The following is a 72,089-nucleotide window of genomic DNA, read 5'->3' on the forward strand; positions in this document are numbered from 1 at the left end:
CGCCAACCCTTTTTGCCGCCTTTAACGACAAACAGGGAATTACCAGTGAACTGCTACTCAATTAGCCGACCTCGGAAGGATGACGTTTACATGCATAAGCTTAATTACTGCATTTGTAACATACTATGGCACACCTACAGTATTTTATTTTTTTACTGGAAAGTTCAGGGGTAAGACTGCAACCCACTGCCCCCTCCAGGTCGACCCTATTATAACAAGAGGGAGAATTGCTTTGTAATACATGTCCTCTATCGATATGATATTTTCTTAGCCCAAAAAGGGCATAACTCCATGAAAAATTGGTGAAACAATCCGGAACTCGAACTTGTTCTGTAGCTTATCATAATAAAGCTATGCACCAAGTTTCAGTTGAATATGTTAAAAGTTAAGGGTGGAACGTCTGGAAAACCACAGGTGGGACAGATGGACAGGCGGACGGACAGACAGACGGAGAGCAACCATATAGCCCCCTCCAGTGAAACCGGTAGGGGACTAATAACCCAAGTACATTCCCAAATTAGCAGCTGCCCCTGGTACCTTGTCAGTGAGGACTCATCATAATTTCGCATGCAGCCTGTGGCTGCTGGTTGCATCATTTCTGGAAGAGCGCTGTGCTGTTGATGCAGTTCCCCTGTTCTCAGTAAGCTGGTATTCATTTTGCCGACCTCAGAAAAATGACAGGCTGAGTCAACCCACCTGGTGTTATTTAATGTTACGACAGGGTCTCAAACTCAAGACCCTAAGACTAAAGCCAGCCACCTTAACTGTTGAGCCAACAGGAGGTTAGTGAGGACTGTGGAGCGCAGTGATGGAAATCAAATGGAGTGTTTTGCAGGGTATCTACCCAATGCTATCTACAGCACATCCTCACATGGCACTTAACTGCTCCATGATGAGAATAAAGCTTCCATGAAGCACCACGCCTTTTGTCCCCCAAGCGATGTATGCGTATATTTCTTATTACTAATACAAGACCGCAATTACTGGATTAGTAAGTTACGATCACTCAAATTAGAAGAAGAAAAGATTTCACTTAGAAGATGAAGAGATCAACACGCACACGGTACAGACAATGGGATGTAGAAATCAAATAAAATGCTTTTAGTATCAATATCGCCATAATAGGTTGCTTTGAAGAAATGCAATAGGCAATCTGTATCGATAAGCATCTCTTGTTATATAATTCATCCTCCCAAGTATTCATCTTAACGAGACTCTACTGTAATTGTTTCCGACATTCTGGGGGATTGAACATAACCACACAAAGTTTTGCATTTATTCTCATTTTTTGTTGCACAAGCACTGGGCGGTCATATTAGAAGCTGAGTGTTGAGTGGTTCTCTCATTGCATACAAATCATTTACAACCAGTGACTTCATAAAGCTTCAGATAAGGTATCTGAGCATACAGAATTAGGATCTTACCTTCTCTGGGACCAGCATGCTGTGTCCGCTCTGGATCACGATGGTTTGATTCACTCTCTGGTGGTAGTTTTTGCTTCCTCCTCATAATGAACTCAATTTTGATATAGTTATAACCTACTGTACAGCCATCAAGGTATGGGGTAGATATGGGGAACAGAACAAAGGGGGGCAATGGATTTGACAGGAGCGGTAAAGGTGAAGAAGCAAAACATTTCAAACTAGGCTACCACATCCAAATGATGCTGCATTGCATTTGTCTCATCACTCATCAGAACTGCTACTTTGCTCCCACCTCACTCCCATACCTCACATTCATTTGTTTTATTACTGTGTACCCCACCTCCCCACCCCCCCCCCCAGACCCGCCCCAGCCCCCTCCCTTCCACATATCTACCGATGTCCCTGTTCTCTACTGTTGTTGTGTTTGTGTGCTTCCCTCTCTCTCTCTCCTCCTCTTGTCTCCCGCTCCACTTATTATATATTTTATGTGTCTCTGTTTATGTTTTTTGTGTTTTATGTGTTAGCTCTTACACGAGCCTCGACTTTGTATACAAAAAAAACTTCTCCCTTCCATCACATCTATATAATAATAGCGTAAGGACTCGACTTTGTTATCCCTTTTACGCCGCACCCTGTGACCCGATGCCCACGGCACGAATGGATTTACGATCTACGAAACGCGCTCTTTGTTTATCACGTACAGCCATACTCGAAAAATCTGAATTAGCGGACGTTGGGGCCCAAAAACATCCGATTAACTACCGATACGACGCCATCTTATGACGCCATCGTATTGGCGTCTGCTGGGCGAAGGCGAAGCAAGCCGTCCGCTGATTGGACAGGCGAAGGCGAAAGCAAGCCGTCCACTGAGTGGACAATCCAGAGCATGCATTTGTGCCGGTGTCGGCGATCGTTGTTCATATACGCACTCTTCATTCTCATCTTTCTTCCTAACTCTTACTCGGACGAGCAAATCCCCTATGCCATCCATAATGGTACACTCTATCCATACACCACATCCTCCCTTCCGTGGATGTTCCATGGGTTTCGGCTAGTATTCTATTATTTTAGTAGAAACAATGTCTACCTCCAAACAGTGTATGCAAACTAAGGGGAGAGGGTGATAAATTTAGAAAAAGTAGGGAGGAAAGAGAGGGGAGGAGAGTTGGAAGGAAAGGGAGGGAAAAAGGAAAGACTTGCATTTTTAAAAAATGTTTAGCCAAATGACTTTCTTTTTCACAACTTTAATCCCTCCCGTTCCTCCCACCACTGTGATATTTGAATTTGCTGATGTCATTGAACTTGGATTTATTCATACATTTTGTTCAATTTCTCTCCGTTCTCAAGACCGAACTCTCTTATCTGTCTCCCTCTTCCAAATCCTGGTGGCGTCTGGTCAAATCCGTTTCTGGTGTTTGTTCCCCCTCCATCCCCTCCCTTACCTCAAACGGCTACACAGCTGACTCCGCACGTGAAAAAGCTGAATGCCTCAACTCTGTGTTTGCCTCTAAATCTTGTGTCCCAAACCCATCCCTCTCTGTACCCACCATACCCAGTCGTACCCTGCTGCTCCTGGACTCCGTGTCCTTTCCTCCTGACAAGGTGGAAAAGTTTCTGTCAACCCTCGACTCTGATTCTGCAACTGGACCCGACGGCATCAGCCCACGGGTCCTAAAATCCTGCTCTGCTGCTCTATCTCACCCTCTCTCTGTTCTCTTCACCCTCTCTTTTGCTCAAGGTCAACTGCCATCTGCTTGGAAATCAGCCAACATCACCGCTTTGCACAAAAAAGGTGCAAAAACAGATCCTAGCAACTACAGACCAATCAGCCTTCTCCCAATTATCAGCAAAGTCATGGAATCCATCATTGCTTCGGATATGAAATCTTTCCTCTTCTCCAATGGCTTGATCTCTGATCATCAATTTGGTTTCAGACCAGGTCACTCTACTCTGGACATGCTGCTTCTGCTGTCTCAACAATGGATGGAGGTCCTCAATGCCAAACAGGAAATTAGAGCTGTCTCCCTCGACATATCACGTGCCTTCGACACGGTCTGGCACCCCGCTCTGCTCACCAAACTCTCCTCCTTTGGTATCCATGGAAATCTCCACGCATGGCTGGCGGACTTCCTCTCTAGTCGTCGTCAACGTGTGGCCCTGAATGGGTTTCTCTCATCTCCTCTTCCTGTTCAGGCTGGAGTTCCCCAAGGCAGTGTTCTGGGCCCCGTGCTTTTTCTGGTCTTCATCAATGATCTCTCTGACTCTCTCGAAAATCCTCTCTATCTCTTTGCTGATGACTCCACTCTCTGCCGCTCCATTCCTCTTCCCTCAGATCGGCAGTCTGCTGCCTCCTCACTCTCTGGAGACCTGGACAAAATCACAGACTGGTCAAACAAGTGGAACATGTCTTTCAATCCTGACAAATCTCACACTCTTACTATGTCTCTCCGAAAAGATCAACTGGACAACCCTCCCATATACTTTCTCAACAATCCTCTCCAAGAAGTTCTGTCGCTCAAGATTTTGGGTCTCACTATCTGCCATGATCTTTCTTGGGAAAACCACATTTCCAAGCTGGCCTCCAAAGCCAGTCACCGACTGGGCATCCTCCGTCGTGCGAAGTCCTTCCTCGGCACACCTGAGCTCCTCACCACATACAAGGCTTTCATCCGCAGCTCAATGGAATACTGTTCTCCCCTATGGGCCGGTGCTCCTGCCTCACACCTAGCTCGGCTTCACGCTGTTGAAACCAAAGCTTTCAGAATTATTGGAATCTCCCGCGATGAAGCTATCTCTGAGGGCCTTTCACTCACTCACCGCAGGCAGGTAGGTGGTCTTTCTGTCTTCTACCGACTCCTCTCCGGCCTTGCACCCCCAGCACTCTCTGTGCTCTGTCCCCCAAATATTCCTACAGGTCGCACAAGATCTGCCAGCAACCCTCTGATGGTTAAACTGCCGAAATCTCGGCTCTCTGCTCACCTTCACTCTTTCATTCCTCTTTTCTCCCGCCTCTGGAACAAACTCCCTCACTCCCTTCAATCCCACTCCTCCCTCCAGGTCTTTAAAACAGCTGTTCACCACCATCTCTTCTCTTCCCCCATCCAAAACCTTGATCTTTTCTACCCCCGCTAATTCACCCCAGATCCACCTTGTTTGAAATTCCAACTTCTTTCCTGGAAGTCCTGGCAGTGTCCATATGTTTTATACCTCTCCCACCGCCCCCTTCCCATGCCCCCCCCCCCCCCAAAGCCCTCGCCCTCTCTCAGATCTCTCGATGTCTCCATGTCTCTCGGTCCCTGCTCTCAAATGTTGTGTTTGTGTCTTTCCCCCTCTCTCCCCATCTTGTCTACCGCTCCCGATGTTATATGTTTTATGTGTCGGTTTGTCTTTCTGTGTGATTAATGTTCGCTCTTTCACGAGCCTCGATCTTGTATACAAAAAAAAAAAAAAAAAAAAAAAAAATTCCTTTCTGGTTGGCGACAGGGGTCTATTTAATCCAATCAATACAAAAGTGGTTTTAGAATTGGTATCTTTAAGAACCCAGAAATCAGGCTTTGATTTACCTCACACTTCACTAACAGCTTACGCTGCCTTCCGGTGGATGGTAAATAACTTAGTTATTGACAATGTTCCAGTCCCAGCACACAAATTGGAACATGGAGCTGTGAAAATATTGTGATTGAAAACATATTTAAGGGAAAAAGCATTACGGAATCAATGAGTGGCAGCACCCTTGTTTCTGCTTGTTAGATGACAAATCAAGACCAATAAACAATCCGCTTGTTGAATGATGAATTGCGACCAATTAAAGATCCAGTTGTTGAATGATTAATTGAGGCAAAGGAAAGAAAGATCTGCTTGCTGCAGAATCAAAGCCAATGAAGTCTCTCATATATATTGTCACGACAGAGGTCCAGTTAACACAGATGCTCTGCGCCAGAGGTCTGAAGACCTCCGGAAATGACCGAAACGATGATTTGAATTTATACTATACTGCGTTCATTACCATTTATGATCCTCCAAGGATTGCCCAATAAATAAACTGAATTTGGCGGTTGTTCACACTCAAAGGCAGGAAAAAGTTTCGTTATGATTGAAATGATTTATTATAAAAATAATATGGGGAATAAGGAAGGACAGAGCAATAAATAAATAAACAGACCAAATCTAGCAGTCAGCAGACAGATATGGATGAAAGGGGAAGCACACAAACTTGTATACAACAGACACTAGAAAGAGCAATCAGAGATTGCAGACCCTCGCCAGGACACATTTTCAGTGTTTTTTAAGGCTTTTTTTTTTTTTTAAGGCAGATGACATTATCATTATTTTTTTACTCCACCAGTTTATCCCTAGATGATGCTCAATAAATTTCATCTTGATCGGATGAAGTTTTGTACTTGTCGAATCATGATGTCATAATGGAGGCGCCTATGACATCATCATTAACATATTTTATTCCCCATGGAGAGTTCTTTACAATGAGCCATGTCTCAATTTTTTCTATGCAGCGCTTTCGGAGATATAGAGGTGCAATATTTTTCGTTTTTTCCAAGATGGCGCCCATACCACGTGACCTATGATGACATAATTATCATTTCAAAATTCTACAGGTGTAGTTGCACCTATGATGAAAATTTCCTGTCAATCGGACCAACGGTTGGAGAGAAAATCATACTTATTCTGTGCGGACAAACAAACGGACTCAAATGCAATACCCTCTCCTCAGGCGAGGGTAAAAACCACGTTCATGGCACCGACAATACCATATCGACCATAGAGTGGAACACAGGCGAGGAGATCACAGGCGAGAACGCAGGCACGTGCTGGTCATGGCTGCAGGCCGATGATGTCGTGCAGGTTGGCGTGGCACAGGGCGAAGTGCGCAATATGGGCTGAAATCCTCTGCAATGTGTTCTCATTGGGCAGTAACCTGTGGTTACAGATTGGCATCTCTGAATCTAATTGCAATATGGCAGCACCATTTGAAAGTCGAACACATGAAAAGCAACGAGCAGCTATCTCTTTTCTATGCATGAGTGTGATATTGAAATTTCCAGAGGAATGAGTGTACAGGATGCAGCATCATGCCTGGAACAAAGTAATATCCATGTACAGGTGGATAGAAAAGCTTGGAGAAGGCAGACAGTATGCATGATAAACAGCGGTGTAGGAGAGTGGAAGCATCTAACAACTCTTGTGAAGAAATTTAATGCCCAACAGTCTGTTGGCAAAATCATGCTGATGGTGTTCTGAGCCATGAACAGTCCACTTTTATTTCATTACAAGAACAGATTGTTACCTGCGCCACCAAAGGTGGATGGAGGTTAGGTTTTCACCCCTGTCTGTCCGTTTGTCTGTCCGTTTTTTGTGAACAAAATATCTCAAAAAGTTGTGGACGGATTCTTTTGATTAAATGTGATTCTGTATTGTGATTTTCTGGTCTACTCTATGATACAAAATGTACACTGTTCACCTGGCGGAGGTATGCTCTCTACTGAGTGCCGTTCTAGTTACTTACAGTATGTGATGTACTGTGGCCAGCATCACTAATTGCAAAATGAGATTATCAGAAGTCTCCAGTCCCAGAGTGTGCTTCTGGAACAGGACAATGCCAGACCTCGCGCTGCCCACCTGACAGGAGGCAATATCGAACAAACTCATGTCCGAGGTTGTCTCACAACCCTGACTTTGCGCTATCGAGGACCACCTATTTGGGCCTGTGAGGGAGGTACTTCATCGCATGCACTTCAAGTGACACAAGGATGCCAAGAGCTATCCAAATGTGGCCACACACCAACTGCAAAGAGTGCTACACTGAAGGCACAAGGTGTGCTGTCTCTCAATTAACTACACTAGCAACGGTACCTGCCCTATGGGGGGCGGGGCTTCAATTGGGAAGCCCAAATGAAAAGGAAAAATATCAGAAATAGAAGACTTTTATTTTATTTTAAACGATTCATATAAACATCCGTTGAATCATATCACACGCAAGTCATCAAAATCTAAACAGTACATGGCGCCAATTTTGAAAAAAGATTGAATTCTGCAAAACGGAAGCGGCCGCTGCACGTCTTTCTCAGTCGCACGTTTATGTGTGAAGAGTGCGCGCCGAATCTGTAACACGGAAGCGGCCGCTACACCTGTTTCTCAGTCGCTTTGCACACGCTGCCATGTTACTTCGGAGCCGCACAGTTTATATAGGAAGAGTTCGTCAGGAGTCGATCTACTCTCTCCTGGTACGTAGAATAAACAGTATTTGTAGAATTTCAACAAAAGCCACATCACTGTTCATATCGGTAAATATTATTCCATCGTGTTTCGAAAAACTGGAAAATTTGGAAAAATTGAAAAAACAATATAGCCTATTTTACTCCCAGGGGTCCCAGGAATACCCACCCAAAATATCTTTGCGATCGGTTGAGCCGTTTTTGCGGTACCTTCGGTTCGAACAGACGGACGGACATTTGGTGAATTATTGTAAGATTAAGCTGGCTGCCCCGTCTGCTCGCATTAGTTGGTGAACACGAAAGATCCATTGGTGTACTTTGCGAAGAGTAGGTGAGTTATTGCTGGTACCCTGGCAGAATTCAAAAATTACTGCCACCATAGGTCGGTCGTCAGTCCTGGCCAGCCAGTTCGTGAAAGGCTTGGTCCAAGCCAGAGTAAGACAAAGGTCGGACACAATTATAAAATTATATAGTCCAAGAAGAATTGATAATGCGAATTATACCATGAATGGGTTTTATTTCTATTTTATTTTTTATCCATTTGTTTACCGTGAGCTTGAGATTGCCCCACCAACCTCATCCCTGGTAACTGCACAAACAGTCGCCATGTTGCATCACGGAGCACGCTGTCCTATACTATGGTGGGGACCTTAAGCCAGTTTGTCCTCCTGAAGACCTTTATGCCAAATAAACCATCTCATGATATTAATAGGATATACAGCGATGTTTGTCCATGAATAAGGTGGATTAAGCATTAAGGGTATAACATAAGCGAGGTATTTACGACGCCGTTATATCCATACCATGGGTGTTTGTGACTCTGCACTTGCAGTTCGCACATTCGGAATCCTCCCCTCTACCCTTCACCCCACCCCATAGTTGTCACATTTCACCCTCCGTCCGAGAGCTATAAGTTACCTTCTCATTCTTGACCCTCGATCACCGGACCGGTAAAGCAGACTGACTGGCACAAGCCGGCTGAGAAAACTAGCGACGAGTTCGATGTTGCAGATTCGACACGGCCGAACGGAATGGGCAAAATGAATGAAACCGAGCAGAGTGCAAGCCCCCCCCCCCCCCCCCCCCTCTCGGCTCAACCTTTCCCATTCCCAGAATGAGAAGTCATTCATGGAACCTGATTCCGAGTGCCTCATTGGTTGAAAGAGTGTCACGTGCCTTCATGGGTTTGTGAAATTGTTGAGAGGAGCTAACTGTGCTATTTAGTCATAGGAAGCAACGAGTGGCGGTAAGTGGGAGAATGTGGGGTTGAGAGGTTGTAAGTAGTGGGGTATCTCAGGGATCAGTTCTGAGACAGTTATAATTAATAATTTACTTAAATGATTTGGATAGTGGGGTTGAGTTATAGTTGCATATTGTCGGCATAGTGGCAATGTGGCATGTAACTTTGCAGATGGCAGTGTTCATTAGCCCATCCCCTGCACAGCACAGGTATTGTAATTGTGTGTGTGTGTGTGTGTGTGTGTGTGTGTGTGTGTGTGTGTGTGTGTGTGTGTGTGTGTGTGTGTGTGTGTGTGTGTGTGTGTCCGTCCAGGCCGTAACTTTTTACCATTTGAGTTTTGTCAATCAATTTTTCACCAAACCTTTGTTATGATAATACGGAGAAGGCAAATTAATAATTTTGTCATAAGGTCAAAAGCTCAAAGGTCAGGGTCACATAAAATCATCAATTTTCATTTTGTATTTTTTAAAAACTGTTTTCGTTATTTTGAACATACAAAATAAGAAGACGACGACTGACTACAAACGGACACGGAAGGGCTTTGCATATTCACATCCTTTCTCGTTAATGCAAAGATGAACTGATTATATTTTGGGGTCAAGAGGTCAAAGGTCAGAGGTCATGTTAAGGAGCAATTATTTTGTTACCGCGATAACATAAGAAAGGCTGAACGGATCTAAGTCAAACTTGGTACAGGTATGTACAATGATTTAAAGATTAACTGGTTATATTTTGGGGTCAAGAGGTCAAAGATCAGAAGTCATGTTAAGTAAAATGTATGTTACTGGGCCAACTTGTGCACCAGTGATGGGAATTTTAAGAAAATTGGTGTAAGTATATATGATGCAAAGATGAACTGATTGGATTATTGCATCAAGAGGTCATAGGTCAGAGGTCATATCAGGTAAAAATGTGATAACTTTAGAACCGTTGAAGGGATTTAAATCAAGCTTGGTACAAGAATGCATCATTATGGGAAAGATAAAGGGATTTCATTATAGCGTCATGAGGTCAAAGGTCAGAGGTCATATCAGGTAAAAATTTGATAACTTTAGAACAGTTGAAGGGATTTAAATCAAGGTTGGTACAAGAATGCATCATTATGGGAAAGATAAAGGGATTTCATTATGGCGTCAAGAGGTCAAAGGTCAGAGGTCATATCAGGTAAAAATTTGATAACTTTAGAACAGTTGAAGGGATTTAAATCAAGCTTGGTACAAATATGCATCATTATGGGAAAGATAAAGGGATTTCATTATGGCGTCAAGAGGTCAAAGGTCAGAGGTCCCATTAGGTAAAAATTCTGTTACTTTTGTTACTGCACTAACTCGTGAACCAGTGATGAGATTTTGACCAAACTTGGTACAAGTATATATTATGATAAAAAGATGAACTGATTTGATTTCGGGGTCAAAGGTCGAAGGTCAGAGGTCATGTCAGGTAAGAATGTGATACTCAAACAAAGTTGGTACAAGGATGTATCATGATGTAATAATGTAGGCGGAGGCATATCAGTCGACATCGCGATGTCGAAGAGTGCCTTTCTAGTTGTTTTTTCCATGATCTGGAGTACTGAAATGTGATCCCTAGTATGTAGCCTAAGTGACTTTTTAGAGAAGATACTCCAACTTTAGTCTTGTATGTAGCAGATGGAACAAACAATTTTTCCACGCCATTCCTACATAGAGAGTGCTGGTGTACTCTCTGATATTTAATATCGACTTTTATTCCACACCAGCATGACTACTGTGTGAAGATGAAAACATGAGAAATCAGTTAATGAGAGGTTTGGAGTTCCTATCATTTCCTTTCAATACTAGAGAGTTCATAGAACACAATACCCCGCACAGAGTTCAAGCACATACTTAAAAATTTTTTAAAATAATGATTGAAAAGATCGTTAAAAAATCCGAAAGTTCAGTTGTTGTTTCAGATGCAGCCAGTGGCTGCTGGCTGCATAATTTTCTGGGAGTGCAGCTGTGCCGTTGATGCAGTGCCTCTGTTACCAGTAAGCTGGTGCGCACTTTCCCGACCTTGGAAGGATGGCTGACTGAGTCAACCTGCCTGGTGTTATTTCAATGGCACGACAGGGGGCTCAGAAGTTTAATTTCTCATGCTATATATCAATATATAGCATGGTTCTTGGAAGTATTATGACAGTCGATTTGTGCTATACACTCTGCAGTGTTCAAGTAGGTCATTCCGTTTAAATAACTGTTTTAGGAGGTTTAAGGGCATATCAATAAATAAATTCTGGATTTTACTGCTGTTTTACCCAGTGGCTATTACATCAGCCTATCTTACACATTACATGAGTTATTCATGCCTGTAGTTTGTGTCCTTTATAACGTCCTTAAAAACAACAAGTTTCCTGTTTGGAATGATTTTTTTTTTTTTTGACTGCCAGGCAGACAGAGTAAAAATATTATCTCACTCCTCCATGCGCATGCGCAATCGGGGACAAATTTAAAGCCAAGGTACAACAAAACGAAACATTTGCCTTCCGATTCATGTTCTGATTCGTGTTCAAAATATAACATTCAATATAATCAAGTTGTTCCTTGATCATAAACTGACGATGACAAATGAAAAGAAAGGCAGATGGACAGACAGACGGATATGAACCAATTGCTCAACACTGATGTTAGCTTCGTTCATATGGGGTAACAATCGAGCACTGGCAGAGGATATAACACACCGACACACACACAAATGTCAAAGGTCATCATGAGGTCGGATGTCTAAAATCCTCATTTTTGCATCCGATTGACCACAAAGTTGAACAGGATTTGCATAATGGGCCACTTTGAGATCCGTTAGATCTCCATTCCATCGCCTGAGACCCACCCACGTATGAGGATAGGAGGCAAAAACAACTTGCATGCACACACACATAAAAAACACACACCCACACGCATATACGTGCACACACTCACACATACACACACACACACACACACACACACACACACACACACACACACACACACACACACATATATATATATATGAAAGTGGATACATCGAGACCTGGGATAGTTCCGATCCACCTTCTGAAACCCGCATTGGAGATAACAACCAACGACACACACACACACACACACACACACACACACACACACACACACACACACACACACACACACACACACACACACACACACACACACACACACACCTCCTAACAATAGAGGCAAAAATCTTGTATAATTACCTGTGACACAGAAGGTGGATGGAGGTTATGTTTTTACCCCTGTGTTGTTAGGTACTTGCAAAATCGAAGATATTTCAAGTATATTGGTCGGTCGATCTTGTTATTCAGTCATGTGTTTGTTTGTTTGTCACTCGCCTGCAGCTAACAATTCCAAACCGACCATCATTAATCTTTACCAAATCGTAGAGGTAGTCACAACTGAGAAGCCTATTGACTTTGAGGTCAAACAAAGGTCATCTTGAGCTGGAATTCCTAAAATCATCAATTTTCATCCTATTATCTTGAAAATTAAACAGCAATTGCATAGTGGATCACTGAATTGAGAAAGCAACTATTTTGAGGTCAAAAGGTCAAAGGTCAACTCAATATCAAACTGCTAAAATCATAAATTTCCATCTGAAAAACGATGGATTTTCATCCGATTAACCTGAAAATCAAAGAGCAATTGCATCGTGATATGTGCACGCACGTGGACCCAATAAATGAAAGCGTCACTTCCGCTTTGGCTGAGCTTGTGGAGTCGTCGATGTTGTTACAGTGGATGTTTGTATCTTCCTTGTTTTCTTTGCTCTCATGCCCTGAAAGGGGTCAAAGAGTCAATAAAATTGAAATTCAAAACTTCTTCTGACTCCCCATTTATTTTCCTCTCTTTCTCTCTTCCTCGTACTTTGTAGCCGCTGCTAACACACCTAGAACGGCACTCAAAGAGCATACCTCCGCCTGGTGAACAGTTTACGTTTTCTATCTCAGAGTAGACCAGAAAATCACAATACAGAATCATAATTTATCAAAATCAATCACAGGAATCACCATAGGTCCAGTCTTTCATACCCTGATCTACCCCCTCGTTTTTCGCCATATCACTCAATCACTTCTCCCTGCTCTCAAATGTTGTGGTTGTGTGCTTCCCCTTCTCTCCCCATCTTGTCTTCCGCTCCCTCTTTTTGTATATTTTGTTTGTCTGGTTGTTTTGTTTGTGAAATTAATGTTAGCTCTTTCACGAGCCTCGATTCAGTATACAAAAAAAACAAAACAAAAAAAATGGTGAAGAATCACTTTAAAAAAATATACGAGCTGGATGCGGATCTGGATCTTCACCAAAATAGAATCGATTCTTCCTTGTCACACACACAACCTGTCTACCAACTTTCGTCCAAATCCATCCATAAATTTTTGAGATATGCTGCTACGTATCGTTGTTGACACAATCTCCCAATGGTGAAGAATCACTTAAAAAATTTAATAATCCTCATATCCGAATTCATATTCAGATATTCACGGACCGAATTGTCCTTGTCAGACACCCAACCGGTCCACCAAGTTTCGTCCAAATCCGTCCACAACTTTTTGAGATATCCTGCTATGTATCGTTTTTGGCCCTATTTCCCAATGGTGAAGAATCATATAAAAAATTCTAGTAGCCGGATCAGAATCCGGATCTTCACCAAAATCTAATCATTTCGTCCTTGTCACATACGCTACATTTCTGCCAAATTTCGTCCGAATCCGTCTACAACTTTTTGAGATATATTGTTCACAAATGGATAGACAGACAGACAGACTAGAAATCGGTCAGAAACCGAGGACTTGCCGGAATGTACTTTTTTTCAGGGGTGTTGGTTAGAAGGGGATCGGATAATGTTTGACAGAGTTATTAGTAAAAAAAACAATTTTTGACCTTGAGTTTGACCTTTCGAGGTCACTCAAGGTCAATGGTCATGGTGCCAAATGAAATGTCGTATGTGACTTCCTATATGTCAGTAACAGTAAGTGTATGCATATCTCTTGTACTTTTAGAGTTATAGTGGTTTGAAATATATTTTAAATAAAAACTCGACCCCCCTGATTTCACGTTTTGGGTGACCTTTTTTTTCTTTTCTTTTTTTTGCACACAAGATTGAGGCTCGTGAAAGAGCTAACATTAATCACACAAAAAGTCAAACCGACACATAAAACACAAAATAAGGGGAGCGGTAGACAAGATGGGGAGAGAGGGGGAAGGACACAAACACAACATTTGAGAGCAGGGACATCGAGAGAAATGTGGGAGGTAGAGGGCTTGGGGGGAGGTGGGAGAGGTATAAAACATATGGACACTGCAAGGACTTCGAGGAAAGACCTTGAGCTTGACCTTGGGCCTAGAGAGTTAAAAAAATTGGGCACAGTCTATTCCAGGGCAAAGCAAATATGTGTGTAAAGTATGGTGATGCTATGTGCAACGATGTAGACGTAGTACTGCGCACGCACAAACAGACAGACAGACAGACAGACAAACCAACCAACCAACATACTTGCCGGAATCTATTCCGGCAAGTAACAAACAAAGACAGACAGACAGACAGACAGACACGTGTGAAAATATAGGCTAACCTCCATCCATCCACCTTTGGTGGTGGAGGTAATAAATTCGTTTGGGGGAAGTTGTCACAAGAGGATCGAGTAAAACTGAAATACGACGACCCGGACAGCATTGGTTCGAGTACCACGATAGCATTGTTTACATAGAGTCATAGACTATAGATACCGCCATCTTGTTAAGCGTTACCGAGCATTCCGTTCTGTTGGGGTGCTTGCTTGAGCGTTTTTAATGAAGCAATTCGCTTAGTGAGCGTTAACAAGCTGTTTGCTAACGGAACACACCCCAAGTCATGCTGAGAAAGGTGCAATATGAACTGGATTTCTAAAGTCTTCCTTCCCGGTTCCCCCCATCAATATCATTTTAATATCTACACTTGATAGTTTTACTTGTGCAAAATTGGGAGACGGATCGGCAAGGACATGATGAAGTTTGCTGTTTTCGCTTTGGTCCCGGGATCGGAAAACCCCAGAGGCGTCGCTTGGCCAAGAAGATGTTATGGATGTGTGGAGTCTGCTGTTTGTGCTTGTCTTCGTGATTGGGATCAAATAATAAACCCGTCCTCCTCTCAAATTGTTGCTTACATCCCGTAAACGTCGGAACCATATGCTATCGGCCACGGTGGCATAATGCGTGACAGTACTTTTGTGGCATTATTATTTTTTTGTCTGGGTTAATGGTAACTCGTTTTTATAAATCTGTGCATCGATTATATAAATATTAAAGTGATTGATTAGGAGTTTAATCTGCCGAGTGAAGGACTGTCCGTAATGTCTGGGGCTTCCGTTCACGGATGAAAATACTGTACTGCAATACAGTACAATCCAGTACTCTTAAAGAACTAATTCTCGGCAATAACAGATTGACAGTTTTACGGTAAGGTCGCAAAACGGTTTACGACAGCACTACAGTGCATGTTGTACCTAAATTATGTTAATGTGTATATATATATATATATATATATATATATTTTTTTTTTTGTTTGTGAGTTTTACTTTTACTTTGTTTTTACAGTTTCGTTTTTGATTTTGTTTTTCTTGAGGTACCAGTACTACTACTAGAGTAGAAGATGGAACGATATACAGTCTATGGACAGATTGGGGAAGGTGCGCATGGCATCGTGTTCAAAGCAAAGCATGATGAGGTGAGGATATCAAAATATATACTGTATACACTACAGTAGTGTCTTTAGTATTTCGTATATGCATCTCCAGCTGTAGGCGAGGTCACAGTCTCAAGATATGAATGATAATTGATAACGTGGAGCAATGGGAGCATGCAATCCGTGTGTTGCTCTCTCTAGATTCGTCTCAAGATATGAATGATAACGTGGAGCAGTGCGAGCATGCAATCCGTGTGTTGCTCTCTCTAGATTCGTCTCAAGATATGAATGATAACGTGGAGCAGTGCGAGCATGCAATCCGTGTGTTGCTCTCTCTAGATTCGTCTCAAGATGTGAATGATTACGTGGAGAAATGGGAGCATGCAATCCGTGTGTTGCTCTCTCTAGATTCGTCTCAAGATATGAATGATAACGTGGAGCAATGGGAGCATGCAATCCGTGTGTTGCTCTCTCTAGATTCGTCTCAAGATATGAATGATAACGTGGAGCAATGGGACCATGCAATCAGTGTGTTGCTCTCTCTAGATTAGTCTCAAGATATGAATGATTACGTGGAGCAGTGGGAGCATGCAATCCATGTGTTGCTCTCTCTAGATTTGTCAATCTAAAATGCTTTGTGGATGCAGTATTTTGTATTGTGCGTACTGTACTTGAAACCGGTGTGTACCCCGGTTTAGAATAGGTACACCGTATTCCTGCGCATCGTAAGAGGCGACCAAGGGTTGGCGGCAGGAAGGGCATCCGGCCATAAAAACATTGCCTCAAACAGGGAACCATGATTGTCATGGGGCCCGCAAGGCTAACCCCTGCTCTAGCGGGGAAAATGGCCTTAAAACGATCATTGATATTCATTCATTCATTCATTTGTACTGTACTTGAAACGTGTTCGGTTGTGCGGATAACTCTGCGGTAGCGCACTCAACTTTCAATTCCCTATCTGACTATGAGTTGTCAACATGTTAAAAAATGAAAGACCTGAAGATCCACCAACTCGTTCCTGCAACACAACATGCAAGGCTCAGGTGTAGTATACTAGTTACCTCCGCCACAGAAGGTGGATGCAGGTTATGTTTTCAGCCCTGTCTTTCTGTTTGTGAACAGGTTATCTCAAAAAGTTGTGGATGACTTGTTACAAAACTTGGTGGATGAGTTGGGTATGTAACAGGAACAAATTATTTGATTTCGCTTCAGATCCGAATCCAGACCCAGCCTATCAGTGGGATACAAAACGTAAACTGTTTGTTCATCCTGGTGCAGGTATGCTCTCTACCTAGTGCCGTTCTAGTTGATGATGCATTCAGTTCTGAATTGGGATCTTGTCATCCTTGTCATCATCCTGTCATGTCATCCATCTTGTCATTCATCTTGTCATCTCAATGGTGCATCCCGGCAGGACATTATATCGGGTAGAGCATCCTCCTTCGGGTTTATGGGATTTTAGGCTGATTTTGAGTACCAGTTCACTGGTAATTCCCTGCTTGTCGTAAAAGGCGACAAACAGGGTTGGCGGCAGGAAGGGCATCCGGCCGTAAAACATTGCTTCAAAAAGGGGACCAACAAAAACAACAACAACCACGGTGCCCGACAAAGGCCAACCCCCGCTTTGCGGGGAAAAAATGGCCTCTAAAGGTTTTTTTTTTTTTTTTTTTTTTTTTTTTTCTTCATCACATCTGCTAGCATTCTCTATCTTGGGTCTCGTGGATGTTAATAGCACGGTAGCTTGAAAAACATTGGGGACAATACCTCTGGCGCTCACCTGGTAGAATAAACTGTATACTGCACTGACTAAAGGTCGGAATTGCATGTGTAGTTTCTGAGAAGAAAGCAAATACCTATTTTGGGGGCAACCCCTCCATAGACCCCTAAAGGGGCAGATTTTTTTTTAATGTCGTGAACAAACTTTGGTACATCACAGGTGGTGATGGTTGTGGTCAAGTTTCATCAAAAGTGTGTGTGTAGTTTCTGAGAAAAAAGCAAATATCTATTTGGGGGGGTCAAACCTGGATCCACTTTGACCCCCCCCCCCCCCCCCCCCGTATATCCCCTCAAACTTCGATTTTCTTAATGCCGTGAACAAACTTCGGTACATCATGGGCGATGAAGGTTGTGGTCAAGTTTCATCGAAATGGTGTGTGTAGTTTCTGAGAAAAAAGCAAATTCCTATTTTGAGAGGTCAAACCTGGATCCACTTTGATCCTGGTAAACCCCCTTAGACTTTCGCATTTCTTTCGTGAACGAACTTTCTTCGCAATACAACAAATATCATTTGTGCCAAGTTTGGTCACAATCCCTTCAGCGGTTTCAGAGAAGAAGTCGCAGTAGTTTACGTACTGACGGACGGACAACGTGCCATTGCATAAGCTCCTCGGAACTTTGTTCTGGGTGAGCTAAAAGAGTAGGTCATTGTGTGCCTGTCACCTCATGAGTATATAAATTACTGCCATAAACGTGTGTGCGTGCGAGAAGAATGAATAGCCAGTTTTGCAAATGAAGGGATAACTCAGTTTGTGAGCTTCTGGGTTAGTGGGTGATCAAACAAAATCTGTTATTCTCATGCACAGCCAGCAGGGGTCGCTGCATCTTATGGACGCACAATACGATACTTTCTGAATGATGTAATCCACCCTAGAATGCTCGGTACGCTTGAGTTCTGCTTAACACCGATGGGAAGGTCATATCTGGGGCTTCTTAATGCACAGGATAATTTTAAAATTATGATATTTATTTGTCATGTGTGGAAGGGGGGGGGGGGGGGAATCGTGTGGGAGTTGAAGGTTCATAAGCTGTGACTCCAAATCCTCAACTCTACCCCTCACAAACCTCAAGTCCTCAACCTGTGCCTCCCAACCCAAAGGCGTAAATCCACTCTCCACTCCAAGACTTCAATGAGACCACTCAACTAAAACTCATCAACTGCCTCCTCCTCCCCAAAAGACTCATCCTTCTCTTCACAAGTCTGTCCCATCTTTGCTCTCGCCCCTCTCCCATCCCCAACTCAATTCTCACCCTCCTCCCACTCATAAAAACAATCAGGAGTTCCCACATCGATCATGACATATATTTATTATCTCACTGAGATATCAGAATATTTAACGCTTTCCTCTCCCATATCATGCTATCATCGATGTCACAGAACCGCGATTGAAATGGTCATGGTCACCTGACCAACTCATTCCCACAAGATATGCGGAAACCCCATGGAATTGCAATTCTGAAGTGACCATGAGCAGCCTAATTGTGCCAATAAACGACCTGGAACTAATCTTCTTCCTGATGCATATATACACATTGTTTAAAAAAGTAAATAATAACGGATGTTTTCTTTAACAATGTCACGAGATTCCCAGAAGTCCTCGGACAAAGACCTCTATAATTACATGGGTTTTATGATCCCTGGTCGAGTTGTTTCAAAGAAAATAGTCGGAAATCATAGCAAGGACCCGCACACCTTCCGTGGTTTAAGCCATGCGTGAGAAAATGCCACATAGTTGTTTGGGTGGTGTATAGACAACAGACCACTTCCTTGACCGTTGAGGCCTATATGTATTGTGATATCACAAGGCCTGTGACGACTATCATCTCCAACCTTTCATTAATTGATAATCCTTTTAACAGTGACTTTGGTCGTTTTACGCTGAAGGGAAAACTTAAAGGGAGGGCATGGCGATAGTGAATAAGACAGCTCCGAAGATGTCTTTGGCTTCACATAGCAGTAAGCACCAACACGGTAGCCATATAATTTTTCAGGTTAAAATTGTGGGTGGAGTCAGGCCAGCTGTCCAACTAATGGGTGGAACGGAAAGTTACATACTGACGGACGAACAAGCATCTCATTAGACTATATGGATGTCTTTTGTTTGGTTCTGGGCCCACAAGAGAAATTACACTTGGATTTTTGCATCTTTTAGTAAAGGGAGAAGAGTCTGTCCATGTGAGTATGTGTGTTATACCCACTGCGGCCATTAGCCTTTACTAACAGGAAATGGTACAAACCCAACACCTCTCATCCATAGATATTTCTCGTATTCCTATATTTTCATGAGTACTGTACTATTTGCATGTAGGAACCATCTTGAAATTGCCAATCTTTCATCTAAATGCTGAAAATTATGTTTAAAAGACTATTCGAATTGCAGATTTTGTGCTACCAACGGCAGGTTATAAGTTCCCGGGGAGCAAGACCGAGTCACTGTAAAACGCACACACACACGCACACGCACACGCACACACACACAAACACACCTCAAAAGGCGTTGTTTAGCATTCATACGTCATTTTGAAAGTTTTGCGGGCCCCAATGAAAGCCTGAACCCTTATGGGCACCAATGCCACTCTGTGGTTGTAATGTCAGATCTGAACCTTACCTTTAAGCGAGAATGAAAAAGTTGGTTGCTGCTTATTTTTTTGTTTGTTTGTTGTTGTTGTTGTTGTTGAATCACCCCAGACATTAAATGGCAATTGACACATCACACCAAATTGTATTACGTTCCAATTACAGAACCTCACAGCAGATTTACTTTCAGAGCGGAGAGACCGTTGCATTGAAGAAAGTTCCTCTGAAGAGGCTTGATGATGGCCTTCCAAACCAGGCTGTTCGTGAAATAAAAGCCCTGCAGGAGATCGGAGACAACCCATATGTAAGTACCTGTGCCTTTATGGATAATTCATAATGATTTGGGGCAAATAATGATATGGGGCATGCTAATGGGCAAATAATATTTTTTGAGTTAGAAATTGCTGTGTTCACCCACCATGTTTATGCAGTCAGAGATTCTGCCGCAGAACTACCCAGTTATTGTGATTTCACACTTTCTCAAACTATGGCTGAGGCAGTTGTCACCTTACTAAGGATGTATTAGAAATGTAAACAACTCTCCTGTTCGTATAGTCCTCTGTGAAGATGAATCACGTCACCTTGTATGAGTATTGTGATACGCTGCATCACTCTAAGATGTGTGGCAAATATTTTGTTGTGTTACAAAGATGCAAGGGCAGTTGGGATCAGAATATGCAAATATTCATGCTTCCAATTCTAAACTATGAAAACTTGTATAATATGGAGTGCCTTTGAGCAAAGACTGCTTCAAAAATTATTTGAAATGATTAATGGATTCTTTGTTGAATATGACTTCTGTAGTCATGCAGTCAATTCAAACATGACTGAGCATTTAACAATGCAGAGCCTCACCGGTGTATTTATCAAGGTGACCTCATTCAATTGTAGGATCCTGATATTTTGTGATAGAGCCTCTGATGCTCAAGTGTACTCCTTAACACGTCAGGAGACGACGATGGTTCACGAGCGAGCGGTATTCAATGACGAAGGACGGACTATAACCGAAACAGGCCCGGACTGGGGGGTCGTGGTCCCACATGGCAGGTGTTGGGCCCCGACATGACATTGAAAAAATATAAATAGGAATGTATTATCTGTTATGAGAGCTACACAATACCGAAAATTCGGTTCGATTCCGACAACTTTGAAAATTTGACCTTTGTGACCTTGAAATGTCAAAACGAAGGTTACTGACCTTGAAATGAGATAGAAAATAAGGTATAATCAGTTATGAGGTTAGTTAGCTACACAATACAGAAAATTCGGTTCGATTCCGACAACTTTGAAAATTTGACCTTTGTGACCTTGAAATGTCAAAACGAAGGTTACTGACCTTGAAATGAGATAGAAAATAAGGTATAATCAGTTATGAGGTTAGTTAGCTACACAATACAGAAAATTAGGTTCGATTCCGACAACTTTGAAAATTTGACCTTTGTGACCTTGAAATGTCAAAACGAAGGTTACTGACCTTGAAATGAGATAGAAAATAAGGTATAATCAGTTATGAGGTTAGTTAGCTACACAATACAGAAAATTCGGTTCGATTCCGACAACTTTGAAAATTTGACCTTTGTGACCTTCAAAGGTCAAAGGTCTAAGATTCTGAAATTTGTTGGAAAACTTGTATTTCATGATTTATGTGATAATATAAGATCATGTACGACATTTCACCCTATCGGGAAGCGAACAATGTAATAAAACCATCAAAAATCGACTTTTCTAAATTTCGTGACTTTGTGACCTTGTGACCTTGACCTTGGGGAGAAAATGAAAAATCGAGCTCCATGGGGCTAGACACATGACATTGGCCTAGCCAAATACCGAAACCCCTGTCAGATTCCACCAACTCCCTCGGAGAAGATGTAGCTTGAACTCGATTACCCCATAAAAAGACATCTTTTTCGGACGTGGCTCCGCCCACAATGGGTGCAATACGCCCACTCGAGGCAGGACACAACTAGATCATGATATCAACCTCCCACCCAAGTTTCATCAAGATTGGATGATATCATCGTGTAGTTATGCTGCGGACAGACAGACAGACAGACACACACCCATGACGAATATAGTGGTCACTCTGTTTGATAATTCGTGAACCAATATTACACCATGAATTGTGAAAAGTTCATTTTTCACCTTTTAACTGTTACATTTCGTGGCTCTGAACTCCTCTCAGGTGGTGAAACTGAAAGATGTGTTTCCACATGGTCCAGGTTTCGTGCTCGTGTTTGAGTACATGGTCTCTAACTTGTCTGAAGTTATTCGGAATGCAGAACATCATCTCTCTGAAGCACAGGTTAAGGGTGCCATGGCCATGTTACTGAGTGGACTGGCCTTCTGCCACAAGAAATGCATAATGCATAGGGTGAGTGCTGCCTTCCAAACAACTCTAGTATGACTGAAATGTATGTAATTTACCCCACTCACGCGAAGCGAAAAGTGGGGTAAAGCAGATACAGTGCCTTCAGAAAGTATTCACACCCTTTGATTTTTTTCAGATTTTGTTGTTGCAGCCTAAATCTAAAATGGATTAAATTTAGATTTTCTTTGTCACCGATCTACACAAAATACCACATTTTTTTAATTTTTTTTTATTTAACAAATTAATTGAAAAGACATACAGAAATATCTAATTTACATAAGTATTCAGCACCCCTGATTCAATACTTCGTAGAAGGTTCTTTTGCAGTGATTAGAGCTACAAGCCTTCTTGGGTATGTCTGTAACAGCTTTGCATATCTGGATTTGGGGATTTTCTGCCATTTTTCCTTGCAGATTTTCTCTAGCTCTGTCAAGTAAAATGGGGCATGTCAATGAACAGCAATCTTCAAATCTTTCCACAGATTCTCAATGGGATTCAAGTCTGGCCTTTGGCTGGGCCACTTAAGAACTTTCACGTTCTTTGTTCTGAAGCTATTCCAGTATTGCTTTGGCTTTATGCTAGGAGTTATTGTCCTGTTGGATTATAAATCTTTGCCACTGCAGTCTAAGGTTTTTGCAATCTGAAGCAGGTTCTCCTCAAGGATTTGCCTGTATTTGGCTCCATTCATTGTTCCCTCTGTCCTTACAAGTCTCCCAGTCCTTGCTGCTGAAAAGCATTCCAATAGAATGATGCTGCCACCCCATGCTTCATGGTAGGGATGGTGTTAGATGGGTGATGAGCTCTGCTCGGTTTCCGCCAGACGTATCGCTTTGGATTCAGGTCAGAGTTCAATTTTCGTCTTGTCGGACTACAGCCTCATGCTCTGAGTCTTTCATGTGGCTTTTTGCAAACTCCAGGTGTGCTTTCATGTGCCTTTTTCTCAGGACTGGCTTTCGTCTGACCACTCTCCTATGACGCCTAGATTTGTGAACAGGTGCAGTTATCCTTCTGGCTGGTTCTCCCCTTTCAGCCAAGGAAATCTGTAATTCTGTCAAAAATGTGCATTGGGTTTTTGGTCACCTCCCTGACCAAGGTCCTTTCCCGGTTGCTCAATTTGGTCGGATTCAGGGTGCAACACAACAAGATGTGAAAATGTCAAGGATTGTGCATACTTTCTGAAGCCACTGTAGTTCATGTCTGTCGTAACAGTTTATGATCAAGGAACAACTTATTTTAATTTAATGCTATATTTTGAACATGTGTTGGTTTGGTTTGGTCATGTGTTGAGGAAGGATGAAAGTGACTGGTTGAGAAGAGTGATGGAAATGAATGTAGAAGGAAGTAGAAGATGGGGAAGACCGAGAAAGACTTGGCTAAAGATGGTGGAAGAAGAAATGTGGGCAAGGGGGTTAACAAGGAGAGATGCAGAAAATAGGGCAAAATGGAGAAGATTGTCATGGGGACCACAAGGCTAACCCCCGCTCTAGCAGGGAAAATGGCCTTTAAAATGCATGTTGTTGTTGTTGTATTTTGAACACAAATCAGAACATGATTAGGAGTCTTTCCTTTTAGGTCTTTCCTTTTAAGCCGTTCAATTTAAGGTACCAATCATCCTGATCGCATATGCGTAGAGAGGAGTAAGATAATACTTTCACTCTGTCTGTCCAACTGGCAGTCGAACAGAATTGAAAATCATTCCAAACAGGAAGCTTACTGTTTTAATTACGTCATAAAGAGCACAAACAACAGGCACAAAAAAATAATTTAATGTGTTAGAGAGGGTGATGTGATGGACACAGATGAGAAAATCTGTAGGGAATTCATGGAACATGTGAATATGACAGCTCCAAAGTGTCTTTGCCTTCGCATAGCAATAAGCAACGAGAACGGCACTCAGTAGAGCGCATACCTCCTCCAGGCTGAACAGTTTACGTTTTATATTACATTGATAGGTCAGATCTGGATCCAGACATAAACCAAAATATAATCACTTGTTCTTATCACGTAACCAACACATCCACCTAGTTTGGTCATAAGTTGTCCACAACTTATTGAAATATCATGCTATATGTTGTTTTTGGCTCTATCATTGAGTGGTGAAGAATCCGGATGTGGAATCAGATCTTCGCCAAAATCTAAACATTTCATCCTTGCCACACGCACCCAACCTTAGCCAAATTTTGTCCGAATCCATACATAACCTTTTAACATATCCTGTTCACAAACAGATAGACAAACAGACAGGGGTGAAAACATAACCTCCTCCCACCTTCGGCAGTGGAGGTAAAAACATGGCAGTCATATGATTATTTTTTTTGTCATGTTTAAATTGTGTGTGGAGTCAGGCGAACTGTCCAACAAATGGGTGACAGTGTTGCGAATATGGAATTTGACCTCCATATCCGCTTGTAAATATTCCCCTATCTTCTCCGATACTCCCCAACTCTCCCCTTACCCCATTCCCTAGTCCCATTGTCTGTAAACAACACCCATTAGAGCCGATCTTCCCCTTCATTCCCCCATTAAATGTCGTGCCCAGGTCCCCCGCACCACACGTAGACAATTATAGGACATCTTGCTAGTTATTCTTAATCTATGTCAGTTAAGGACTTGTTTCCATTAATTATGACTCTTCGTTGCACCAGAATGTGATGATATGGCACCAGTAGGAGTTTAGGACCTTCCCATACCTCCCCGCATCTCTTCCCATCATCTCAAGCTCCAACAACAACCACAACAACAGCGGCTTTGCGTCCTCACTCCGGCTCGGTTGGCCGCCATTGAACATGTGCTCGACGGGGTTACCCAGAAGGGGGCTCCCTGTCGGCCCCTCGTCAAGGGCGGAGCCGGTAACCCCCGCACCCAATGAGAAGCCATGGGCCGATGCCATATGGGGCGGAGCTAACGAGCGAGGGCGTGACTCCCCGGCCGGATATACGCGGCCCCGCGCCGGACGTGACGTCAGATGCGCCCCGAGCTTGGAAGGACAAGACGCCACCCTCCCGAGCGCTGAGCGACCTCCCCGGCATCTCCACCAAAGTCGCGACCCACGAGCGCTGAGCGACCTCCCCGCATCTGCTGGACACCACCGTACGTGATTCTGTCCCGGAGCCAGGTGCACCTGAGCCATCGCGACCTGCCTCCCCTTTCCATCAAATCCCGTGTGAGTCAGCGTTGTCCCGTTTATCTGTGGTCTGTCTAGGGTTAATATAAGGTTGTGTCTAAGTGCCCACCTTCCTATGTTTCCCTCTTGTCCCTGTAATCTAACCTTTTCCGCCTTAATATAACCTCCTCCGGAGGTCTTGAGAACTGAACCCCTGGTGTCGTATTGTGTGATTGTAACCCAGCCGGGTGTCTTCTCTTTCCTATTGAGCCAGCGTAGCGCGATTAGTCAACATTCGGGCACAATCGGGTAACTTGTACGGATACGGCGGCCATCCCGCTCGGCCCACCATACCATCAAAGTCGTATCTGTAACAATTGGTGTCGAGGAGTGGAATTCGAACCCGGGACTAAATTAGTTAGGCCCAAATTTTGGGAGGGAAAATCGATTCGGAGCGCGTTTCCCGCGCGAAATTATAACGGCGAAATTTCAATTTGTTTTACGAAAATAAAAAATAAAAACCGAATTTTGAAAGTCGCGCTATGGCGGATCAAGACGGCTGGGGTCCGGTAGGGGAGAGTGAAGCAGGGTCGGTCCAGGACCAAATTGAGGGACATGAGGGACATGAGGAGAGCGAAACAGCGGGGGTAGCAGACGCGCGAAATTGCGCCTCGCACATAGCTACGGCGGCCGCACCCGCTGCACAAGTGGGAGGGATGGCCCAGATGCAGGTCCTCATGGAGCAATTTATGGCGCAAATGCAGGCGTCCCTCAAACTGCAGAGTAACCAATTGGGGAACCGGATGGATGCTCAGAGTGAGCAAATGAGGGTTGATAGTGGGCGAATGGAGGGCCAAATGGGGGTAATGGGAAACCAAATGGGGGTAATGAGGGACGAAGCGAGGGGTACCAGTGAGAAGTTAGACAATAATTTTGAGGAGTTAGACAAGAAAATTGAGAAGTTAGACAATAATTTTGAGGAGTTAGACAAGAAAATTGAGAAGTTAGACAATAATTTTGAGGAGTTAGACAAGAAAATTGAGAAGTTAGACAATAATTTTGAGGAGTTAGACAACGGGATAAAAGAAGTAAAGAATGGGTTAACGGGGGTAGAAAACAGAATGGCCGCTCAAGAGAATCAAATGGAAGGGATGCAAAAAGGGTTAGAGGGGTTAGAAAACAGTATGGAAGGCAAATTGAGGGACATGAGGGACCAAGCGGAAAGGGAAGTTAAACAAATGGAGCAGCAGATAGAGGGGGTCAGAATGGGGGTAGAAACCAAACTGGATGCTCACAGGGAGGAAATGGAGCAGATGAGGGTGGCATCTGGGCAGGAGATGCAAGTGATGGGAGAGGAGATCAGAAGAGGAGTGAGTGAGGAGGTCGGAGGAGTGCGCGAGGAGGTGAGGCACTGTAAGGAGCGCATGGAGAAAGAGGTGAGAAAGGGGACTGTAAAATTGCAAGGTGGTATAGAGGAGTTGACGCTGGGAGTAGAACAACTGACAGTGGGACAAAAGGAGTTGGGGGACCAGGTAAAGAAGAACACAGCGGTAATAGAGGGTTTAAAATCGACACAGAAGGAGATGAAAAAGGACGTAGGGGTAATTAAAAAAGAGTGCCAGACGGTACATGAGGACCTGACGAGGAAAATGGACAAGGTGGTAGAGGTAATGGAGGTTAAAGAGCGGGAGGTGCGGGAGCACATAGAAAAAAATAAAGTGGAGTTAGAGGAAGAACTTAAAGGGGCGCACGAAGAGATGAAGGAGATGAAGCAAAAATTAGAGGAAGTGGAAGAAGGGGTGAGCGAAATTAAGAAGCGACGGAGAGAGGATAAGAAAGAGATAAAGGAGGAAGTAAAAGAATTGGTCCAAAGTCTGTGTTCGGATCGTGATGATGTGCTCATTAACCGGATGAGGGATTCGCAGGTGATGGAGGAGAAGCGAAGAGAAAGAGGACCCGGTGTAAGTGGTGACCAATATGGTCGTGCGTATGATGCGCCAGGTGATTTAATAAGCTTGGGGGTCGAGATAGACCCGGATGTTCGTGAGAGGCCAAGAGTGAGGTGTATGGCTGGTCCGGAGGGTATGGAACGAGAGGTGCGAGGTGTGGGTGAGCAAGGTTGTGGTGGTATGGAATGGGTAGCGGGTTGCGGAGGTGTGACCCATGCATCGACACCAACAGGGGTAGTTGTTGGAGGGACCGGGGAGGCACGAGAGCCCCTTGGGGGTAGTGTACTGTGGGGGCCCGGCCGGTTCGGCCCCGCGCTGACCCCGCAAGGGGCGACGCACGGGGTCCGGCAGGCGGGCAACGACTCACATACGAGGTGGTCCCACAAGGTCCCACTCGCGCCGTATGACGGCAAGAGTGATCTACGCGCGTACCTGGCGCAGTTCGACTGTGTGTGTAAGGGCAACGGTTGGGGTGAGGACGAAGGTGGAGTACACCTGGTGGCCGCATTGCGCGGCGCGGCGGCGGAGGTGCTGACGGCATTACCAGCGGGTGCTCTCACCCTGCCAGCCCTCCGCGACGCCCTAATTAATCGATTCGGAATAGAACAGCAGAGCGAGCTTGTTAAAGCTCAGCTCGCGCTGCGAAAACGCAAGCCCCAGGAAGCCATCGGGGAACTTGCCCACGACATTCGCCGCGCAGTGGGGATCGCACATGCTAGCATGGCAGCGGATTCCCGGGAAAGCCTGGCGCTGGACCATTTTATCCAGGCCCTCCCGGATATTGAGCTCCGGCAACAGCTCGCCATGTGGCGCCCGCAGACTCTGAGCCAGGCGGCTGACGCTGCGGCCCGTTGGGAAGCAGCGAGGCCCCTGGCCCGAGGGGGCGAGCGTCTCGCAATGGCGGTCCGCCAGGTGGGACCCCCGATGGAGGGCGGACCCCTTAGGGGACCCGCCCCCGACGTGGGTCCTGACCTGGCGGGCATGGTCCGGAGGCTGGTGGACCAGCGCCTGGCGGGACCTGGACCATGGCAGGCGGCCACGGAGGTGGCCCGCGGTGGACCACGAGCGGGTAATCCAATCCGGACCTACAGGGGGGGGAATTTGGAATTCCGGAGGCAAGCACCTTATCAGGTGAGGTGCTATACCTGCAACCGCCTGGGTCACCTGGCGCGGCACTGTCGAAACGCGCGCCGGGATGATCCCCGGCAGTTGAGGTCCTCAACTCCGCCCAGGGGGGAGCGGGTTAGCCGACCCCAGACACCCCCCCGCCAGACCCCGGGAAACTAGAAGGTGTCGGGCACGTAGGGCGGTGTTCGGCAGCAGAGGATGGAGGAGAGCCCTCATTGACGCGACAGGTCATTTATTGTGGCCAAATTGGAACCGGTAGCCTGACAATTAGATGCAAAATTGCCGGCGTGGGGGTAGACGCCGTAGTGGACACAGGAGCTAGCGCCACGATCATCAGCCCTGTGGTCCTTGATTCGAGCGCAGGTGGCTGGGATAAGATCCAGCGCCTGCAAAATTATAGTTTGCAGCTTGCTACCGGGGTAACGGCCCCGATCATAGGGCGTGGTTCTGTGACCCTCAAGTTAGGGTCGGTAAGGAGGGAGATAGATGTTTGGGTGGCGGAGGTGTGCGACCCATGTTTAATAGGGTTGGACCTGTTGACTGCCAGCGGTTGTAAAATCGACTTGTGCCGGGGGATCCTGCAGGTGGGAGTAGAAGAGCTGCCGTTAGGGGGAGTGAGCACGGCCGAGAGAGCGGAGCTGGAGGCTTCCGAGGCCGTGACCATCCCCCCAAGGGCCGAGGCGATAGTGCCGGCCCGGTGGGCAGCTCGCCCAACATGGCAGGAGTCCTGCGGCCTGGTCGAACCGGTGGCAGCGCAGTCCATACCGGGTTTAATCGTGGGCCGCACCCTTGTAAAAACGGACGGACCGGTAGTGGCCGTCCGAGTAGTAAATGTGAGTACAGAACCACGCACTATAGTAAGGGGCACGAGGGTAGCTGGCTGCACCCCAGTTGAGGAAGTCGCGACAGTGAGGGGCGAGAACGTCCAGCCGAGCCGACCCCGGGGGGAGCCTTCAATAACAAGTAGGAATTGGCCCGATCCCATTTGCGAGATGGTAAATCGTAGTAGCGTAGAGTTGGGAGGTACCCAGAGGGAGGCCTTACACAAACTGGTTGGGTCCCATTTGGACCTCTTCTCCCTGTCCACCGAGGATATTGGACGTACGGGCCTGGTGAAACATCAGATCCACACCGGTGAGGCCCGGCCTATTCGTCAGGCCGCCCGACGGCTCCCTTGGAGCAAGAGGGCGGAAGCTGACGAGCAGGTTGCAAAAATGCTCGACGCAGGTGTGATCGAGCCCTCGGGAAGTCCTTGGATGTCACCTGTTGTGCTGGTCAAAAAGAAGGATGGGACCACGCGGTTCTGCGTGGACTATCGCCAGCTAAACAACGTGACACTCAAGGACTCATATCCCCTGCCAAGGATTGATGACACCCTCGATGCCGTTGCGGGCTCAAATTGGTTCACAACTTTGGACCTCAAGAGTGGGTATTGGCAGGTGGAGATGGATAGGGCAGGGAAGGAGAAAACGGCATTTTCCACAGGTAAGGGACTGTATCAGTTTACTGTGATGCCGTTTGGTTTGTGTAACGCCCCCGCCACCTTTGAGAGATTGATGGAGCATGTACTAGGCGGCATGCCATGGCAGTCATGCCTGGTGTACCTGGATGACGTCCTGGTACATGCCCAAACGTTCCCCCAGGCACTAGCTAATTTGGACCAGGTGTTCGGGTGCCTCAGACAGGCAGGGTTGAAGCTGAACCCGAGTAAGTGCACTTTGTTTGCAAGAGAGGTGGCCTATCTAGGTCACGTGATTGGCCGCGAGGGGGTAAAAACAGACCCAGACAAAATTAAAGCGGTAGAGGAGTGGCCCGCACCACGTACCATCAAAGAGGTGCGGGGATTTTTGGGACTCTGCTCCTACTACCGGCGCTTTGTGGCGAAATTTGCGGAGTTGGCCCGTCCCCTCCACCGGCTTACGGAGAACGGGACGCGATTTAATTGGACACGGGAGTGCCACGAGGCCTTCCAAAAATTGAAGGGGTGTCTAACATCCGCACCCCTTCTAGCTTACCCCACTAGTGACGGGACATTTACCCTGGACACGGATGCGAGCCAGGAAGGATTGGGCGCAGTTTTGTCTCAGACACAGGAGGGCGTGGAGAGAGTGATTGGTTATTATAGTCGGGCCTTAAGTAGGCCCGAGAGAAATTATTGCGTCACTCGCAAAGAGTTATTGGCTATGCTGGCTGCCATGAACCATTTCCACCCGTACTTGTACGGGCGGAAATTTTTGGTTAGAACTGACCATTCCTCCTTGCAATGGCTCCTTCGGTTCAAGGAACCGGAGGGCCAAATTGCAAGGTGGTTGGAAAAGTTGCAGCAGTACGATTTTGATGTGGCCCATAGGGCCGGGAAGGCCCATGGTAATGCGGACGCACTCTCTCGGCGTCCTTGTCTGGGGGAAAACTGTAAATTTTGTGCGAGACACGAGGAGAGGGAGCAATTGGGCGATTCCGCCCCGATTCTCGTCGTCCGGGCAACCCGGGTGAGAGGGCCAATTTTGCCACTAACCGCGGACGAGGAATTTGGAGAGTTGGCTTGGAGCACGGCCCAGCAGGAGGATCCTGTTCTGGGGCCGGTGTTCCAATGGGTCAAATTGGGGCAAAGACCAAAGGGGGAAGAGGTCACCCCCCTCGGGGCGCAGACAAAGGCATATTGGGCTCAGTGGCAGACCCTGGCATTGAAAGGCAACATCTTGTATCGCAAGTGGGTGGAGGTTCCCTCTGATCGAACTTCCTGGCTGGTGATAGTCCCTGACAAATTCAAGAACGTCATATTGCAACAGGTGCATGGTACCCGCTCCGGCGGCCATTTGGGCAGGACAAAGACAATATCTCGGGTCCGCCGGAGGTTCTATTGGGTGAATATGGGGCGCGACATACAGGACTGGTGTCGGAGATGCGACGCCTGTTCTGCCAAAAAGGGACCAGCACGGAGGATGAGGGCCCCCCTTCAATTACATCAGGTGGGGGCCCCCCTTGAGCGGGTGGCTATGGATATTCTAGGACCGCTGCCCCGCACCCGCCAAGGTAATAAGTATATCCTCGTTGTAATGGACTATTTCACCAAGTGGCCGGAGGCCTACGCCCTCCCCAACCAAGAAGCAGGGGTGGTAGCGCAGGCCTTCGTGGAAGGATTTGTGTGCCGGCATGGGATTCCACAGGAGTTGCACACCGACCAGGGACGAAATTTTGAGAGCAAATTGCTAAAAGATGTGTGCAGTCTCCTGTCAATTCGGAAAACCAGAACAACGCCTTTAAGACCTCAATCTGACGGGATGGTGGAAAGATTCAATCGAACTCTAATCCAACAACTGGCACTGTTCACCACCACCCGTCAGGATGACTGGGACGAACATCTCCCTTACTTGCTCATGGCCTACCGAACCAGCCAGCACGGGGCCACCGCATGCAGTCCAGCGTTGCTTATGTATGGGCGGGAGTTACGGGCTCCCGCCGACTTGCTATGCGGTCCCGTGCCAGACACGGTGGTTAACCCGCCGAGGGAGGGGTACGCACGTCACCTAGAGGAAGGCATGGAGCTAGTCCATGCCTTCGCCCGCCGCCAACTCCATCTGGCGGGGGAAAAGATGAAGCGCAGGTACGACGACCGGAGCCAGGGGAGTCAATACGCTCCGGGGATGAAGATTTGGTTCTTTAATCCCCGGAGGCGGAAGGGAAGGTGCCCAAAACTCACCTCCCCCTGGCAAGGCCCAGGAGTCGTCCTGTCGCAAATCTGTGACGTGGTCTTTAAGATCAAAATGGGGCCACGAGCCCTCCCTCGGATCGTCCACGCCGACCGGATAAGACCTTACACCGGCGAGCAGGCGCCCCCGTGGATCGCCTCGGCTTTAGATGCCGAGGCGGGACCCAGTACCTCTGAATAAGGGGGGCTTATTAGTGCCAGAGGACTGGGGGATTGAGGAGCGATAGGCCCGGTGGGAGAGGGTGGCATCCCTGCCACCTTTCCCATGTGGTGGGGCAAAGGAGCAATAGATTATGGGGTGTATGGCAGTGAAAACTAGCCCGGGTGGGTTAGGATATGGTGTGTAGGGATCTAGAAGAGATTGACATTAGGTAACGTTAAGTTTAGTTAGTGACTGATACCTGTAGTGGGGACGCAGGTAGATTAGTATGGATGATGATGACGAGGGAGCGCAATAGTTTAAAGGGACGACTGGGAAGCGCAAGTTTCAGAAGGGAGTAGTTAGCTGAGATGATGCTGTGTGTGTGAGAATTGAACAGGTGTGATTGCACAGGTGTGCAACTGGACAGGTGTGTGGAGCAGTGTATGAGTAGTGAGTGTTGTGGATCAGCGCGAATGCGCTTGGGGAGAGAAGGGTGCAGGTGGCACCAGGTGTGAGAGCACAGGTGTGCAAGTACAGGTGTGTGGAGAAAGTTGGAGTGAGTGGTACGGAGTGGTGTGCATGGTGCGAAGGTGTGGATGGGGGAAGAGTGGACCCCTTTCACGAGCACCCGGGGCGGGTAGTGTAAGTGTTAGGTAGAGGGTGCAGGTAAATTGTGGTTGGATATTGGCATTTGTGGTGCGGTTGCAGAATGGTGTTGTGAATGGGTGCATTAGTGTTGTGGAAATGGCTGGGCGTGTAGCCTGTTAGTGTGTGTAGTTGGTTGGGCACTCCACCACTGTGAGGATGTCGGCCAGGTGAGGCCGCAGGTGGGCTCTGGGAGCCGGTAGTTGTGAGTGGGTGCCTGAGGATCCCGGGTGTGGATCGGGCAGCCCAGTGCCAGAGAGGGCACGGAGTGGGGAGAGAGCCAGAGGGCCTTCCCCAGGTAGTTAGGTTAGGGTGAGGAGCAGGTAAGCTCGGAGGCAACTGCAGTGGTGGAGGTGTGCAGGTGGGTAGACCCACTGGGAGAGGTACACGCCGCAGCCCAGAAATTGTGCGAGGGCACCGGGAGATGAATCGGGGGAATGAGACCCCAAATTGAAGAGCACCACAGTTTGGCCAATGGGAATTGGTTTTAGAACCCATAGTGTAAGAGGGCCAATGGTTTGGCCGGAGAAAGACCCCGGGTAGTGTAAAGTTGTTAAAGTCATTTAGGAAATAGTTAGGATTGATGAACCTGTCGCACCATACGCAGCCACTTACCTGTGGTGATGATGATGACTCCACACCTGTGTTTTCTTTGTTTTGTTGCAGAAATGAGAATTGTTGTGGATTTGTGAGACGCATCACGACGTGGATGAGACATTGGGGTGATTCCATCTCTCCCTCCTTAGGAGGGACTGATGATGAATTGGTGATGGCAAATTTTGATGTGCAGTTGGAGATGGCAAATTTTGATGAGAGTTGAAAATGGCAAATTTGATTGGTTAGGAGGGAGAGAAGACGAATTTGGTATATGGGAGGAACGGGGAAGACAGTAGGGATGTTTGTTGATTTGTAAAGTAGATGTTTATGGGTAGTGTTGTGTTGTGTGGATACAGTAAGGGGTAAGGGAGGGGCCATGTAGGTTACCTGGTGGGGGGGGGGGGCGTACGATAGGAACGTACCTGTCTCACCTGGTTCCCATGTGCCCCCAGTGTGCATTACCTTATATTGCGTGCACTTTTGCGCCCTTACCACCTTACTCACTTGTCTGCTTCTTTTGTCTCCCACCTCCGAGGATCTGGCTTTGGGGTAGAGAGAGAGGAAAGAGAGGTGCTGGCTGCGCAGTTGTGGGCCTGCACTTTCGCTGCTTGTTGCCTGGATCGATACACCATATGGACCGCAATGTTGGTGGCCACCCACAATGGACCGTAGTTCTTTTGCGGCCAAGCACCACCCGGGGATGGACCTATGGGTCAACGGGGCACCTATGCCATACAGGTGAACCACTAATAATTAACACCAAGTGCACCACAAGAAGAGCAAGAGACACCTGCAGGGTTAGGGGTTGTCGAATTTATTTTTATTTCATTGAACAATGGTGACTGCACCGATTGGTGGTGGGGTGGTGCTGTTGATGCTCGGAAAGGGTGCTCTGCACGTTATTAAAGGCCGTCGGCCACAGAGCACTCGTGGGTTGGTGTATCGATGTTGGCAAGCGCGCTCTCTCTATGCATAACATCTGCATGTGTTCCTCCAAAGACAGGTCCTGGATCGTAGTGTAAATATCAGCGTAGTCTTGTAAATAATGCTCCCTACCGGCTGTATGTTTAGTTTGAGGATTCTTTCCGGATTCGGTTATCCTGTGGGTGTGTTTCTGAGAGGAGAAGGGTGCAACGTCGCAGGGGGACATATTTACTCATTTGTGAATATCTATAAAACTGTCGCACTCAGGGTAGAGTTAATAGTAGAGGGAACTACATTGCGTGCCACACTAAAGTAGGTAAAAATTTATCGGGTCGGGACGCCCCGAGGGTAGAGAAGGGTGCAATGTTGCGAATATGGAATTTGACCTCCATATCCGCTTGTAAATATTCCCCTATCTTCTCCGATACTCCCCAACTCTCCCCTTACCCCATTCCCTAGTCCCATTGTCTGTAAACAACACCCATTAGAGCCGATCTTCCCCTTCATTCCCCCATTAAATGTCGTGCCCAGGTCCCCCGCACCACACGTAGACAATTATAGGACATCTTGCTAGTTATTCTTAATCTATGTCAGTTAAGGACTTGTTTCCATTAATTATGACTCTTCGTTGCACCAGAATGTGATGATATGGCACCAGTAGGAGTTTAGGACCTTCCCATACCTCCCCGCATCTCTTCCCATCATCTCAAGCTCCAACAACAACCACAACAACAGCGGCTTTGCGTCCTCACTCCGGCTCGGTTGGCCGCCATTGAACATGTGCTCGACGGGGTTACCCAGAAGGGGGCTCCCTGTCGGCCCCTCGTCAAGGGCGGAGCCGGTAACCCCCGCACCCAATGAGAAGCCATGGGCCGATGCCATATGGGGCGGAGCTAACGAGCGAGGGCGTGACTCCCCGGCCGGATATACGCGGCCCCGCGCCGGACGTGACGTCAGATGCGCCCCGAGCTTGGAAGGACAAGACGCCACCCTCCCGAGCGCTGAGCGACCTCCCCGGCATCTCCACCAAAGTCGCGACCCACGAGCGCTGAGCGACCTCCCCGCATCTGCTGGACACCACCGTACGTGATTCTGTCCCGGAGCCAGGTGCACCTGAGCCATCGCGACCTGCCTCCCCTTTCCATCAAATCCCGTGTGAGTCAGCGTTGTCCCGTTTATCTGTGGTCTGTCTAGGGTTAATATAAGGTTGTGTCTAAGTGCCCACCTTCCTATGTTTCCCTCTTGTCCCTGTAATCTAACCTTTTCCGCCTTAATATAACCTCCTCCGGAGGTCTTGAGAACTGAACCCCTGGTGTCGTATTGTGTGATTGTAACCCAGCCGGGTGTCTTCTCTTTCCTATTGAGCCAGCGTAGCGCGATTAGTCAACATTCGGGCACAATCGGGTAACTTGTACGGATACGGCGGCCATCCCGCTCGGCCCACCATACCATCAAAGTCGTATCTGTAACAATATCCTGTTCACAAACAGATAGACAAACAGACAGGGGTGAAAACATAACCTCCTCCCACCTTCGGCAGTGGAGGTAAAAACATGGCAGTCATATGATTATTTTTTTTGTCATGTTTAAATTGTGTGTGGAGTCAGGCGAACTGTCCAACAAATGGGTGACAGACAGACTGATGGATGGATGCATGGCACCCTTTTTAATACAGTATTGTATGTATATATCTATTTCTGATATCTAGTTCAAGCCAAAAATCTGGCATTTTTGTATTGCTGATGACAGTTTAAGGCAGAAGCACATGTCCAAGACTGAAGCTTTAAAATTCCGGCCTGAACTCTGCCCCAAGCGGTTGTTATTGCTGTTGGTAACTTTGGAGATTCTCTGCATTTCTTTTTCTTGCTCTCCTTTCCCTATCTGCCTCATATAACGTACTGCCTGGTGTTGCTCTTGTTTGTCATGCTGTTGTTTGAAGTAATTCACTAATTTCAGATTTTTGTACAGGACCTAAAACCAGCAAATCTTCTAGTTAGTTCAACAGGACATCTCAAGATTGCCGACTTTGGTCAAGCCAGGCTGTTCTCCAGGGATCATGATCATTTATACAGCCACCAGGTGGCCACCAGGTGAACATGTTTGCCATAAAAGGAGGGATATCAAGTCAACATTCATTGTTGCCTTCCTCTCAATCTTCCCCTTATCATACACATACACAAACGCCTTGATCCCCCGTTGTAAGGATTCAATATTGTGAATTTGTATTGAGCGATAGTCTTCTCCATGAGTGCAAGTCTAGGCATTGAGGCAGTGTATAAACAAACTAGAAAAATTTTCATCCTTTTCTTGAATGTTTTAAATCTGCCAGCTACAGTCATGTTTACAAAATGCATGGGAATTCATGATCCCTTGGTGCTTTTGGTAAAGAGTCGACCTTCCGGTGGGTTACCATGGCCGAAGAAGGCTGTATGACCGCTGACTCCAACACGGTGTTTTAGGCTTTCAAGCCAGTATAGCTGAAAGCTTTTCAGTGTGGTTTTATTGAGCCCCTCCCCTTATGGTGTTGCTTCCACACACCTGAGGGCAGCCCACCTTCAAATTAATCTGTTAATATATTTTGGGATGTTTATTCTTCCGATTTGCCTTCAGAGACCTGTTTTTACCATTTAACACCTTAATAGATATTGATGTTGAAAAAATGTCATTGTACATGTCAGATTTGTTTTGATAATTTTCTTTATTGTGTTGTTTGAACACATTTTACCTATTTCCTTGCTTCAAGGTGGTACAGAGCTCCAGAGTTGCTTTTTGGGGCAAGAAAATATGACGAGGGTGTGGATATGTGGTGAGATGAACATGTTCCACATTTCACTTGTGTATGTAAACAGCACCATGCCTTACTTGATATTAAGACGATGTAAAAGTGGCCTTTTGGGCATCTTATTCCATATCTGGGATCCCAGGTTCAAATTCCATACACTGCATCGATTGGTCCATTATCTCCTGATTTCCTTGTAATTCATGTAAACATACATTGATGTTTCCAAATGTCATTGTGCTGCATGTGCTATGTGAGTGTTCATTCCTCTACGAGCCCTGGGTAACTGTAGAAAATAATAATTTGATTGTGCGAAAATTCACTGGAATAGAAAATTTCTTGGAAAACACGAGGACCCAACAAAAGGTTACTTGTTTCATTGAATTTCTCAAATTTAAGGAATAAACTTATTGCTAGTGATAGTTTATACTGTATATTATTATTATTATTATTTTCTTTTAAAAAGTGTATTTGTTTATGTAGTATAAATCCTGCTACTGGACCGGACGGCATCAGCTCATCATGTCCTAAACACCTGTTCTGCTGCTCTTTCACATCCTCTCTCTGCCCTTTTCACCCGATCATTTGCCCAAGGTCATCTTTCTTTAGCTTGGAAAATCGGCTAACATCACTTGTTCTTTTATATGCAGCCTGTAGCTGCTGGTTGCATAACTTCTGGAGGGGTTGCTGTGCTGCTGATGCAGTGCCACTGTTGCCAGTAAGCTCGTACTCATTTTGCTGACCTCAAGAGGATGACAGGCTGAGTTAACCCACCTCGTGCTATTCAACAACATGATCGGGGATCAAACTCAAGACTAATATGTTAAGTCAGCCACTTTATCCGTTAAGACAACACGAGGCATATGCCAACCTCACTGCATTACATAAAATGTCTAAAAACTGATCCCCTTAACTACTAACCTATCAGCTTACAATCATCAGCATGGTCATGTAATTCCATCATCGCAGTTTATATGAAATCCTTCCTTTTTTCCAACAACCTCATCTCATCATCAATTCAGATTCAGACCAGGTCACTCCACCTTTGACATGCTGCTTCTACTCACCCAACAATGGATGGACGCCCTCAATTTCAGCCATGAGATCAGCGCCGTAACTCTGGCCATCTGCCGTGCTTTTCATATACTCTGGCATCCTGTCTTACCCTCCATTCTCTCTGCCAATGGCATCCAGGGTCAACTCCACATATGGCTTATTGACTTCCTCTACCCTCATAGCTATGTGGCTCTCAATGGAATCCTTTCATCTCTTCTCACTGTCAAGACTTCTCCCTGTCAGTGTTCTGGGCCCAGTCCTATTTCTAGGCTTCACCAATTATCACACTGACACTGGAAAATCCGCTTTATGTATTTGCTGATTAATCCCCCCTCTGCCGTGACATCCATCATCTTTCAGACAGGCAGGCTGCAGTCTCTTCCCTCTCTTCAGACCTTGAAAAAAATCACAAACTGGTCAAACACTTGGAATATGTTTTTTAATCCCGACAAATCTCACACTCTTACTCTCCCTCTCCAAAAGGACCATATGGCAAACCCTCCCATTTACTTTCTTAACAATCCTCTTGAGGAAGTCTTGTCATTCAAACTCCTGGGTCTCACTATAAGCCATGATCTTTCTTGGGCAAACCACATTTTAAAGTTGGCCTCCAAAGGCAGACACCGCCGATTGGGCATCCTCCGTCATACAAAGTCCTTCCTTGACACACCTGAACTATCCACCATTAAGGCATTCATCCACAGCTTGATGGAGTACTGCTCTCCTCTCTGGGCTCGCTTCCCTGCCTTACATCTTGCTCAGCTTGATGCTGTGGAAACATATGCTTCCAAGATTATTGGAATCTCCTGCGATGAAGCTGAGTCTGGGTCTATCACTCCGCCATCGCAGACAGGCCGGTGGTTTATCTGTCTTATACCGCCTCCTTTCTGGTCTTGCACCCACTGCTCTTTCCATGCTTTGCCCCTCCCTCTACCCCCCCCCCCCCACCCCACCCCCCAAGGTTTCTGCAGAGCTCACACGGTGCGCCATCAACCCCCTTCTGGTGAAACTACCTAAATCCAGGATCACTGCTCACCACTCTTTTGTTCCTCTTGTTCCCACCTGCCGAACCAACTTCCACATTCTCTACGATCTCATTCTTCCCTTAAAGTTTTCAAGACGGCTGTTCACGACCATCTCAGGTCGTCCTCCATCCAAAGCCATGATATTGTCAACATCTGTTAAACTACACCGAACCCTTCCCAAACATTTGGCTTATGTATCCATCTTGTCCACTCCTTGGGTTCTCCCCTAACTCTGATCGTTACCTGCATCCCTTGTTTGTCTATCTCCGTCTACCTTCTCCCTCTGCCCTTGGTGTTTCCCCTTTCTCCTGCTGTTCCCTTGTTATCTGGTCTCCTGATCTTTTGTGTGTCCTAGCTCATCCACGATTCTTGACCATGTATAAAAAAATCGAACCCTGGCCGAGTCACATCAAAGACTTTAAAAAGGGTACATGTTGCTTCCTTGCTTGAATTTCAGCATTTAAAATGGTCAGAGCATGGAAAAATCCCATAGGTTGGCATCCATGGGGAGGAGGAAATTCCTCCTTCGGAAATGCCCCGCTGAGTGTGGTGAGAAAGGCGGCACAATTGTTATATTATCACTGGTATCCAGAGTGATCCGGGAAGTGAGGGCACATCCCCCAAGCTTATTGGCTGTGGTTGTCTCGTGTAGTCGTCTGTACTTACTTCGGTTTCTGCTCCCAATAACTTGCTGCTCGTGTACCTCCACCATTAGCAAGATCACGGAATACTCAAAAAGCCACTACATCGCATGATTATTGTGTGGCCACTGGCAACTCAAGGGTGGGCCGTTATGATGTTTGCTTCTTCACTACCACTGCCAAACTATGGAACTCTTTACCTTCTCATGGATTTCCAAACAGTTATGACCTCCCTCTTTTCAAAAAGCAGATTTTTACTTCCTCAAAAACTCATACTATTGTCTCTTTCTTCACTTTTCTATCAATGCAGCTCTTTTATTTAATGCCTGGCCTCGATGAGGAATATGTAGTCCCTGACTGGAGCCTTCAACATAAAAAGAATGGCCATGTGTGTGAGATGTGTGTGTGTGTGTGTTGCAGCTCCACCATGAGCCTTGGATCCTGTTAAAAATAAATAAATAACAGAGGTGAATGACGCATTATTTGAAAACTCTTTTTCAGCTTTATCTGAAAATGCCGATTTTCGTTAATATTGTTGCGGATCCGGGGGTCGGCGCTCCCCTTACCAAGGGGGGGTTAATCCCCTTGTCTTTTAAACTGGCCGATCCTCCCAGTCCTGGAAGTTACACGCTCCTCTGCGGGGTTGAGATTGGCCAGGGTGATTGGTCAATGGGTTCCCAAATACCTTTGCCAATCCCTCCGCAAAGCAGGGATATAATTCCCTGCTCGGACCCGGACAAGATGGAGTTTGCCGAGCCGTTAGCAAACACTAACCCGATTCTGAGCGGTTTTGATCGTGCCACCGGTACTCAATTGAAGAAATCACGAAAGCGATCGGATGAGAGGAAACCAGAGTAGGAAGAACAAATATGATTTATTAATTACACTAAAAGAGGAAACGAAAGGAAAAGCATGTACGAGTAGAGGAAGTAAAAGGACACAGGGCAAGCTTAAACAGTCTTACTTATCACGCCCAGGACAGAACAAACAGACTTACACGGGAGTTGGTAATGGTAGGAGGAGAAGGGTCCATGCAGATGGCAGGCGTCGAGGTCTGGCTCCAAGCTCGCACTCCGGCCCACGCTTTTGGGTTTGAGGCGAAACCCGGCAAACAGCTCCGCGTGTCGTTGGACGCGACCGGACAATTATATAGTGGGGGAAAGCGGGTATGTTGCGTACATAATTCAAATCTCTGCCGCTCTGCCGGTCAATCTCCGTGGCTTTCTCTCTGCCGCTCGCCTCCGTGGCTCTCTCTGGCTCATCTGCTTGTTCGTCTGCGGCTCCTCCCTCAAAGTAGTCCGCGGCGGCGCTTTTATTACATGCCTCGTGTATCAAGCCGCGTCCGCTTCGCTCCGCCTACCGGTGAACACGCCTCGGCCTGGATTGGTCACGAGGGCTCACCGGCTCCGCCCCTTGATGGTGCGTTGACGGGGCCACGCCTTATTCCTGGAGCTCTGAGGACTCCTCCCCCTTCTTCTCCGAGATGAAGCACATGGGCAATGGCGTCTTGTGGGGAGATAGAAAACCACTCCCACCGCTTTTGAAGGGAACTTTGGGGCCTACTCTTATTCCATTAATGCAACGTAGATTCAACTATTGGGAACAGATCCTTACCTGAAACACATACTAATGAGATAACTGAAGAGGTTTCTATGGTGTTTTACGTGTTGCTTGTGGCCTATCTAGGGTGCGATCTTTGACCTTTGGGAGATGGGGATATTTACAGGGAATTATTTACAAGGCTTATTATTTTACAAGTGAAGGTTCTAAAAACCGTAACAATATTTTCCAGTAAATAAATATAAATTATTGTTGGGTCACTAAATGACCTTTCATTTTATTTTGATTGAGAGCCCCAATATCCATTTTTGAAAATAAAGTAGTGGCCTTGAAGGGCACATCCAGTGCGACTTTAAAGAAAAAGTTATGGTTGTTGAAGTTGAAGTTGTTGAAGAAAACCATTGAATCTCGGGATATTGAAGAAAATATCGACTCGTATCTCAAGGTTGATACTTGTTACTTGCACTTCGAGTGAAGCTTTTGAGTCGACTTATTGACTTAAGTTGCTATGTCGAATACAAAATGAATGAAATTGGACCATACTGATGATAGGCCTAAAAAATGTTGGTTTTGTGAGATTGACCAGCATCGAGTTAGCAGAATGGCATGTACTGGATAATGGAGAGATCTAGCTGTGGCCACGCCAATAAGTGTAAAATTCAATTGTTGATTATTTGTGTATTTAGATCAGGACTCGATATACAGACTTGGCATTTAATATGGAATATTTTTTTTGTGGGGGTGAACTTACTTTTCAAGATGACTTAGAACCAAAAGTTCATTGGAATTATGTTGAAATTATTCTAGATTTTGTTAATGTGACCTTTAAAAGAAGCAAAAACCACATTTGACATTTCAAAGCAAATAAATTGATCCTTGAAAGTGATGTAAACTGATATCGAACTCAATTCACGGACAGTACTGTGTTAAACTTCTGTGCGTTTTCCAGAAGTATCTCTTTATTTTGCACATTAGCCAAAAAATTTTTTTAACAAAAACAAAAGTTAAATTACGACTGGGATTACGGACAGTAAAATTACAGTTCAGTACTTCGTGTAACCCCCACAATCATTCAGGAGAGCACGTACACGTTGAGGCAGCTGTTCACGAGATTTGCCAAGGTTTGGACAGGAATCGCTTGCCATGCAGTGACAATAGCCTGCTGCAATTCACGCACAGAGGCAGGCTGCTGGTCCAAGTTGTCGATTTGACGCGTTAATTCTGCCCACAAGTTCTCTATCGGATTCATATCCGGGGACATGGCAGGCCACTCCATATGCTCTACACCACGGTCAGCAAGAAAGTGTTGGATCATGCGAGCACGATGAGGCCGTGCATTGTCATCTTGGAAGACAAAATTTCCTCGAAAGGCTGCACGAACAAATGGAAGCAATGTTTCTTCCAGAATGGCCCTGTGCTTGAACTGGTTCAGGTTTCCATTCAGAACAACCAGGTCAGTTTTGCCCCCTGCATGAAAAGCAGCCCAAACGGTCACCCCACCACCTCCAGCTTAGACTCTTGGCACTATACAATCTTCGTTGTAGGCTTCATGCACTTGTCTGCACACTCGGACGCGGCCATATTGACGATAGACCAGAAATCTAGACTTGTCACTGAAGATCATGTGATTCCAGTGTCCTGGCTGCCATTGACGGTGCTCTCTGGCCCACTGCAATCGGCGCTGGCGGTGTTGTCTGGTCAGACGTGGCTTTCTCAGGGGACGCCTGGCACGATAGCCTGCTTGAACCAGTCGTTGGTTGACGAGCCTTCTGGATACAGGCACATAGCTGCCACTCAGCCCGAAGCTGATTAGCTGACTTCGTACAGCCATTGCGGACTAGCCGGTGCAGCGAGCGATCATCCCTCCTTGTGGTTCTGCGGGGACGTCCTGACCTCGGTATTGGAGTAGGGACACCCCTCTGAGCATTTCGTTTCAGGATCTTTGACACCTGACCTTGAGTGATGCCATACTGCCGAGCAATAGCACGCCGTTTCATGCCGGAATTTCGTAAACCAACCACTAAATGACAAACAGCATTGTCGAGTTGACGGACCATCTCCAGGGGAAGCGGCAATAACTTTTGTAGACGTGCAGCTGCAGCAGTTGTTTTCCACTAATACAGAACGCAACAACCCTTATATACCCGATTGTGAAGCCAATCGTCAAATGTACCTGTCCGTACATTTTGTCACGCCACCTGTGATATAATCCTGTTATTGACTTCTTGCTGCGACAGACAATCAGTGACATGGTTCTTTTAACAAAGAAATCACCGAAGCGTAAAAGAAACTCACCAGATTGATATACCGAGTTCAGAAAGTAAACCCAAGTCAAGAAGAAAAAAAAAATTCCATATTAAATGCCAAGTCTGTAGTCTGAGGCTTCTCGGCAAGAAGATATTGAATAATAACACAAGAAGATATTGGATAAATGGACACCATTTGAACCTGGAGTCATCGCATGCACTGACTGATCAGAACACCAAACAAGCTGCTTAAAATAGTTGTAGTGCTACAAAAAAAACAGTATTTATGCAGACATGGCACAGGACCTTTAATGCCTCTTATTTGCTGTTTGCTAAATCAGGGCAGTTGGTTGCATCTTTGGTGAACTTCTCAACAATTCCCCGCTGTTTCACGGGGAGAGCGACATCGAGCAGTTGTGCTGCATCATTGGTGTCTTTGGCACTCCTAACGAGCATTCGTGGCCGGTACGCAAACTTGTTGCATTGACTGAAATATTTGATATCATCAGCAGTGTGTGAACATTCCACGAAAATAACCATGTGCGTCACTCTTCTTCTCCCCACAGGAGGTTTCTGAGCTACCGGATTTTCACAAGATTACTTTCCGTGAAAGTTTACCTCGACCAATGGAGGAAGTTGTGCCAGATGCTCCACCAGAAGCCGTGACATTGTTGCAGCGTTTCTTGCTGTATCCATCAGGGCAACGCATTCGTGCTGCAGATGTGAGTCTGACCTTGCAACAAAAAGTGGTGGTTGCAGAGGGGAAATATTTATGGGGGTGCTTGTGCAACAAGAAGGGTGGTTCTTATTTTATTGAAACATTACAGCTTTGCAGACTGATTGAGCCGTCCAATTAACCTCAACAGTTTCCCTCAATTCAAGAGACCAATGATGCTGAAACTCCCATTGTCTTATTAGTTTCAGGAAATCTATTGTGCTACCTGTTCAGGCCAGTCGGCTTGTTGTGAGGAAACTTAGTCGTCGCCAAAAATATTGGCACCATTGCACTTTTTTTCAAATAACTCACAATTTTCTCCAAAAAAAAAAGTTGCAATTGGCAAAAATATTTGGTCTCCACAATTCTTTATTTCACTGTTAAAATTACAGAACCTTTGATTTTGATTCAGAACTTAATATATCCTTTTAAATCAGAAAATAAAAAGAAATGACATTGACAAAATTATTGACACCCTCGACTTAATATTTGGTAGCACGGCCTTTGGACAAAATAACTGCAGTCAAATGCTTCCTATAGCCATGAATGAGCTTCCTGCACCTCTCTACTGGCAGTTTGGCCCAATCTTGTGCAAACTGCTCCAGTTCTCCCAGATTTGAAGGGTGCCTTCTCCCAACTGCTGTTTTCAGATCTCCCCACAGGTATTCAATGGGATTTTGATCTGGACTCATTGCTGGCCACTTCAGAACGGTCCAGCGCTTTGTCTTGAACTATTCCTGGGTGCTTTTTGAAGTGTTTGGGGTCATTGTCCTGCTGCATGACCCATGACCTTCGATGGAGACCCAGCTTTCTGACACTGGGTTGAACATTGTGCTCCAAAATGCCTTGGTAATCTGCTTTCAGGATGCCATGCACACATTCAAGGCACCCAGTGCCCGAGGCAGCACAGCAACCCCAAAACATCACTGAACCTTCTCCATGTCTGACTGTAGGGAAGGTGTTCTTTTCTTTGAAGGCTCAACTTTGTTTTCTGTAAACATAGAGATGATGTGCTTTACCAAACATCTCTAATTTGGTCTCATCTGTCCACAGGACATTCTCCCAGAAGGATTTTGGTGTGTTCAGGTGTGTTTTGGAAAACTCCAGTCAGGCTTTCTTATGTCTCTCTCTCTCTCTCAGCAGTGGGGTCCTCCTGGGTCTCCTACCATTGAACCAACCCACTTTCATTGAGTTGGCGACGGATAGTGCGAGTTGAAACTGTCGTACCTTGTGTCTGAAGGTCAGCTTGAATCTGTTTGGCAGGTGATCAAGGTGCTTTCTGCACCATTCGAACAATCTTTTGCTGCAATCTTCGATCAAGTTGTCTCGTGCGGCCACATCCAGGGAGGTTGGCTGCAGTGTCGTGGGCCTTAAACCTTCTGATAACATTACGTACGGTGGATAGAGGAACGTCATGGTCTCTGGAGATGGACTTGTAGCCTTGAGCTTGGCTACAATCTTGTGTCTGACCTCCACAGACAATTCTCTGGTTTTCTTTCTTTTCTCCATGCTCATTGCGGTACACGCAGTGACACAAAACAGCAGAATCAATCCTTTTCTCTATTCAAACTGGTTTAATGAGTGATTTTTGTATTGCGGGCACCTGCAATTCACCACAGGTGAGTTCATTTCCAAAGTTAAGGAGAATCACCTGCTTAAAATATAATTATTTCTAACAACTTCTAAAAGGTGCCAATAATATTGTCCAGGACTTTTTAGGATTTCTGTGTGGAATAAGCTAAGATTTAGTATTTTTTCAGCTTTTTCTGTTTTGTTCCACTGCAAACCAAAGAAATACATATGAGGATACCAAAAGATTGTTTAATTTCAACAATTTTCCGGTAGAAATGGTGCATTATTTGAAAAAAGTGCAAGGGTGCCAATATTTTTGGCCACGACTGTATCACTGAACTTGTATGGGCTCGGCGTCATGTTAAGTGTGATCTCAATACATTATTGCCAGTTTTGTGATGCATAGATTTTCTTCTTCTTCATCCTTTTCTTCAGGCATTACTGCACCCGTATTTTTTCACTGAACCATTACCGGCACATCACCTCGAGGTACCGGTCACCCATTGTGGAAACCAGCCAACGAGAGGACATCACCATCACAAGTTTGATGTCTTTCGGCCCATTAGTGCTTCACTGTTTGACAACGGATCGATTGCATCTTTTGCATCAATGTAATGAAAATATCACAACCTTTCCAATCGTCGGTTTGCTTTGCAACTCCGTTTTGGGTGTGGTGGTGGCCAGGTCGTGGGTTCCTATGCAGCTGAAAAGTGACCGTATTGAGGAGATTGATTTGATACTTCTGGAAACTGAGATTGTCTTTGAAAAAAACTAGAGTGTTATTGGATTTTCAAAAACAAGATGGTTCATGGAAGACTTTCAGGGAGGTGACAATATGCAGGGTTGGGTTGACATGTGACACCAGTTTATACACTGGTTAATTTTGATGCTTCCAGGGTGATTTAGAAGATCGACACTGAAATGCTGTATCGATGAAAATGCAGTACTGCCCAAAACATCCCTCTAACCATGTAGAGAAATAAGCACTTTAACTATACGGTAACTAGATGTCCTTTTGGTGTTCAATTTTACTCTAAAATTTAACATTTTTGGATTAACACACATTTTTAACTTTATTACCTCGGCCAGCAAAGGTTATGTTTTCACCCCTATGTGTCTGTCTGACTGTGAGCACGATATCTCAAAAGGTTATGGATGGATTTACACTAAACTTTGCGGACACGTTGGGTGTGTGACAACGATAAATGTATTACATTTTGGTGAAGATCCCGATTCGGATGCGGATACTAGAATTTTTAAAGTGATTCTTCACAATTGGGAGATTGGGCCCAAAACGATACATAGCACAATATCTCAAAAAGTTGTGGACGGATTTGGAGGAAACTTGATGGATGATTTAGGTAGGTGACAAGACCAAGCCGATTATATTTTGGTTAACGTCCAGCTGCAGATCTGGCCTATCAGTGGGATACCAAACAAAACTTAGAGCTCAAGGGTGAAGCTCAATTAGTTGCTTTGCATATCTCAAAAGCCTTTGATAAAAGTGTGGCAAACGGGTCTGGTCCACAAGCTTCAGCCGAATGGTGTATCTCGAGTGATGCGTTCAATCATTCCGGCTCTCATTACAAATCTCAAGATGAAGGAGGTGCTTGAGGATCAATCTTCTCCAACCTGCTCCATCAATTCTGGTTTTCCACAGGGCTCTGTCCTTGGTCACACTCTGTTCCTTGTTTATATCGATGATCTTCCTGATAATGTTCTGTCTCAGCTAGCCATGTAGTTTCAGGTTTGAGAAAGGTTGGAGTTTCATTGGGCAATGATTTGGATAATGTGTTGAAGTGGGGGCATGACTGGCTGGTAACCTTCAATGCAAAGAAAACTAAATTGTTTTCCATGTCTTGCTCTAGAAGCAGGTCTTTCCCTTCTGTGCACATGGGGTCTTCAACCTTAACAGCATCATCTGAGCTTTGGCTTATTGATTTGGACATCTCCTCTAACCTCCCTTGGGATAAGTACATTTCTGGTATTGCTAAGAGTGCTTCCAAGCGAGTTGGTTGTCTTTATCGAGCGCAGAGGTATTTACTTCCTGAGGCCGTTTTGTACCTGTACAAGACAACAATACATCTCCTCATGGAGTACTGTTGCCACATTTGGACTGATGCACCAGCCTGCCACTTGTCTTTACTTGATAGTCTCCAGAAATGCATAGTCAACCTGGTGGTGTGGAGATGTGTTCAACTCTTCAACCGCTTTCTCACCATCGGTCATTTGCCACTCTTAGTTTGTTCTACAGATATCTTCTTGGCAAATGTTTTTTTGTTTTTTTTTGTTTTTTTTTGTATCCTGAATCGAGGCTCGTGAAAGGGCTAGCATTTATTTCACAAACAAATCAACCAGACAAACAAGATATATAAAAAGAGGGAGCGGAAGACAAGATGGGGAGAGAAGGGGAAGCACACAAACATAACATTTGAGAGCAGGGAGATGTGTGGGAGGGAGAGGGCTTGGGGGGAGGAGGCGTGGGAAGGGGGGGGGGGCAGGAGAAATATAAAACCCAAGGACACCAAGGACTTCCAGGACGGAAGTTGGTATTTCAAAAAAGTGGATTTGGGGTGAAATTAGCCGGGGTAGAAAAGATCGACGTTTTGGATGGGGGAAGATAAGAGATGGTGGTGAACAGCTGTTTTAAAGACCTAGAGGGTGGAGTGGGATTGAAGAGAGTGAGGGAGTTTGTTCCAGAGGCAGAGAAAAGAGGAATGAAGGAGTGAAGGTGAGCAGAGAGTCTTGATTTTGGCAGTTTAACCATAAGAGGGTTGCAGGCAGATCTTGTGCGACCTGTAGGAATATTTGGGGGGCAAGGCCAGAGAGGAGTCGGTAGAAGACGGAAAGACCACCAACCTGCCTGCGGTGAGTGAGTGAAAGGCACTTGGAGTTTGCTTCATCGTGGGAGATTCCAATGATTCTGAACTGAAAGTTCTGTTGGACTTTTGATCTTGGTTCCTCCTCTGTAAGTGTTCAAGACTCGGTTTGCCATCTCTGCACACCCATGCACTCTTGCTGATCCAAAGTGCAGAACGAAAGGCTATGCAGATAGTTTTATCCCTTGACCTATCTCCCTCAGGAATTCACGACCTGTAACGTGCTTCACATTATTCTACGATATACTCAGCTTTAAGAGGAATGTCAATTCCTACTTCGTCCATCTTTGAAGTTTCATCACATTTTACCTGACTTCTGTTACTTCCTGTGTCTTGTGTGTTTGCTTGTTATTTTTTCTTTCTTTAATTTTATTTTGCTTTATCCATATGTTTATATAACCTACCCTTAGCCCCTTACCTAGAGTGGCTTTATGCCTTATTTGGGGCGATTTCCATAAGTATATATTTCCATAGTATATCGTAATTCCATAGTAAAGTGTCCACATGGGTGAAACAATATCCCAAAATTGAAAATAAAACATGATAAAAGTTCAGTGTATATTATGAATGCACACACTTGCCTTTTCAAAATACAGAGTATTAAGATAACTTCGGAAGGTTCTACAAAACTGTTACACAATGTATGCCTCACCGTAGGGCGTATTACTCACGTAACAGAGGACGGAATTCTAACTCTGGAGGGAGGTTACAGTCATCAATGAAAACAATCTTAGCAATGTTATTTTGAAGAGCCTGGACTACCATGTTGAATCACACAACTGATCAAGAGAAAAGAATAAGTTTGGAGAAATGAATACAAATGTATTCCTACATACCACACACTGTTAAACAGTATTTCTTCCATTACATTTGCCTTGCAGTCATAAAACCCATTCACAGTTCTTGATCACATCCCTGCAAACTCTCAACAGAAAGGGCATTCCTGTTGTAGAGTCTTGGCATATCAATATGCATCTTTAAGTTTTTGTCTGATCTTCAAAGTAGATATGCCCTTTCATAAGGAACACGTTACACGCGTAACAGGGGACGGACACAGCATGAACTCAATTTACTTTTTTTTTTTTACTTCTACAGAATAAAATACCAAATGATTTCATGTATGATGATCATAAATCAAACTGAAACACATGATTAAAGCAATACAACAAATTCTTGAGTAATTTGAGGGTGTGAGTGTGGGTGTATTTGTATTTTTATTCAAAATATACGAAAGTTATTATATGCTTCAATTGCAGATGATTTTGAGAAATGACAGGTCCATGCCGATCATGATTATCTTGGATCTTAAAGACCTAGCAGAGAAGAGCAAGATTCAAGGATATCAACATGACAAGGCCCACAGATCCATGCTGATCATGTTTATCTGAGAGTTTAATGACCTAGCATTTTTATCCTTCATGGAGAACTGCATTAATACATAGCACATAGCACATGTGCTAATCTAGGAATAAATTAGTTTAGAAAAAAATAATGATGACGTCATCGGACACGTGGTTCGGCCACCATATTTGTTTGAACACAAAAGCCTTAAAAACCACTGAAAATACATCCTCGCGAGGGTTTGCAATCTTTGATTTCTCTTTCTTGTTTCATTAATGTGCATGTTTCCTCGGCCTCTTATTGAATTTCAAGGAGATGCTTATTGATGTCTTTCATGAACTGAGCTACCGCGTGGGAGTCGTGGCATCTGTCATCAGAGACAATGTGTATTGCTTCTTTCACCATGGTTTTATGAGGACATTCATAGAACGCGACTACTGGATGCAGAGTAACTTGCTCTTGACTCCAGTGTGCACTCTGGACCTCTCTTTGGAACCCACATGTGAAGTTTTGTGAATAGTCCATCACCAATACAACCGAGTCCTTAGGAGGGGATTTTGACACTTTGTTGTATTGCTGCTTCTGCCACTCAGCTTCGAAAAGATGTGAACTAAATGTTTCTAGTTCTGTGCACAGTTCCTCCATTAACATGTTCACTGACCCTTTCTCCACTACTCTGGTTTTCCTGGAGAGTTTAAACCTTGGGTTGTGCACACTTTCCCACCGTGCCCATTCTACTTCTACGGTTGGGTCAGCTACAAGTGGTGACAGTCGTTTCTTCATTAAGCATACACCACATTTGCTGCATGTGCGCTGAATGCATTTGATGTTATTGAACTTCTCTCCTTCTTGCTTCGGACACAGTGTATACATGCTTGCATCAAAGACGTCTTTCACCTTGACCTCTGGCCTTACGAGCTTGTTAGCAAGATTGTTGATTGAATCAAGCTTGAGTTTCATATTTTCACAGTACTCGCACAGACATTGTTCACGTCTGTGTTTATTTCGGGTCAGGATGTGTCGAGGTCTCAGACTCACAAACATTGAAAATCCAACCTTTACATCTTTGTGTTGTTTCTTCCACATTGCAAATGCAGACCTCAAAGTCCGATTCATGATTCGTTTTGCAATAGGAGTTTTCTTACTTACATCCTTCTTGTTTGGCAACTGGGTGGACACCTCTTCATATAAATGTTTGAGTGAGTCTTTGACTCTTGTCGGCAGAGCATCACTCCGTGTCTTTCTTTTCCTTTCACCACCTTGTAACTCAAGTTTTGTTTTATTAATGAAGTTGTGAAACAATTATAACTTGAAGATGAGACTGTCAAGAGTCATCGGCAGAGGTTTGATTCATAATTTAAAATCTAACATTTCCACCCAAACTCTCCTCTGTATTAGGTGATGATGGATTTGTCATAGGGCGTACTAAATGTTGATTACCCAGGACAGGCCATACCAAGTCCAAGTTTCAACTTTGTCTTTGCGGTGTATCATTAGTAGACGACGTCTACATTCATGAAGAAGTTTATATAGACTAATCAACGAGAGAAATTGGACTGCATTGTAGTCGGTGTATACCTGCCCTTCCCTCATTAACTCCATACCTACTACAAATGTGGTCAATAGCCAGCAGTATGACCGCATACACGAATCTAACGTCACTTTACGCCGCGCCGACGGTATAGTCGCCACGCATGATTATTATTAAACATTTGTTACCTTCTTACTATCGACTACAAAATTGAAACGTGAATCCTTTTGGTAAATCATTGCTCCATTCTGTTAATAAATCCACCTTAATTTATAATTTTTCAAGTATAAATTACTCCATAAACAATCTAAATCCCCATAAACAATGTCAATGCCACATACACGGAATCCCATTGGATAGCAAAGATGACTGAAATCATCACTGGCCAATAACAAATTACGTTATTTAATTGAGTGCACGCTCAGCCAGCAGACGACAAGAAATTAAACCAAGCCCTTGTGGGCGCGCGTCTTGGCACGTAACAATACACGGACACGCCTGTTCCGTCATCCGTTACGTGGTGAGATTACCGATGCGGTGAGGATCCGTCTCTTTTCGTAGTATGGGTAGGGATTTTTTTAAATGAGATGTAGTGAATTTGGGAATGCAGCATATTTATCGTGGTTGAAGAGGACTGGTATGAAACGAGAGCAATGTTTTTACCACTTCCCATTTTAATTTAGGCCATCAATAAAACTCAGTAACATTACTCACGTAATTGCTTACCCATGTAACACATTGGACAGATCGTAGTGTCGAGATTCCCATGGAACTAGCGATTGTTTTGTGATGCTGGTAGTGGGTAAGCGAGGTCTGCTAAGAAACCGTGTTTCAATGGATTGTGCAGCGGTGCTCACCATGCTTACCGATTTGGGAATTACATGATATTACCCACGTAACAATTTGACGGACAACACACTTACGAATTAGTAACATTTTATTCATTAGTATTTACAAAGTAGGCCTTATTTGACATTTGTGAACGGAAGGTATAAGCACCCCTGCATATTTTGTTGCAAGCATAAAATGTGTACATCTTCCGACTATTTTACAACTCTGCTGTCTTACTCATGCAATATTTTGACGGACATGCGTTACGTGGGTAATGAAGTTTTGCGGTCTCTCCCAAAAAAACTATGAAACAGAAATAGATTGAACTCTAACTGAATTGAAAGAACTGACCGGAGTGTTCAACAACAACTAAAATAATTATCACCCAGATTTCAAACAGGGCCAACCTGAGAGACATGAACATGATGTACAATACAATAGTACACAAAAAGTGCTTTCTGTATCACACTCTTTCATACAATACACTCCCACACAAATGAAACGAGGCACTACTCGGCGATGATTTTATCTCCATTATAACTTTATTGCATGTGCCCTCAAACAGAATTTAGCTCACCTTCTTCGACCAACATATCCAGTCAAGAATACACTTCAAAGTAGGGTCCGTCAAAATGACCATTTATTGTGGAAATAGCCATATATATATATATATATATATATATATATATATATATATATATATATATATATATATATATATATATATATATACACAGACGGCATTTAATATGGAATTTTTTTTTGTGGGGGTGAACTTACTTTTCAAGATGTCTTAGAACCAAAAGTTCATTGGAATTATGTTGAAATTATTCTAGATTTTGTTAATGTGACCTTTAAAAGAAACAAAAACCACATTTGACATTTCGAAACAAATAAATTGATCCTTGAAAGTGATGTAAACTGATATCGAACTCAATTCATGGACAGTACTGTGTTAAACCTCTGTACGTTTTCCAGAAGTATCTTTATTTTGCACATTAGCCAAAAAAAATTTTAACAAAAAAAAAAGTTAAATTACGACTGGGATTACGGACAGTAAAATTACAGTTCAGTACTTCGTGTAACCCCCACGAGCATTCAGGAGAGCACGTACATGTTGAGGCATGCTGTTCACGAGATTTGCCAAGGTTTGGACAGGAATCGCTTGCCATGCAGTGACAATAGCCTGCTGCAATTCACGCACAGAGGTCGGCTGCTGGTCCAAGTGGTCGATTTGACGCGATAATTCTGCCCACAAGTTCTCTATCGGATTCATATCCGGGGACATGGCAGGCCACTCCATATGCTCTACACCACGGTCAGCAAGAAAGTGTTGGATCATGCGAGCACGATGAGGCCGTGCATTGTCATCTTGGAAGACAAAGTTTCCTCGAAAGGCTGCACGAGCAAATGGAAGCAATGTTTCTTCCAGAATGGCTCTGTACTTGAACTGGTTCAGGTTTCCATTCAGAACAACCAGGTCAGTTTTGCCCCCTGCAAGAAAAGCAGCCCAAACGGTCACCCCACCACCTCCAGCTTGGACTCTTGGCACTATACAATCTTCGTTGTAGGCTTCATGCACTTGTCTGCACACTTGGACGTGGCCATCTTGCCGATAGACCAGAAATCTAGACTCGTCACTGAAGATCACATGATTCGAGTGTCCTTGCTGCCATTGACGGTGCTCTCTGGCCCACTGCAATCGGCGCTGGCTGTGTTGTCTGGTCAGGCGTGACTTTCTCAGGGGACGCCTGGCACGATAGCCTGCTTGAACCAGTCGTTGGTTGACTCGGCTTCTGGATACAGGCACATTTGTCAGTTGCTGCCACTCAGCCCTAAGCCGATTAGCTGACTTGGTACGGCCATTGCGGACTAACCGGTGCAGCTGGCGATCATCCCTCCTTATGGTTCTGCGGGGACGTCCTGGCCTCGGTATTGGAGTAGGGACACCCCTCTGAGCATTTCGTTTCAGGATCTTTGACACCTGACCTTGAGTGATGCCATACTGCCGAGCAATAGCACGCTCTTTCATGCCTTAATTTCGTAAAGCCACCACTCCATGACAAACAGCATTGTCAAGTTGACGGGCCATCTCCAGAGGAAGCGGAAATAACTTTTGGAGACGTGCAGCATTTGTTTTCCACTAATACAGAACGCAACAGCCCTTGTATACCCGACTGTGAAGCCAATCGTCAAATGCACCTGTCCGTACATTTTGCCACGCCACCTGTGATATAATCCTGTTGTTGACTTCTTGCTGCGACAGACAATCAGTGACATGGTTCTTTTAACAAATAAATCACCAAAGTGTAAAAGAAACTCACCAGATTGATATACTGAGTTAAGAAAGTAAACCCAAGTCAAGAAAAAAAAATATATATTCCATATTAAATGCCAAGTCTGTATATATATATATATATACTGAAACGCAAAAGAAACTTACCACCTTTGAAACCTTTAAATATCAACAATAACACTGCGTGTAGTAAATGTGTGAACTTATTTGTGGACAATAGTGTCCTCACTGTCAGACAAAACGGTCACGGATGGTCACTTGAACCTTCAATGGTCACTTCATAGCACAGCTGTTGAACAGCCGTTTTGACTGTCAGTGATTAGCCAAGGGGTACGGGATGATTTTAATGAGCTGCACGTGATGTCTTGATATTGGCTTTAAAAAGGCCAGTGCAAAATGGGCATTTCAATCAACATGCCACGATTGTCAAGGGATAAACGGCAGCGTGCCCTGGGCATGCTGCAAGGTGGACTGAGCTACCGTGAGGTGGCACGTCGCCTTGGCTGTTCACACCAGACGATATCGGCCCTGGTGGACAGAGACACCCTCCACAACTCTGCAGATGACAGACCTCGATCAGGGAGGCCATGAGTCACCACTGCAAGGCAGGACAGGCAGATGGTCCGAAGTCACCTGCGGGATCGATGCCGTCCAGCATCCCGCACTGCGGCAGAAACTCCAGGGCATGCAAACCACGGATCTCCAATGATACTGCACGAAGACGACTGCATGACTATGGTCTGACTGCCAGAAGACCATACAGAGGCCCCGTGATGATGGCTGCCCATCGCCGCAACCGACAGATATGGTGCCAGCAGCATCAGCGGTGGACCTTGGCGCAGTGGAACGAGGTCGCTTTCAGCGATGAGTCAAGGTTCTGTGTGGACAGTCCTGATGGGCGTGAGCGTGTCTGGAGAAGAACTGGCGAGCGATATGCCGATTGTTGCGTGCGTCAAGCCAACAGGTGGGGTGGCCCAAGTGTGATGGTGTGGGCCGCCATATCAGGCCGGTACAGGACGCCACTGGTGGTTGTGGATGGGAATCTTAACACCCAGCGGTATGTGGATAACATCCTGCGACCTCATCTGCTGCCATTCCTGCTAGACCACCCAGAACTGAGAACCTTTCAGCATGACAACGCTCGTCCCCATGCTGCTCGCTTTACCACTGCATTTCTCCAAGGCGAGAACATCAACACCATGCAGTGGCCTGCGTTCTCCCCTGACCTGAATCCCATAGAGCACCTGTGGGATGAGCTTGGGAGACACGTAGTTGGCAGGGCCAGGACATGGGCAGAGCTGCTTCAGACATTGAGGACTGAGTGGGACAGAATCCAGCAGCAATCCATCCAAAGACTGGTAGGCAGTATATGCCGACGATGCACTGCCTGTATCCAAAACAATGGTGGCCACACACGCTATTGAAAGGGGACTGACATTGCACCCTGTGCTGTTCTGTACTGTAGAACAAACTGATGAGATGGTGTATCTTGGTCAAAAACTTGACATGTCATCAATAAAATGCCAATGTTTCAATTAGCAATTGTTGGTTTGTTTTATTTTGAACTGTTACAATTTTATTACATTTCAAACAAGTGATAAGTTTCTTTTGCGTTTTCGGTCTTTTTGAAGTTGGTCAAAATGGTCAAATTTTTTGGTCAAAATGCCCATTTTGCACTGGCCTTTTTAAAGCCAATATCAAGACATCACGTGCAGCTCATTAAAATCATCCCCGTACCCCTTGGGTAATCACTGACAGTCAAAACGGCTGTTCAACAGCTGTGCTATGAAGTGACCATTGAAGGTTCAAGTGACCATCCATGACCGTTTTGTCTGACAGTGAGGACACTATTGTCCACAAATAAGTTCACACATTTACTACACGCAGTGTTATTGTTGATATTTAAAGGTTTCAAAGGTGGTAAGTTTCTTTTGCGTTTCAGTATATATATATATATACATATACACATACATACATACACACATACATACATACATATATTGCGGATCTCCCGAAGCCCGTCGACGTACAGGGGGGGGGGGGGGGGTTAAACCCTTTTTCCCCCTCGGGTCTTCGATTGCACTAGGCCGAATCGCCACTCCCGCAGCGAGCGTAGAAAAGGGTATCCGGTCGATGCCACACGTACTTTTGGTACCCACGCTGCCACAAAAACGGGGACCGGACCTCGCACAAACCACGCTAATCGAGTATGCCGAGCGGTTTGCGTATCACGTGACTCGTGCCGTTACTTTTATTGAACCCGATTCGAGCGGTTTTATTCGTGCGATGGTCGGCCAATAGATGAAAAGGACGGGAACGATCAAATTGAAGAAAGAACAGGTTTATTTATAATGTCCAGGGTGAAGAGACACAGAGCAGGCACTTAAGCAGTCTTAACTAAATTCCCAGACAAAGGGCCCACTCACTCACGTGGGGAAAAGGAGGAAGAGCAAGTTTGCGCGCCCAACGCGCCTTGCCGTCGGTCCCACCCGGACAGCTCACCCGGCGTGGCCCTCTGGTGGTCACGGCACATATGCAGGGAGCCCAGGTAGGAGGGTCGTCGGCGTAAGTGGCTCCCAGATGGATCGTCTCCACAAGCGCGATTACTACAGCCGCAGGGCACAGGGCACGAGGACTTCGTGTACAGAGAGGCTATAACAAGCAATTCAATCCACTCGTGGTGGGACAACAGCTCGGACGGGGAGACTCTCACTTGTTCTGCTTCTCACCGATCTCTTTCGGGGTGACTCTCTGACTTGTCTGCTGCGGGTTCTGACTCTCACCGATCCTGTCGTGGGGGGCTCGGGGCAGGGTTTTATATGGCCCCTCCCCGGTCCTACCCGAATGTCCCAAGCCCCTCCTCTCGCCGCCGTTGTGAGCCACTCCCCCCGAGCTCTGATTGGCGGCTCGCTGCTTACCGGCCACTCCCTGCAGCTCCTCCCTTCGGCCTTGCCAGACTTGTTCCAGGCCGAGCACATGACATTCTGGCCCAATTGAGGCCTACCCTTACTGGCCTGCTCAACGCAAACTAACACAGGAAAGGAGACTACGCTTACATTTACTAAGAGATAACTGAACTACAGCGAGGCTACATGTTGTGGTGCATTTAGCTACGAGGGGGGGTCATCCTTTATTCACAAAACCGCAACAATATATATATATATTTAAAGTTGAACCTGGCAGAGGTATGCACTCTACCAAGTTCCGTTCTTGTTGTACCATGCTTTTGTTTTATTTATTGACGTGACTACCAACTGAACATGTCACATGTACCCAAACTGTCCTTTTGGTGTTGTATTTTACTCTAAAATTGAAAATCTTTGGATTAACACACTTTTTGAACTTAATTGTACAGTTTTTGTTTTATTTATTGATGTGACTCAACTGAATATGTCCAAATGTACATAAACAAGGAGATGAAACTATAGGTTCCCTGCCTTTTGAGTGGTATGAGGAATAGATCTGTGTAATATGAAAGCTAAATCTTGAATAGTTTTTGAAATATCGCGTACACAAGTGGAGTTGCCGAGATGGTTGCCATGGCAACAGAATTCGGCCATTCATTGCCGTTATCTAATCAGGTTGGGATAATGTCATGAGGAATTTAGCTTTCATATGTGCAATATGAAAGCTAAATGTTCAACGGTTTTTGAAATATCATGTACACAAAAGTACATGGATGGATGATTGGTCGGTCGGACTGAGCTCATTTTAATGTCTCCCGTCTTGAAAGGGACAACGGCCAAAACCTATTTTAACTGAAATTTTTTTTTTCACTGCAGTCAAATATAACAGAGAATTCTTTTTTTGGTCAAAACCTAATCTGATATCATAACCCAAAAATCATTCCCAAAAGATTTGAATTGTAGTTAAGCAGCGTGAAACAAGGCAAATCCACTGCTGATCTGTTCCACTCCCCCCATAGAATGCTTTATCGTAGTGATTGTTCTTTCTGATATAATTTTTATGTGTGTGAAGTCTTTACGTAGCTGATGGCATCGCAAATTGAGAGATTCAGAGATGCAAGATGAGCGTCCAAACAGCAGTTTATTACCCAGAAGTGATGACACATCAAAAGCACTCGGGACGCCCACCAGGAGGCGGAGCCCGAAGAGGATATGACATCACAGTATGTTGCAGTGGGACGGGCAATGCAAGACTTTACAAAATGGAAATTTTAAGATCCACATTATAAAAAATTTCATGAGCTCTATTCTGAAGAAGTATTTAATTGCAACATTTCCCTCAAATTTCAAGACTGGAAAAGGTGATATTGAGGATGATCGTCTCATTGGACCTGGACATTATCAGTCCCTAGAACTCCTTCCTCAACAAACTAGTTTCTCTCCACCATTGCATTGCATCACATCACCCACCAGCTGTTCTGTTTAACATCTCATTGCTGGTATACTAATGTTTGTGGAGAGGCAGTCACTATAAGCTGCTTGCATTTTACATCTGAGTGGCAAATGCTCGAGATGGAAACATGGAATCTCTCTGCATGACCTACAACCGATGCGTTCATCTTTATATGGGTCAAAGCCTGACATATGGGTCAGAACTAATCGAGCATCTTACCATGGTGGCAGCTGGATAAGTCCATAATCAAGGCACATTCTTATTTTCGTTCTTCACTCAAGAAGGATGGAATCATAGTGGACATTGCTTGTGTAAAAGCTGTATTTTACTATTCATTACAGAAAACACTAAGGTCCTCATTCTATCCTTCCCGTCTCCACCCTGCCACCCATCACAGGTCACTCCCAATAGCATGTGAACTTCTCTCCCATTAAGGTTGAGAAGGTTCCTCCTCAATATTTACACCTCAACAACTGGGCCGATGGTGCTTGCACTATTAAAAACTCATGCTTCTACTTTATCTTACTTTTACTCAACAATGGATGGAGGTCCTCAATGCCAAACAGGAAATCAGAGCTGTCTCCCTTGATGTGCCTTCGATATGGTCTGGCACCCAGCTCTGCTCACCAAACTCTCCTCTTATGGTATCCATGGAAATCTCCACGCATGGCTTGCGGACTTCCTCTCTGGTCGTAGTCAACGTGTGGCCCTGAATGGATTTCTCTCATCTCCCCTTCCTGTTCAGGCTGGACTTCCCCAAGGCAGTGTTCGGGGCCCTGTGCTTTTTCTGGTCTTCATCAATGATCTCTCCGACTCTCTGGAAAATCCTCTCTATCTCTTTGCTGATGACTCCACTCTCTGCCGCTCCATTCCTCATCCCTCAGATCGGCAGTCTGCAGCCTCCTCACTCTGCAGACCTGGACAAAATCACAGACTTGGCAAACAAGTGGAACATGTCTTTCAATCCTGACAAATCTCACTCTTATTATGTCTCTCCGAAAAGACTGACTGGACAACCCTCCCATCTACTTTCTCAACAATCCTCTCCAAGAAGTTCTGTCGCTCAAGCTTTTGGGTCTCACTACCTGCCATGATCTTTTCTGGGAAAACCACATTTCCAAGCTGGCCTCCAAAACCAGTCGCGGACTGGGCATCCTCTGTCGTGCGAAGTCCTTCCTTGGCACACCTGAGCTCCTCACCACATACAAGGCTTTCATCCGCAGCTCAATGGAATACTGTTCTCCGCTCTGGGCCGGTGCTCCTGCCTTACACCTAGCTCGGCTTCACGCTGTTGAAACCAAAGCTTTCAGAATCATTGGAATCTCCTGCGATGAAGCTAACTCCGACGGCCTTTTACTCACTCACCGCAGGCAGGTTGGTGGTCTTTCTGTCTTCTACCGACTCCTCTCCGGCCTTGCTCCCCCAGCTATCTCTGTGCTCTGTCCCCCAAATATTCCTACAGGTCGGACAAGATCTGCCAGCAACCCTCTTATGGTTAAACTGCCAAAATCAAGACTCTCTGCTCACCTTGACTCCTTCATTCCTCTTTTCTCCCGCCTCTGGGACAAACTCCCTCACTCTCTTCAATCCCACTCCTCCCTCCAGGTCTTTAACACAGCTGTTCACCACAATCTCTTATCTTCCCCCATCCAAAACCTTGATCTTTTCTACCCCCGCTAATTCACCCCAAATCAACTTTTTTTGAAATTCCAACTTCTTTCCTGGAAGTCCTTGCAGTGTCCATAAGTTTTATACCTCTCCCACCTCCCCCAAAGCCCTCTCCCTCCCACAGATCTCTCGATGTCCCTGCTCTCAAATGTTTTGTGTCCTTACCCCTCTCTCCCCATCTTGTCTACCACTCCCCTTATTTTATGTTTTATGTGTTGGTTTGACTTTTTGTGTGATAGATTAATGTTCGCTCTTTCACGAGCCTCGATTTTGTATACAAAAAAAAAAAAACTTCTCTTGCTTTGCTGGACTACAAGTCCTCCACAGAGTACCACCTACCTTAATCTCTGAATGTATCCAACATACCCCAAGACATACCACAATTTGATTCTGTCATATTTGGCACATTGTTATGAGCAATGTGATGTCTGACAGCCATACTCCTCTGAAGTATGCTGCAAAACGATTAAATAAAGAGCAACCAAGTGATCAGGAACAAGAAGAAGTGTGAAAAATGAGTCTTCACTCGATAAGTTGATAACCCAGGTCAGAGCCTTCACTCATAACAATGCTGCCACTTGCAATCTCAAACCCATCTCACATTAATACAATTGTAATGCCTTCCTTGGTTTTGATAATCTGTCGTTCAAAAGTTATATGGGCGTTTATTTCAACAGATACTATCATACAACCTGCCACCCATGCTTATTCCTGTTGCTGTCTGGACCTCTTCCTCTTGTCATCTTTAAAGTCTTCCAATTGGCATTGAACTGCATCAGATCTGTCTTGAATAACTGGCGTTGTTGTGCTCTGTGCTCTTATTCGTACCATGAATCGTGTTGGTCTAGGCCTCGGCTAGGCTGCATGCTCACGAGTCTTTGCCTTTCATGTTCTCTCCTTTCCCTTCTACCCTCAATCTCATCTCTGTTGCCTCTTCTTCTTTCTCTTCTACTCCTCTTCATTCATTTGCATTTTGTATCCAACTGTGGCCCCACTATCAATACTACTTACTTATCCTCATCACATATTTCGCCATAAAGCTCACAGTCAGTATGTTGTCTTTTTTCTGTCACGTCACACTTCCATGAAGTGCAATTTTAGAATAAAAAAAAAAGAACACTTTTTCTTCCTGAAAACGACATCAAAGCTTGTATTTAAAATTATGTTTGTGACAAAAATGAATAATCCTAATAACTTTACTTTGTTGATTATTTGTTAAATCTTCATCCTCCATTGTCTAAACAAAACATTGCCAAAGGTTCCATGAAGTTTATTTTATATTTAAAATTGAGGATCATGAAAGAGCAAGATGACGGACAGTAGAAGGTTAACGCATTGACATTAGGTTGATGAAGAAACAATCAGACACAAACAAGCAGGTGCATGATTAATGGGAAAAGGGGAGAGGAGAGATATGTCCTTGTATTTCAAGCTGAAGTACACTTGTTCTTCTTTAACGGCCCTAATTCATTCTTTCCACCTTATGGGGTCATCCAGGAGGAACAGTTCTAGCCCAAGTTTCTGGAACAGTCTGCCCTGGTCTGCCGTTTGCCGTTTGACCTCGTGACCCAAAAATCTAATCAGTTAATCTTTACATCATTACACATACCTTTACCAAGTTTGACTTGGATTCCTTCAGCCGTTCTCAAGTTATACACCTATTACAGACCCCCAGAACCTTTGATGTCTTAACCCCAAAATAAAATGGCTTCATATTTGCATCATAATACATACTTGTTCCAACTTTGGTCAAAATCTCATCATTGGTTCACAAGTTATCACGGACCGATGCATGGACGGATGGACGGACAGCTGGATGGCCAACCTGAAAACATAATGCCTCCGGCGACTTCGTCAGCGAAGGCATAAAAAATGCAAAAATGAAGGACCGCGAAGCGGTCCCTTTGAAACCAAGAGACTGTAACTGCATTGAAAATACATTTACTTATTCATGCAGCTGTATGAATCAAATTGGCACCCCTTTATATGAACACTTTTAGAGCATTACTTGTTTCCTCCTAAGAACACAAGGGTAGTCCAGCTTGCACACAAATTTTTTTTGAATGTCCCTTGTTTTCTATTGTTTGCTATTTTATACAAGCTATGGAATGTCCCTTCTTTTCTACAGTTTTCCACATGGCACATACCATATAAAGGGGTCTTTTCTATGCCCCTGGCATTTTTCCCAAGAATTTCCTCAGATTACCCTCAGTTTCCCTCACAAACCGTGATATCCCTAGCACACCGAACCTGCCCGATACAGGCTCCTCCCTCAGAATTTGTGCAATCCTCTTGTGCCTTTTGTCAGCTCCTCTCTTGTCTCCCTTGACAACCCTCTGCCCCTCAAGGCATTGGGCTTCACCCCTCTCATGAGACGATCATAGCTCCGCCCCCCTCTCTCCTTGCCTGGCAGAGTCCTATTGCTGTCTGCCTCGCTCTTATCTGCTCTTATAACTCTGTCACCCAGTGCGCCTGGTACAGTTGTGGCCAAAAATATTGGCACCCTTGCACTTTTTTCAAATAATGCACTATTTCTTCCAGAAAATTGTTGAAATTAAAAAATATTATGGTTTACACATATATGTATTTCTTTGGTTTGCAGTGGAACAAAACAAAAAAGCTGAAAAAATTACTAAATCTTAGCTTATTCCACACAGAAATCCTAAAATGGCCCGGACAATATCATTGGCACCTTTGAGAAGTTGTTAGAAATAATTAGATTTCAAGCAGGTGATTTCACTTTACTTTGGAATTGAACTCACCTGTGGTGAGTTGCAGGTGCCTGCAATATTTAAAAAATCACTCATTCAACCTGTTTGAATAAAAAAAAAGGAGTCATTCTGCTGTTTTGTGTCACTGTGTCTACCTCAATGAGCATGGAAAAAAAAAAAAAGACAACCAGAGAATTGTCTGAGGAGGTCAGACACAAGATTGTAGCAAAGCATGGACAATCTCAAGGCTACAAGTCCATCTCCAAAGACCTTGGAGTTCTTGTGTCCACCGTACGCAATGTCATGAGGAAGTTTAAGTCCCATGGCACTGTAGCTAACCTCCCTGGACGTGGCCACAACAGAGACCTTGATCGAAGATTGCAGCGAAGGATTGTTTGAATAGTGGAGAAAGCACCTCGATCAACTGCCAAACAGATTCAAGCTGACCTTCAGACAAGGTACGACAGTTTCAACTCGCACCATCCGTCGCCAACTCAATGAAAGGGGATTCTATGGTAGGACCCCGCTGCTGAGAGAGAGACATAAGAAAGCCCGAATGGAGTTTGCCAAAACACACCTGAACAAAACAAAATTCTTCTGGGAGAATTTCCTGTGGACAGCTGAGACCAAATTGGAGCTTTTTGTTAAAGCACCATCCTCTTTATGTTAACAGTAAACAAAATGAAGCCTTCCAAGAAAAGAACACCTTCCCTACAGTCAAACAAGGAGGAGGTTCATTGATGTTTTGGGGTTGCTGTGCTGCCTCTGCACTGGGTGCCTTGAATGTGTGCATGGCATCATGAAATCTGGAGATTACCAAGGAATTTTGGAGCACAATGTTCAACCCTTGACATATAATGTGCCTTCGATACAGTCTGGCACCCCTCTCTGCTCACCACTCTCCTCCTATGGTATCCATGGAAATCTCCACGCATGGCTTGCGGACTTCCTCTCTGGTCTTAGTCAACGTGTGGCCCTGAATTAATTTCTCTCATCTCCCCTTCCTGTTCAGGCTGGAGTTCCCCAAGGCAGTGTTCTTGGCCCTGTGCTTTTTCTGGTCTTCATCAATGATCTCTCCGACTCTGGAAAATCCTCTCTATCTCTTTGCTGATGACTCCACTCTCTGCCACTCCATACCTCATCCCTCAGATCAGCAGTCTGCAGCCTCCTCACTCTCTGCAGACCTGGACAAAATCACAGACTGGTCAAACTTGTGGAACATGTCTTTCAATGCTGACAAATCTCCCACTCCCACTATGTCTCTCCGAAAAGACCAACTGGACAGCCCTCCCATCTACTTTCTCAACATTCCTCTCCAAGAAGTTCTGTCACTCAAGCTTTTGGGTCTCACTTTCTGCCATGATCTTTCCTGGGAAAAAAACAAATTTCCAAGCTGGCCTCCAAAGTCAGTCGCCGACAGGGCATCCTCCACCATGTGAAGTCCTTCCGTGGCACACCTGAGCGCCTCGCCACAAACAAGGCTTTCATCTGCGGCTCAATGGAATACTGCTCTCCCCTCTGGGCCGGTGCTCCTGCCTCACACCTCGCTCGGTTTCACGCTGTTGAAACCAAAGCTTTCAGAATCATTGGTATCTCCCGTGATGAAGCTAGCTCTGAGGGTCTTTCACTCCCTCACCGCAGGCAGGTTGGTGGACTTTCTGTCTTCTACCGACTCCTCTCCGGCCTAGCTCCCCGAGCTCTGTTCCCCAAATATTCCTACAGGTCGCATAAGACCTGCCAGCAACCCTCTTCTGGTGAAACTGCCAAAATCAAGACTCACTGCTCACCTTCACTCTTTCATTCCTCTTTTCTCCTGCCTCTGGAACAAACTCCCTCACTCTCTTCAATCCCACTCCTCCCTCCATGTCTTTACAACAGCTGTTCACCACCATCTCTTATCTGCCCCCATCCAAAACCTTGATCTTTTCTACCCCCATTAATTTCACCCCGTATCCACTTTTTTGAAATACCGACTTCTTTCCTTGAAGTTCTCGCAGTGTCAATGTGTTTTATACCTCTCCCTCCCCCACCCCCCTCTCATGTCTCCTCACCCCAAGCCCTCTCCCTCCCATAGATCTCCTGATGTCCCTGTTCTCTACTGTTTAACTTGTGTGCTTCCATCTTGTCCCCTGCTCCCTTTATTATGTTTTTTTTATGTGTATGTTTTTTTTTTTTTGCGATTAATGTTTGCTCTTACACGAGCCTCTATCTTGTATATAAAAAAAACAAGCCAGTGTCAGAAAGCTGGGTCTCCATCAAAGGGATCATTTTTCAGAATCATTGGAATCTCCCGCGATGAAGCCAACTCCAAGGGCCTCTCACTCACTCACCGCAGGCAAGTTGGTGGTCTTTCCGTCTTCTACCGACTCCTCTCTGGCCTTGCCCCCCCAGCTCTCTCCGGGCTCTGTCCAGCAAATATTCCTACAGGTCGCACAAGATCTGCCTGCAACCCTCTTATGGTTAAACTGCCAAAATCAAGACTCTCTGCTCACCTTCACTCCTTCATTCCTCTTTTCTCCCGCCTCTGGAACAAACTCCCTCACTCTCTTCAATCCCACTCCACCCTCCAGGTCTTTAAAACAGCTGTTCACCACCATCTCTTATCTTCCCCCTTCCAAAACATTGATCTTTTCTATCCCCGCTAATTTCACCCCAATTCCACTTTTTTGAAATACCAACTTCTGTCCTGGAAGTCCTTGGTGTCCTTGTGTTTGATACTTCTGCCACCCCTCTCCCCCCAAGCCCTCTCCCTCCCACACATCTCCCTGCTCTTAAATGTTGTGTGCCCTCAAGTGTTTGTGTGCTTCCCCTTCTCTTGTCTTCCGCTCCCTCTTTTTATATATTTTGTTTGTCTGGTTGATTTGTTTGTGAAGTAAATGTCAGCTCTTTCACGAGCCTCGATTCAGTATACGAAAAAAAGAAAGAAAAAAAATGGCGTGGTTGTTGCAGCAGGACAATGACCCCAAACACACTTCAAAAAGCACGCAGGAATGGGTCAAGATAAAACGCTGGACTGTTCTGAAGTGGCCAGCAATGAGTCCAGATCTAAATCCTATTGAACACCTGTGGGGAGATCTGAAAACAGCAGTTGGAAGAAGGCACCCTTCAAATCTGGGAGAACTGGAGTAGTTTGCACAAGAAGAGTGGGCCAAACTGCCAGTAAAGAGGTGTAGGAAGCTCATTTATGGCTATACGAAGCACTTGACTGCAGTTATTTTGTCCATAGACTGTGCTACCAAATATTTAGTCTTGGGTGTCAATAATTTTGTCAATGCCATTTCTTTATATTTTCTGATTTAAAAGGATATATTAAGTTCTGAATCAAAAACAAAAGTTCTGTAATATTAACAGTGAAATAAAGAATTGTGGAGACCGAATACTTTTGTCGATTTCAACTTATTTTTTGAGAAAATTGTGAGTTATTTGATAAATGTTCAAGGGTGCCAATATTTTTGGCCACAACTGTATTTGTTTACAGGGAGGTTGTGCACACGGTTCCTTCACTTAATCACTCACTATCTATTACAAAGAACCATCCTCTGTATGGTGTATATTCAAACAGACAATCCTTTAGCTGATGTGTCCCTATTTATTACGTTGAGATTGGCTACCTACTCACACACGGACCATACTACTCTATACAGTTATATCTGTTCTAAAGCTATCTACAACTCTCCCTCCCCCAGAAACGTAACAGCATGTTGATGAAAAAAACATAAAACTAACCCAGTGTTCTTATCATGCTGATCACCAGGGAGAGAATATCAAGCCAAAAGGCAGCAGTGTTATTTTGCCTGTCTACCCAGATTCAGCACACCCTGTGGACATGATCTGTCATACAACGAAAGTTGTGCAGCAATCTGTAGATTATTTAACTCCTGGACAGATACCTGTACTGGCATGTAACCAGCCCCTGAATGCCATAGCTAAAGAAATACAATGTACATGGCCAGAAACATTTGGAGAGAAAAAGCTTGTGGCCATTCTTGGTGGGTTGCATATGGAGATGGCTGATGTGAAAGCAGTAGCATCATGGCTTGATGAAAATGGATGGACAGATGTATTAGTCCTTGCAGAAGTCACTCCATCTGAAAAGGCAGACTCTTTCTTGGAGGCTACACATGTGACACATGAGATATGAACATCAGGTGACTAGAACATGCCTTTATCAGCTTCATTATGATGCCTACAAAGGATTCCTCAAATTTCGTCCTGAAGAAGCATTGGAGATTTCTGACTGGTGCAGCCAGATGTTTGTGAACAGTCCAAAGTTCCAATAATGGGATACTGTCCTTCATTTTAAACTGCTTATCCAAGTATATGTGCACTCCCTCGGAGAATCAAATTTCAAGCAGTATACTGCCGCTACTTGAAATTGTTTCATGGTTTTTTTGCTCTTGACAAAACAAACTATGCCCAATGGTTGTCTTGCCTGTACACATGAAATTTTGCGAGAGTTACCACAAAATTATCCAGTCATACAAATCCAATTTTAAAAGGGCAAATTCACCATGCAGAAAACAAACCATACTTTTCATCCATTGACATTGATCAGGCACACAAACAAAACAATGACAAGGCAAAAGGTGCAGGTGATGCAATGGGCTGACCAGAAACCCCTTTGCACTTTAGAGGTGGATGACGTCTTGTTCTGAAATGGACAGGTTGGTGAGAAAATTAGAAGAAAGCAGTCAGTGTCCTAGCAGATAACCTCGTTCCTATGGGGCTGGTGTAAAGAAATTTGTTCCCAATAGAGTGTGGAATATTTAAGGAGTTTGCTAAGAGTGCCCTTTGACAGCATAATAGCAGAGACCCGTGGAAATTAAGTGTAATGCAAAATGTGACAAAGTCTTCAACCCCAAGTCTTCAAACTCCCTCCCTACCCAAGACTTAAAGCCCCCTCTCCCAGCTCCCTGTCCTCTCCCACCTTTCTCCCAGCCACCTCCACCCTTATGTCCTCCTCCCCCTTTCTTCAAGTCCTCAGCCCCCCCCCCCAAGCCTCAAGTCTTCAACCCTTCCCCATCTCCCCCTGCTAAAGCCTCATCCCCACTTTTCCAACTCATCTCTGTTCCCCTCTTACCCAAACTCTGACTATCTGCCTTCCACTTCCTCTTTCTTCTTCAAATCCTCATACCCCACCCCCCCTCCCAACCCCAGGTCTGCAACTCCCTCTTTCTTGTGCAAGTCCTCAATCCTACCCCCTCCTCACCTCCCAATCCCAAGTATGCATAATAGTCACCAAGTACGTCACCAAGTACGCATAAGGCTGCTAAGGTCTATCGGTAAAGTAAATCACCAATAAGGTAATTATATGTTGGACAGAATTGTCTGAATAGTTTGTGGTTGTATTATTTTTTTACATTCGGAACGTGTGCAAACCAGTATTTTTGGGCCTATACACCACCCGTGTGTGCAATCTAACTATAAAAATGCACATAACTCAAAATTGCATGAATGTTGATATCTGTAAACCTCTTCATGCACTTTCCAGACCCAAGAGCTCTTATATGAGCGTGTGGCGGACACAAAAGCCCACTGGCGTGGTGACATCATTCCACGCACCAAGTGGGCGGTGGCCACGCCCGAGGGGTAGGCGTGGCCTCATGCTATACACCGGGCGACCAGCCCGGAGGAGTTCAGTGTTACAGTGTAGTCTTACAATAAAGACGTTTATATGTTACCGCTTGTCCGCTTCCTCCTTGCTCACAAGCAGCGCGCGTAACGCCGCGCTTTACTGGTGACCCTCGACGTTGGATCTGCCGTAGCGATCCTTCCGAACACGATGCCATTGCAATGGCCAACGACAAGGCAATGGCGATTAAACTTCCCGAATTTTGGGAGGCCCAGGCCGAAGTCTGGTTCGTTCAAGCCGAAGCCCAATTTCAGCTTCGGCGCCTCACCAACGACGACCTGCGCTACTGCCATGTCGTCGCCTCCCTCGGGCCCGGCACGGCCGCTCGAGTTGTGTCCGTCCTTCGCCACCCACCGGACGGCCACAAGTACGAGGCACTCAAGCGGCTACTCCTAGCCACGTTCGGCCTCACGGACGACGCACGGGCCGATCGCCTCCTGGATCTCCCCGAGCTCGGTGAGACGCGCCCGTCGGTCCGAATGGACCATATGCTGTCACTGTTGGGCGACGAAGCCCCCGGTTCGCTATTCCGGGCGCTTTTCCGTCGCCAACTTCCAGCGCAGGTTCGCCTCGCGTTGGCCGGGACCGGGCTAACGGAACCCCGAGCATTGGCGGCCGAGGCGGACAAGTACTTCGCCACTTCGGACACGCGGGCGAGCGTTGGCGTGGCCGTCACGGCCTTCGACGCTGATGTTCCACAGCATCATCTTCTACAGCACGCTGAGGTTCAACAGCATGCTGATACGCACCTCGTGAACGCCGCCACGCCCCGCCCACCGCCGCGGCGAAAACCGCCACCGCGGGGAAACCCGTCGACTCCACCGGCCTGGCGGAGCCAGCCGCGCTCCTCCAGCTCCACCACCTGGTGCTGGTTCCACGCCAAGTTCGGCCACGAAGCTCGGCGGTGTCATCCGCCGTGCTCCTTCAACGGGTCGGGAAACGCCCGGGCCGGCGCTCAATTGTGGCGATGAGCGCCGGCCGTTCGAGCAGCCTGCTGTTCATAACGGACACCTTCTCCGGGCGCCGTTACCTGTGCGACACGGGAGCACAGGTGAGTGTCATTCCCGCCGGCACGTCAGACAAGCACGCCGCGGGTGGGGGCCCCGCGCTGCTTGTCGCGAACGGGACGCCCATCCGTACGTACGGAAAACGCTGCCTCTCTCTGCGGTTTGGAGGGCAGGTTTTCCGATGGACGTTCGTCACCGCCGACGTGCCCATGGCACTGCTTGGCGCGGACTTCCTGTGCGCTAATGGGCTCCTGGTCGACGTCAAGCGCAGACGGCTTGTCCAGGCCGAGACGTTCAGCTCGCTCGCATGTGCGTTGCCCAGCTCAACGAGCGGCTTGCCAAGCGGCTTGCCGAACGATTCGGTTCCGGCCACGTTGGTCTGTACGCTTCCGGCAGCGGACGCATTCACCCGCCTCCTCGCCGGCTTCCCGGCCCTCACGCGGCCCACCTTCTCGGCGGGGGCCGTCAAGCACGGGGTGGCCCATCACATCCCCACCGTCGGGCCACCGGTCTACGCCCGGGCACGCCGCCTCGAGCCGACGAAGCTGGCTGTGGCAAAAGCGGAGTTCGCTACCCTGGAGCGACTCGGCATCGTTCGGCGCTCAGAGAGCGCTTGGGCGTCGCCGCTGCACATCGTGCCGAAGCCCGGCGGGGGGTGGCGACCGTGCGGGGACTATCGCCGTCTCAATGACGCCACGACTCCCGACCGCTACCCCGTCCCCCACATTCAGGACTTTTCCGCCCGTTTGGCGGGCAGGTCCTTCTTCTCGAAGGTGGACCTCATACGCGGCTACCATCAGGTCCCCGTCAGGCCGGAGGACGTCCCGAAGACGGCGGTCATCACGCCATTCGGACTCTTCGAGTTCCTGCGCATGCCCTTCGGTCTGAAGAATGCGGCTCAGGCATTCCAGCGACTGATGGACAGCGTCCTGCGCGACTTGGATTTTGTCTACGTCTACCTGGACGATATCCTCGTCGCCAGCGCGTCCCGCGAAGAGCACCTACGCCACCTCCGCACGCTCTTCGAACGCCTGGGCCAGCATGGCCTGATTGTGAACCCCGCAAAGTGCCGGTTCGGCGCCGCCACAATCGATTTTCTGGGGCACCGTGTCACCAGGCACGGAGCCGTCCCCCTGCCGGCCAAGGTGGAGGCGGTGAAGGGGTTTCCGCGCCCCCGCACGATCAGAGGGCTGCAGGAGTTCCTGGGCATGGTGAACTTTTACCATCGGTTCCTGCCCCGTATCGCCCAGCTCCTGCGCCCCCTGCACGAAGCTCTCCGAGGTAAGCCGGGCAAAGGCGACGTTACCTGGACCGAGCAAATGGACACAGCGTTCACGGGCGCGAAGCTCGCCTTGGCTAACGCCACCATGCTCGCGCACCCGGCGCCCGATGCACCGATCGCCCTCACCACCGATGCCTCGGACTACGCGGTGGGCGCGGTGCACGAGCAATGGGTGCGTGGAGCTTGGCAACCGCTGGCGTTCTTTAGCCGGCAGCTTCGCCCGCCCGAACGCCGTTACAGTACCTTCGACCGCGAGTTGCTCGGACTTCACTTGGCGGTCAGGCACTTCCGCCATCTGCTCGAGGGCCGGGCGTTCACTGCCTTCGTCGACCACAAGCCGCTGATCTTCGCGATGGGCAAGGTCACCGAGCCGTGGTCGGCCCGGCAGCAGCGTCACCTCTCGGCCGTGTCCGAGTACACGACGGACATCCAGCACGTCGCGGGGAAGGACAACCCGGTTGCGGATTGCCTTT

At 45.9% G+C, this 72,089-nt stretch overlaps 2 protein-coding genes across 11 annotated transcripts in view; one reads left to right on the top strand and one right to left on the bottom strand.

Moving 5' to 3' along the window:
- The window catches only part of LOC137439943 (uncharacterized), a 50,870-nt gene extending 42,209 nt beyond the window's left edge, over nt 1-8,661 (bottom strand). The window contains exons 1-3 of one of the 5 annotated variants that reach the window (XR_013621479.1): nt 8,573-8,633; nt 6,191-6,357; nt 1,425-1,541 (exon numbers count right to left, since the gene is read on the bottom strand). Coding sequence is in view for 3 of the 5 variants with exons in the window: in XM_068136217.2 (XP_067992318.2) it covers nt 1,425-1,509 (85 nt within the window). In the remaining 2 variants the exon portion in view is untranslated. Of the gene's footprint in view, nt 1-537; nt 666-1,424; nt 1,732-6,142; nt 6,358-8,572 lie in introns of those variants that run through there. The other 4 variants (XM_068136217.2, XM_068136237.2, XR_013621480.1 and 1 more) reach the window with 4 other exon arrangements.
- A 6,554-nt stretch (nt 8,662-15,215) lies between these two features.
- Nucleotides 15,216-51,522, top strand: CDK20 (cyclin dependent kinase 20). Of its 6 annotated transcripts, none has more exons than XM_078768696.1 (10): nt 15,230-15,340; nt 15,479-15,608; nt 20,111-20,224; nt 22,103-22,291; nt 36,454-36,575; nt 37,229-37,291; nt 44,134-44,257; nt 44,359-44,514; nt 46,515-46,690; nt 50,215-51,522. In XM_078768696.1, the coding sequence occupies exons 2-10, from the start codon at nt 15,534-15,536 to the stop codon at nt 50,216-50,218; spliced, it is 1,023 nt and encodes a 340-aa protein (XP_078624822.1). In that variant the 5' UTR covers nt 15,230-15,340; nt 15,479-15,533; the 3' UTR covers nt 50,219-51,522. The 6 variants fall into 6 exon arrangements, with proteins under 6 accessions (XP_078624817.1, XP_078624795.1, XP_078624822.1 ...); XM_078768703.1 differs by having other exon boundaries at nt 15,236-15,340; nt 15,514-15,608; XM_078768691.1 differs by having other exon boundaries at nt 15,216-15,340; nt 15,507-15,608; nt 46,515-51,522.
- The last annotated feature ends 20,567 nt before the right edge of the window (nt 51,523-72,089 follow it).

Source organism: Myxine glutinosa, chromosome 1 (genome assembly GCF_964187855.1).
Source record: "Myxine glutinosa chromosome 1, kmMyxGlut1.1, whole genome shotgun sequence".
In the NCBI taxonomy this organism is placed as follows: Eukaryota; Metazoa; Chordata; class Myxini; order Myxiniformes; family Myxinidae; genus Myxine; species Myxine glutinosa.

Bases quoted from the DNA above. Each gene is read 5' to 3' on its own strand.
- CDK20 (XM_078768669.1), top strand. From the start codon at position 15,553: ATGGACAGATTGGGGAAGGTGCGCATGGCATCGTGTTCAAAGCAAAGC. The intron at 22,292-36,453 runs GTGAGTGCTGCC...ATTTTTGTACAG, and splicing joins AGAAATGCATAATGCATAGG to GACCTAAAACCAGCAAATCT. The intron at 44,258-44,358 runs GTACGCAAACTT...TTCTCCCCACAG, and splicing joins CTAACGAGCATTCGTGGCCG to GAGGTTTCTGAGCTACCGGA.